Source organism: Corythoichthys intestinalis, chromosome 7, assembly GCF_030265065.1.
Source record: "Corythoichthys intestinalis isolate RoL2023-P3 chromosome 7, ASM3026506v1, whole genome shotgun sequence".
In the NCBI taxonomy this organism is placed as follows: domain Eukaryota; kingdom Metazoa; phylum Chordata; class Actinopteri; order Syngnathiformes; family Syngnathidae; genus Corythoichthys; species Corythoichthys intestinalis.
Window position 1 is genome coordinate 1,229,396 of NC_080401.1, and position 72,089 is coordinate 1,301,484.

Below are 72,089 nucleotides of genomic sequence, written 5' to 3' on the forward strand. Positions count from 1 at the left end.
ATCACAATCTAGTAGTTACATGTGGAAATTTGGTTCTAGGACATTTGATTTGAGCGCAATCCTCAAACTTAGGTAAAAAAAGCCATTTAAGCCTTTTCACAGTGAGATCTATGCGATATGGCCGAGAAATGTAATTTTGATGTTAACTCCCAAACCGCTGCGCAGAAGTCAACCAAACTTCACCCATTAGTGTATTGTATCACAATCTAGTAGTTACATGTGGAAATTTGGTTCTAGGACATTTGATTTGAGCGCAATCCTCAAACTTAGGTCAAAAAAGCCATTTAAGCCTTTTCACAGTGAGATCTATGCGATATGGCCGAGAAATGTAATTTTGATGTTAACTCCCAAACCGCTGCGCAGAAGTCAACCAAACTTCACCCAATAGTGTATTGTATCACAATCTAGTAGTTACATTTGAAAATTTTGTTCTAGGACATTTTGTTTGAACGCAATCATCAAACTTAATTAAAAAAGTCATTTAAGCCTTTTCACAGTGAGATCTATGCGATATGGCCGAGAAATGTAATTTTGATGTTAACTCCCAAACCGCTGCGCAGAGGTCAACCAAACTTCACCCAATAGTGTATTGTATCACAATCTAGTAGTTACATTTGAAAATTTTGTTCTAGGACATTTTGTTTGAACGCAATCATCAAACTTAATTAAAAAAGTCATTTAAGCCTTTTCACAGTGAGATCTATGCGATATGGCCGAGAAATGTAATTTTGATGTTAACTCCCAAACCGCTGCGCAGAAGTAAACCAAACTTCACCCAAAAGTGTATTGTATCACATTCTAGTAGTTACATTTGAAAATTTCGTTCTAGGACATTTGGTTTGAGCGCAATCATTAAACTTAGGTCAAAAAAGCCATTTAAGCCTTTTCACAGTGAGATCTATGCGATATGGCCGAGAAATGTAATTTTGATGTTAACTCCCAAACCGCTGCGCAGAAGTAAACCAAACTTCACCCATTAGTGTATTGTATCACAATCTAGTAGTTACATGTGGAAATTTGGTTCTAGGACATTTGATTTGAGTGCAATCCTCAAACTTAGGTCAAAAAAGCCATTTAAGCCTTTTCACAGTGAGATCTATGCGATATGGCCGAGAAATGTAATTTTGATGTTAACTCCCAAACCGCTGCGCAGAAGTCAACCAAACTTCACCCAATAGTGTATTGTATCACAATCTAGTAGTTACATTTGAAAATTTTGTTCTAGGACATTTTGTTTGAACGCAATCATCAAACTTAATTAAAAAAGTCATTTAAGCCTTCTCACAGTGAGATCTATGCGATATGGCCGAGAAATGTAATTTTGATGTTAACTCCCAAACCGCTGCGCAGAAGTCAACCAAACTTCACCCATTAGTGTATTGTATCACAATCTAGTAGTTACATTTGAAAATTTTGTTCTAGGACATTTTGTTTGAACGCAATCATCAAACTTAATTAAAAAAGTCATTTAAGCCTTTTCACAGTGAGATCTATGCGATATGGCCGAGAAATGTAATTTTGATGTTAACTCCCAAACCGCTGCGCAGAAGTCAACCAAACTTCACCCAAAAGTGTATTGTATCACATTCTAGTAGTTACATTTGAAAATTTGGTTCTAGGACATTTGGTTTGAGCGCAATCATTAAACTTAGGTCAAAAATGCCATTTAAGCCTTTTCACAGTGAGATCTATGCGATATGGCCGAGAAATGTAATTTTGATGTTAACTCCCAAACCGCTGCGCAGAAGTAAACCAAACTTCACCCATTAGTGTATTGTATCACAATCTAGTAGTTACATGTGGAAATTTGGTTCTAGGACATTTGATTTGAGCGCAATCCTAAAACTTAGGTCAAAAAAGCCATTTAAGCCTTTTCACAGTGAGATCTATGCGATATGGCCGAGAAATGTAATTTTGATGTTAACTCCCAAACCGCTCTGCAGAAGTCAACCAAACTTCACCCAATAGTGTATTGTATCACAATCTAGTAGTTACATTTGAAAATTTTGTTCTAGGACATTTTGTTTGAACGCAATCATCAAACTTAATTAAAAAAGTCATTTAAGCCTTTTCACAGTGAGATCTATGCGATATGGCCGAGAAATGTAATTTTGATGTTAACTCCCAAACCGCTGCGCAGAAGTCAACCAAACTTCACCCATTAGTGTATTGTATCACAATCTAGTAGTTACATGTGGAAATTTGGTTCTAGGACATTTGATTTGAGCGCAATCCTCAAACTTAGGTAAAAAAAGCCATTTAAGCCTTTTCACAGTGAGATCTATGCGATATGGCCGAGAAATGTAATTTTGATGTTAACTCCCAAACCGCTGCGCAGAAGTCAACCAAACTTCACCCATTAGTGTATTGTATCACAATCTAGTAGTTACATGTGGAAATTTGGTTCTAGGACATTTGATTTGAGCGCAATCCTCAAACTTAGGTCAAAAAAGCCATTTAAGCCTTTTCACAGTGAGATCTATGCGATATGGCCGAGAAATGTAATTTTGATGTTAACTCCCAAACCGCTGCGCAGAAGTCAACCAAACTTCACCCAATAGTGTATTGTATCACAATCTAGTAGTTACATTTGAAAATTTTGTTCTAGGACATTTTGTTTGAGCGCAATCCTCAAACTTAGGTCAAAAAAGCCATTTAAGCCTTTTCACAGTGAGATCTATGCGATATGGCCGAGAAATGTAATTTTGATGTTAACTCCCAAACCGCTGCGCAGAAGTCAACCAAACTTCACCCATTAGTGTATTGTATCACAATCTAGTAGTTACATTTGAAAATTTTGTTCTAGGACATTTTGTTTGAACGCAATCATCAAACTTAATTAAAAAAGTCATTTAAGCCTTTTCACAGTGAGATCTATGCGATATGGCCGAGAAATGTAATTTTGATGTTAACTCCCAAACCGCTGCGCAGAAGTCAACCAAACTTCACCCAATAGTGTATTGTATCACAATCTAGTAGTTACATTTGAAAATTTTGTTCTAGGACATTTTGTTTGAACGCAATCATCAAACTTAATTAAAAAAGTCATTTAAGCCTTTTCACAGTGAGATCTATGCGATATGGCCGAGAAATGTAATTTTGATGTTAACTCCCAAACCGCTGCGCAGAGGTCAACCAAACTTCACCCAATAGTGTATTGTATCACAATCTAGTAGTTACATTTGAAAATTTTGTTCTAGGACATTTTGTTTGAACGCAATCATCAAACTTAATTAAAAAAGTCATTTAAGCCTTTTCACAGTGAGATCTATGCGATATGGCCGAGAAATGTAATTTTGATGTTAACTCCCAAACCGCTGCGCAGAAGTCAACCAAACTTCACCCAATAGTGTATTGTATCACAATCTAGTAGTTACATTTGAAATTTTTGTTCTAGGACATTTTGTTTGAGCGCAATCCTCAAACTTAGGTCAAAAAAGCCATTTAAGCCTTTTCACAGTGAGATCTATGCGATATGGCCGAGAAATGTAATTTTGATGTTAACTCCCAAACCGCTGCGCAGAAGTCAACCAAACTTCACCCAAAAGTGTATTGTATCACATTCTAGTAGTTACATTTGAAAATTTCGTTCTAGGACATTTGGTTTGAGCGCAATCATTAAACTTAGGTCAAAAAAGCCATTTAAGCCTTTTCACAGTGAGATCTATGCGATATGGCCGAGAAATGTAATTTTGATGTTAACTCCCAAACCGCTGCGCAGAAGTCAACCAAACTTCACCCATTAGTGTATTGTATCACAATCTAGTAGTTACATGTGGAAATTTGGTTCTAGGACATTTGATTTGAGCGCAATCCTCAAACTTAGGTCAAAAAAGCCATTTAAGCCTTTTCACAGTGAGATCTATGCGATATGGCCGAGAAATGTAATTTTGATGTTAACTCCCAAACCGCTGCGCAGAAGTAAACCAAACTTCACCCATTAGTGTATTGTATCACAATCTAGTAGTTACATGTGGAAATTTGGTTCTAGGACATTTGATTTGAGCGCAATCCTCAAACTTAGGTCAAAAAAGCCATTTAAGCCTTTTCACAGTGAGATCTATGCGATATGGCCGAGAAATGTAATTTTGATGTTAACTCCCAAACCGCTGCGCAGAAGTCAACCAAACTTCACCCAATAGTGTATTGTATCACATTCTAGTAGTTACATTTGAAAATTTCGTTCTAGGACATTTGGTTTGAGCGCAATCATTAAACTTAGGTCAAAAAAGCCATTTAAGCCTTTTCACAGTGAGATCTATGCGATATGGCCGAGAAATGTAATTTTGATGTTAACTCCCAAACCGCTGCGCAGAAGTCAACTAAACTTCACCCAATAGTGTATTGTATCACATTCTAGTAGTTACATTTGAAAATTTCGTTCTAGGACATTTGGTTTGAGCGCAATCATTAAACTTAATTAAAAAAGTCATTTAAGCCTTTTCACAGTGAGATCTATGCGATATGGCAGAGAAATGTAATTTTGATGTTAACTCCCAAACCGCTGCGCAGAAGTCAACCAAACTTCACCCATTAGTGTATTGTATCACAATCTAGTAGTTACATGTGGAAATTTGGTTCTAGGACATTTTGTTTGAGCGCAATCATTAAACTTAGGTCAAAAAAGCCATTTAAGCCTTTTCACAGTGAGATCTATGCGATATGGCCGAGAAATGTAATTTTGATGTTAACTCCCAAACCGCTGCGCAGAAGTCAACCAAACTTCACCCATTAGTGTATTGTATCACAATCTAGTAGTTACATGTGAAAATTTGGTTCTAGGACATTTGATTTGAGCGCAATCCTCAAACTTAGGTCAAAAAAGCCATTTAAGCCTTTTCACAGTGAGATCTATGCGATATGGCCGAGAAATGTAATTTTGATGTTAACTCCCAAACCGCTGCGCAGAAGTCAACCAAACTTCACCCAATAGTGTATTGTATCACATTCTAGTAGTTACATTTGAAAATTTCGTTCTAGGACATTTGGTTTGAGCGCAATCATTAAACTTAGGTCAAAAAAGCCATTTAAGCCTTTTCACAGTGAGATCTATGCGATATGGCCGAGAAATGTAATTTTGATGTTAACTCCCAAACCGCTGCGCAGAAGTCAACCAAACTTCATCCAATAGTGTATTGTATCACAATCTAGTAGTTACATTTGAAAATTTTGTTCTAGGACATTTTGTTTGAGCGCAATCATCAAACTTAATTAAAAAAGTCATTTAAGCCTTTTCACAGTGAGATCTATGCGATATGGCCGAGAAATGTAATTTTGATGTTAACTCCCAAACCGCTGCGCAGAAGTCAACCAAACTTCACCCAATAGTGTATTGTATCACATTCTAGTAGTTACATTTTAAAATTTCGTTCTAGGACATTTGGTTTGAGCGCAATTATTAAACTTAGGTCAAAAAAGCCATTTAAGCCTTTTCACAGTGAGATCTATGCGATATGGCCGAGAAATGTAATTTTGATGTTAACTCCCAAACCGCTGCGCAGAAGTCAACCAAACTTCACCCAATAGTGTATTGTATCACAATCTAGTAGTTACATTTGAAAATTTTGTTCTAGGACATTTTGTTTGAACGCAATCATCAAACTTAATTAAAAAAGTCATTTAAGCCTTTTCACAGTGAGATCTATGCGATATGGCCGAGAAATGTAATTTTGATGTTAACTCCCAAACCGCTGCGCAGAAGTCAACCAAACTTCACCCAATAGTGTATTGTATCACAATCTAGTAGTTACATTTGAAATTTTTGTTCTAGGACATTTTGTTTGAGCGCAATCCTCAAACTTAGGTCAAAAAAGCCATTTAAGCCTTTTCACAGTGAGATCTATGCGATATGGCCGAGAAATGTAATTTTGATGTTAACTCCCAAACCGCTGCGCAGAAGTCAACCAAACTTCACCCAAAAGTGTATTGTATCACATTCTAGTAGTTACATTTGAAAATTTCGTTCTAGGACATTTGGTTTGAGCGCAATCATTAAACTTAGGTCAAAAATGCCATTTAAGCCTTTTCACAGTGAGATCTATGCGATATGGCCGAGAAATGTAATTTTGATGTTAACTCCCAAACCGCTGCGCAGAAGTAAACCAAACTTCACCCATTAGTGTATTGTATCACAATCTAGTAGTTACATGTGGAAATTTGGTTCTAGGACATTTGATTTGAGCGCAATCCTAAAACTTAAGTCAAAAAAGCCATTTAAGCCTTTTCACAGTGAGATCTATGCGATATGGCCGAGAAATGTAATTTTGATGTTAACTCCCAAACCGCTCTGCAGAAGTCAACCAAACTTCACCCAATAGTGTATTGTATCACAATCTAGTAGTTACATTTGAAAATTTTGTTCTAGGACATTTTGTTTGAACGCAATCATCAAACTTAATCAAAAAAGTCATTTAAGCCTTTTCACAGTGAGATCTATGCGATATGGCCGAGAAATGTATTTTTGATGTTAACTCCCAAACCGCTGCGCAGAAGTCAACCAAACTTCACCCATTAGTGTATTGTATCACAATCTAGTAGTTACATGTGGAAATTTGGTTCTAGGACATTTGATTTGAGCGCAATCCTCAAACTTAGGTAAAAAAAGCCATTTAAGCCTTTTCACAGTGAGATCTATGCGATATGGCCGAGAAATGTAATTTTGATGTTAACTCCCAAACCGCTGCGCAGAAGTCAACCAAACTTCACCCATTAGTGTATTGTATCACAATCTAGTAGTTACATGTGGAAATTTGGTTCTAGGACATTTGATTTGAGCGCAATCCTCAAACTTAGGTCAAAAAAGCCATTTAAGCCTTTTCACAGTGAGATCTATGCGATATGGCCGAGAAATGTAATTTTGATGTTAACTCCCAAACCGCTGCGCAGAAGTCAACCAAACTTCACCCAATAGTGTATTGTATCACAATCTAGTAGTTACATTTGAAAATTTTGTTCTAGGACATTTTGTTTGAACGCAATCATCAAACTTAATTAAAAAAGTCATTTAAGCCTTTTCACAGTGAGATCTATGCGATATGGCCGAGAAATGTAATTTTGATGTTAACTCCCAAACCGCTGCGCAGAGGTCAACCAAACTTCACCCAATAGTGTATTGTATCACAATCTAGTAGTTACATTTGAAAATTTTGTTCTAGGACATTTTGTTTGAACGCAATCATCAAACTTAATTAAAAAAGTCATTTAAGCCTTTTCACAGTGAGATCTATGCGATATGGCCGAGAAATGTAATTTTGATGTTAACTCCCAAACCGCTGCGCAGAAGTAAACCAAACTTCACCCAAAAGTGTATTGTATCACATTCTAGTAGTTACATTTGAAAATTTCGTTCTAGGACATTTGGTTTGAGCGCAATCATTAAACTTAGGTCAAAAAAGCCATTTAAGCCTTTTCACAGTGAGATCTATGCGATATGGCCGAGAAATGTAATTTTGATGTTAACTCCCAAACCGCTGCGCAGAAGTAAACCAAACTTCACCCATTAGTGTATTGTATCACAATCTAGTAGTTACATGTGGAAATTTGGTTCTAGGACATTTGATTTGAGTGCAATCCTCAAACTTAGGTCAAAAAAGCCATTTAAGCCTTTTCACAGTGAGATCTATGCGATATGGCCGAGAAATGTAATTTTGATGTTAACTCCCAAACCGCTGCGCAGAAGTCAACCAAACTTCACCCAATAGTGTATTGTATCACAATCTAGTAGTTACATTTGAAAATTTTGTTCTAGGACATTTTGTTTGAACGCAATCATCAAACTTAATTAAAAAAGTCATTTAAGCCTTCTCACAGTGAGATCTATGCGATATGGCCGAGAAATGTAATTTTGATGTTAACTCCCAAACCGCTGCGCAGAAGTCAACCAAACTTCACCCATTAGTGTATTGTATCACAATCTAGTAGTTACATTTGAAAATTTTGTTCTAGGACATTTTGTTTGAACGCAATCATCAAACTTAATTAAAAAAGTCATTTAAGCCTTTTCACAGTGAGATCTATGCGATATGGCCGAGAAATGTAATTTTGATGTTAACTCCCAAACCGCTGCGCAGAAGTCAACCAAACTTCACCCAAAAGTGTATTGTATCACATTCTAGTAGTTACATTTGAAAATTTGGTTCTAGGACATTTGGTTTGAGCGCAATCATTAAACTTAGGTCAAAAATGCCATTTAAGCCTTTTCACAGTGAGATCTATGCGATATGGCCGAGAAATGTAATTTTGATGTTAACTCCCAAACCGCTGCGCAGAAGTAAACCAAACTTCACCCATTAGTGTATTGTATCACAATCTAGTAGTTACATGTGGAAATTTGGTTCTAGGACATTTGATTTGAGCGCAATCCTAAAACTTAGGTCAAAAAAGCCATTTAAGCCTTTTCACAGTGAGATCTATGCGATATGGCCGAGAAATGTAATTTTGATGTTAACTCCCAAACCGCTCTGCAGAAGTCAACCAAACTTCACCCAATAGTGTATTGTATCACAATCTAGTAGTTACATTTGAAAATTTTGTTCTAGGACATTTTGTTTGAACGCAATCATCAAACTTAATTAAAAAAGTCATTTAAGCCTTTTCACAGTGAGATCTATGCGATATGGCCGAGAAATGTAATTTTGATGTTAACTCCCAAACCGCTGCGCAGAAGTCAACCAAACTTCACCCATTAGTGTATTGTATCACAATCTAGTAGTTACATGTGGAAATTTGGTTCTAGGACATTTGATTTGAGCGCAATCCTCAAACTTAGGTAAAAAAAGCCATTTAAGCCTTTTCACAGTGAGATCTATGCGATATGGCCGAGAAATGTAATTTTGATGTTAACTCCCAAACCGCTGCGCAGAAGTCAACCAAACTTCACCCATTAGTGTATTGTATCACAATCTAGTAGTTACATGTGGAAATTTGGTTCTAGGACATTTGATTTGAGCGCAATCCTCAAACTTAGGTCAAAAAAGCCATTTAAGCCTTTTCACAGTGAGATCTATGCGATATGGCCGAGAAATGTAATTTTGATGTTAACTCCCAAACCGCTGCGCAGAAGTCAACCAAACTTCACCCAATAGTGTATTGTATCACAATCTAGTAGTTACATTTGAAAATTTTGTTCTAGGACATTTTGTTTGAGCGCAATCCTCAAACTTAGGTCAAAAAAGCCATTTAAGCCTTTTCACAGTGAGATCTATGCGATATGGCCGAGAAATGTAATTTTGATGTTAACTCCCAAACCGCTGCGCAGAAGTCAACCAAACTTCACCCATTAGTGTATTGTATCACAATCTAGTAGTTACATTTGAAAATTTTGTTCTAGGACATTTTGTTTGAACGCAATCATCAAACTTAATTAAAAAAGTCATTTAAGCCTTTTCACAGTGAGATCTATGCGATATGGCCGAGAAATGTAATTTTGATGTTAACTCCCAAACCGCTGCGCAGAAGTCAACCAAACTTCACCCAATAGTGTATTGTATCACAATCTAGTAGTTACATTTGAAATTTTTGTTCTAGGACATTTTGTTTGAGCGCAATCCTCAAACTTAGGTCAAAAAAGCCATTTAAGCCTTTTCACAGTGAGATCTATGCGATATGGCCGAGAAATGTAATTTTGATGTTAACTCCCAAACCGCTGCGCAGAAGTCAACCAAACTTCACCCATTAGTGTATTGTATCACAATCTAGTAGTTACATGTGAAAATTTGGTTCTAGGACATTTGATTTGAGCGCAATCCTCAAACTTAGGTCAAAAAAGCCATTTAAGCCTTTTCACAGTGAGATCTATGCGATATGGCCGAGAAATGTAATTTTGATGTTAACTCCCAAACCGCTGCGCAGAAGTCAACCAAACTTCACCCAATAGTGTATTGTATCACATTCTAGTAGTTACATTTGAAAATTTCGTTCTAGGACATTTGGTTTGAGCGCAATCATTAAACTTAGGTCAAAAAAGCCATTTAAGCCTTTTCACAGTGAGATCTATGCGATATGGCCGAGAAATGTAATTTTGATGTTAACTCCCAAACCGCTGCGCAGAAGTCAACCAAACTTCATCCAATAGTGTATTGTATCACAATCTAGTAATTACATTTGAAAATTTTGTTCTAGGACATTTTGTTTGAGCGCAATCATCAAACTTAATTAAAAAAGTCATTTAAGCCTTTTCACAGTGAGATCTATGCGATATGGCCGAGAAATGTAATTTTGATGTTAACTCCCAAACCGCTGCGCAGAAGTCAACCAAACTTCACCCAATAGTGTATTGTATCACATTCTAGTAGTTACATTTTAAAATTTCGTTCTAGGACATTTGGTTTGAGCGCAATTATTAAACTTAGGTCAAAAAAGCCATTTAAGCCTTTTCACAGTGAGATCTATGCGATATGGCCGAGAAATGTAATTTTGATGTTAACTCCCAAACCGCTGCGCAGAAGTCAACCAAACTTCACCCAATAGTGTATTGTATCACAATCTAGTAGTTACATTTGAAAATTTTGTTCTAGGACATTTTGTTTGAACGCAATCATCAAACTTAATTAAAAAAGTCATTTAAGCCTTTTCACAGTGAGATCTATGCGATATGGCCGAGAAATGTAATTTTGATGTTAACTCCCAAACCGCTGCGCAGAAGTCAACCAAACTTCACCCAATAGTGTATTGTATCACAATCTAGTAGTTACATTTGAAATTTTTGTTCTAGGACATTTTGTTTGAGCGCAATCCTCAAACTTAGGTCAAAAAAGCCATTTAAGCCTTTTCACAGTGAGATCTATGCGATATGGCCGAGAAATGTAATTTTGATGTTAACTCCCAAACCGCTGCGCAGAAGTCAACCAAACTTCACCCAAAAGTGTATTGTATCACATTCTAGTAGTTACATTTGAAAATTTCGTTCTAGGACATTTGGTTTGAGCGCAATCATTAAACTTAGGTCAAAAATGCCATTTAAGCCTTTTCACAGTGAGATCTATGCGATATGGCCGAGAAATGTAATTTTGATGTTAACTCCCAAACCGCTGCGCAGAAGTAAACCAAACTTCACCCATTAGTGTATTGTATCACAATCTAGTAGTTACATGTGGAAATTTGGTTCTAGGACATTTGATTTGAGCGCAATCCTAAAACTTAGGTCAAAAAAGCCATTTAAGCCTTTTCACAGTGAGATCTATGCGATATGGCCGAGAAATGTAATTTTGATGTTAACTCCCAAACCGCTCTGCAGAAGTCAACCAAACTTCACCCAATAGTGTATTGTATCACAATCTAGTAGTTACATTTGAAAATTTTGTTCTAGGACATTTTGTTTGAACGCAATCATCAAACTTAATTAAAAAAGTCATTTAAGCCTTTTCACAGTGAGATCTATGCGATATGGCCGAGAAATGTAATTTTGATGTTAACTCCCAAACCGCTGCGCAGAAGTCAACCAAACTTCACCCATTAGTGTATTGTATCACAATCTAGTAGTTACATGTGGAAATTTGGTTCTAGGACATTTGATTTGAGCGCAATCCTCAAACTTAGGTAAAAAAAGCCATTTAAGCCTTTTCACAGTGAGATCTATGCGATATGGCCGAGAAATGTAATTTTGATGTTAACTCCCAAACCGCTGCGCAGAAGTCAACCAAACTTCACCCATTAGTGTATTGTATCACAATCTAGTAGTTACATGTGGAAATTTGGTTCTAGGACATTTGATTTGAGCGCAATCCTCAAACTTAGGTCAAAAAAGCCATTTAAGCCTTTTCACAGTGAGATCTATGCGATATGGCCGAGAAATGTAATTTTGATGTTAACTCCCAAACCGCTGCGCAGAAGTCAACCAAACTTCACCCAATAGTGTATTGTATCACAATCTAGTAGTTACATTTGAAAATTTTGTTCTAGGACATTTTGTTTGAACGCAATCATCAAACTTAATTAAAAAAGTCATTTAAGCCTTTTCACAGTGAGATCTATGCGATATGGCCGAGAAATGTAATTTTGATGTTAACTCCCAAACCGCTGCGCAGAGGTCAACCAAACTTCACCCAATAGTGTATTGTATCACAATCTAGTAGTTACATTTGAAAATTTTGTTCTAGGACATTTTGTTTGAACGCAATCATCAAACTTAATTAAAAAAGTCATTTAAGCCTTTTCACAGTGAGATCTATGCGATATGGCCGAGAAATGTAATTTTGATGTTAACTCCCAAACCGCTGCGCAGAAGTCAACCAAACTTCACCCAATAGTGTATTGTATCACAATCTAGTAGTTACATTTGAAATTTTTGTTCTAGGACATTTTGTTTGAGCGCAATCCTCAAACTTAGGTCAAAAAAGCCATTTAAGCCTTTTCACAGTGAGATCTATGCGATATGGCCGAGAAATGTAATTTTGATGTTAACTCCCAAACCGCTGCGCAGAAGTCAACCAAACTTCACCCATTAGTGTATTGTATCACAATCTAGTAGTTACATTTGAAAATTTTGTTCTAGGACATTTTGTTTGAACGCAATCATCAAACTTAATTAAAAAAGTCATTTAAGCCTTTTCACAGTGAGATCTATGCGATATGGCCGAGAAATGTAATTTTGATGTTAACTCCCAAACCGCTGCGCAGAAGTCAACCAAACTTCACCCAATAGTGTATTGTATCACAATCTAGTAGTTACATTTGAAAATTTTGTTCTAGGACATTTTGTTTGAACGCAATCATCAAACTTAATTAAAAAAGTCATTTAAGCCTTTTCACAGTGAGATCTATGCGATATGGCCGAGAAATGTAATTTTGATGTTAACTCCCAAACCGCTGCGCAGAAGTCAACCAAACTTCACCCAATAGTGTATTGTATCACAATCTAGTAGTTACATTTGAAATTTTTGTTCTAGGACATTTTGTTTGAGCGCAATCCTCAAACTTAGGTCAAAAAAGCCATTTAAGCCTTTTCACAGTGAGATCTATGCGATATGGCCGAGAAATGTAATTTTGATGTTAACTCCCAAACCGCTGCGCAGAAGTCAACCAAACTTCACCCATTAGTGTATTGTATCACAATCTAGTAGTTACATGTGAAAATTTGGTTCTAGGACATTTGATTTGAGCGCAATCCTCAAACTTAGGTCAAAAAAGCCATTTAAGCCTTTTCACAGTGAGATCTATGCGATATGGCCGAGAAATGTAATTTTGATGTTAACTCCCAAACCGCTGCGCAGAAGTCAACCAAACTTCACCCAATAGTGTATTGTATCACATTCTAGTAGTTACATTTGAAAATTTCGTTCTAGGACATTTGGTTTGAGCGCAATCATTAAACTTAGGTCAAAAAAGCCATTTAAGCCTTTTCACAGTGAGATCTATGCGATATGGCCGAGAAATGTAATTTTGATGTTAACTCCCAAACCGCTGCGCAGAAGTCAACCAAACTTCATCCAATAGTGTATTGTATCACAATCTAGTAGTTACATTTGAAAATTTTGTTCTAGGACATTTTGTTTGAGCGCAATCATCAAACTTAATTAAAAAAGTCATTTAAGCCTTTTCACAGTGAGATCTATGCGATATGGCCGAGAAATGTAATTTTGATGTTAACTCCCAAACCGCTGCGCAGAAGTCAACCAAACTTCACCCAATAGTGTATTGTATCACATTCTAGTAGTTACATTTTAAAATTTCGTTCTAGGACATTTGGTTTGAGCGCAATTATTAAACTTAGGTCAAAAAAGCCATTTAAGCCTTTTCACAGTGAGATCTATGCGATATGGCCGAGAAATGTAATTTTGATGTTAACTCCCAAACCGCTGCGCAGAAGTCAACCAAACTTCACCCAATAGTGTATTGTATCACAATCTAGTAGTTACATTTGAAAATTTTGTTCTAGGACATTTTGTTTGAACGCAATCATCAAACTTAATTAAAAAAGTCATTTAAGCCTTTTCACAGTGAGATCTATGCGATATGGCCGAGAAATGTAATTTTGATGTTAACTCCCAAACCGCTGCGCAGAAGTCAACCAAACTTCACCCAATAGTGTATTGTATCACAATCTAGTAGTTACATTTGAAATTTTTGTTCTAGGACATTTTGTTTGAGCGCAATCCTCAAACTTAGGTCAAAAAAGCCATTTAAGCCTTTTCACAGTGAGATCTATGCGATATGGCCGAGAAATGTAATTTTGATGTTAACTCCCAAACCGCTGCGCAGAAGTCAACCAAACTTCACCCAAAAGTGTATTGTATCACATTCTAGTAGTTACATTTGAAAATTTCGTTCTAGGACATTTGGTTTGAGCGCAATCATTAAACTTAGGTCAAAAATGCCATTTAAGCCTTTTCACAGTGAGATCTATGCGATATGGCCGAGAAATGTAATTTTGATGTTAACTCCCAAACCGCTGCGCAGAAGTAAACCAAACTTCACCCATTAGTGTATTGTATCACAATCTAGTAGTTACATGTGGAAATTTGGTTCTAGGACATTTGATTTGAGCGCAATCCTAAAACTTAGGTCAAAAAAGCCATTTAAGCCTTTTCACAGTGAGATCTATGCGATATGGCCGAGAAATGTAATTTTGATGTTAACTCCCAAACCGCTCTGCAGAAGTCAACCAAACTTCACCCAATAGTGTATTGTATCACAATCTAGTAGTTACATTTGAAAATTTTGTTCTAGGACATTTTGTTTGAACGCAATCATCAAACTTAATTAAAAAAGTCATTTAAGCCTTTTCACAGTGAGATCTATGCGATATGGCCGAGAAATGTAATTTTGATGTTAACTCCCAAACCGCTGCGCAGAAGTCAACCAAACTTCACCCATTAGTGTATTGTATCACAATCTAGTAGTTACATGTGGAAATTTGGTTCTAGGACATTTGATTTGAGCGCAATCCTCAAACTTAGGTAAAAAAAGCCATTTAAGCCTTTTCACAGTGAGATCTATGCGATATGGCCGAGAAATGTAATTTTGATGTTAACTCCCAAACCGCTGCGCAGAAGTCAACCAAACTTCACCCATTAGTGTATTGTATCACAATCTAGTAGTTACATGTGGAAATTTGGTTCTAGGACATTTGATTTGAGCGCAATCCTCAAACTTAGGTCAAAAAAGCCATTTAAGCCTTTTCACAGTGAGATCTATGCGATATGGCCGAGAAATGTAATTTTGATGTTAACTCCCAAACCGCTGCGCAGAAGTCAACCAAACTTCACCCAATAGTGTATTGTATCACAATCTAGTAGTTACATTTGAAAATTTTGTTCTAGGACATTTTGTTTGAACGCAATCATCAAACTTAATTAAAAAAGTCATTTAAGCCTTTTCACAGTGAGATCTATGCGATATGGCCGAGAAATGTAATTTTGATGTTAACTCCCAAACCGCTGCGCAGAGGTCAACCAAACTTCACCCAATAGTGTATTGTATCACAATCTAGTAGTTACATTTGAAAATTTTGTTCTAGGACATTTTGTTTGAACGCAATCATCAAACTTAATTAAAAAAGTCATTTAAGCCTTTTCACAGTGAGATCTATGCGATATGGCCGAGAAATGTAATTTTGATGTTAACTCCCAAACCGCTGCGCAGAAGTCAACCAAACTTCACCCAATAGTGTATTGTATCACAATCTAGTAGTTACATTTGAAATTTTTGTTCTAGGACATTTTGTTTGAGCGCAATCCTCAAACTTAGGTCAAAAAAGCCATTTAAGCCTTTTCACAGTGAGATCTATGCGATATGGCCGAGAAATGTAATTTTGATGTTAACTCCCAAACCGCTGCGCAGAAGTCAACCAAACTTCACCCAAAAGTGTATTGTATCACATTCTAGTAGTTACATTTGAAAATTTCGTTCTAGGACATTTGGTTTGAGCGCAATCATTAAACTTAGGTCAAAAAAGCCATTTAAGCCTTTTCACAGTGAGATCTATGCGATATGGCCGAGAAATGTAATTTTGATGTTAACTCCCAAACCGCTGCGCAGAAGTAAACCAAACTTCACCCATTAGTGTATTGTATCACAATCTAGTAGTTACATGTGGAAATTTGGTTCTAGGACATTTGATTTGAGCGCAATCCTAAAACTTAGGTCAAAAAAGCCATTTAAGCCTTTTCACAGTGAGATCTATGCGATATGGCCGAGAAATGTAATTTTGATGTTAACTCCCAAACCGCTGCGCAGAAGTCAACCAAACTTCACCCAAAAGTGTATTGTATCACATTCTAGTAGTTACATTTGAAAATTTCGTTCTAGGACATTTGGTTTGAGCGCAATCATTAAACTTAGGTCAAAAATGCCATTTAAGCCTTTTCACAGTGAGATCTATGCGATATGGCCGAGAAATGTAATTTTGATGTTAACTCCCAAACCGCTGCGCAGAAGTAAACCAAACTTCACCCATTAGTGTATTGTATCACAATCTAGTAGTTACATGTGGAAATTTGGTTCTAGGACATTTGATTTGAGCGCAATCCTAAAACTTAGGTCAAAAAAGCCATTTAAGCCTTTTCACAGTGAGATCTATGCGATATGGCCGAGAAATGTAATTTTGATGTTAACTCCCAAACCGCTCTGCAGAAGTCAACCAAACTTCACCCAATAGTGTATTGTATCACAATCTAGTAGTTACATTTGAAAATTTTGTTCTAGGACATTTTGTTTGAACGCAATCATCAAACTTAATTAAAAAAGTCATTTAAGCCTTTTCACAGTGAGATCTATGCGATATGGCCGAGAAATGTAATTTTGATGTTAACTCCCAAACCGCTGCGCAGAAGTCAACCAAACTTCACCCATTAGTGTATTGTATCACAATCTAGTAGTTACATGTGGAAATTTGGTTCTAGGACATTTGATTTGAGCGCAATCCTCAAACTTAGGTAAAAAAAGCCATTTAAGCCTTTTCACAGTGAGATCTATGCGATATGGCCGAGAAATGTAATTTTGATGTTAACTCCCAAACCGCTGCGCAGAAGTCAACCAAACTTCACCCATTAGTGTATTGTATCACAATCTAGTAGTTACATGTGGAAATTTGGTTCTAGGACATTTGATTTGAGCGCAATCCTCAAACTTAGGTCAAAAAAGCCATTTAAGCCTTTTCACAGTGAGATCTATGCGATATGGCCGAGAAATGTAATTTTGATGTTAACTCCCAAACCGCTGCGCAGAAGTCAACCAAACTTCACCCAATAGTGTATTGTATCACAATCTAGTAGTTACATTTGAAAATTTTGTTCTAGGACATTTTGTTTGAACGCAATCATCAAACTTAATTAAAAAAGTCATTTAAGCCTTTTCACAGTGAGATCTATGCGATATGGCCGAGAAATGTAATTTTGATGTTAACTCCCAAACCGCTGCGCAGAGGTCAACCAAACTTCACCCAATAGTGTATTGTATCACAATCTAGTAGTTACATTTGAAAATTTTGTTCTAGGACATTTTGTTTGAACGCAATCATCAAACTTAATTAAAAAAGTCATTTAAGCCTTTTCACAGTGAGATCTATGCGATATGGCCGAGAAATGTAATTTTGATGTTAACTCCCAAACCGCTGCGCAGAAGTCAACCAAACTTCACCCAATAGTGTATTGTATCACAATCTAGTAGTTACATTTGAAATTTTTGTTCTAGGACATTTTGTTTGAGCGCAATCCTCAAACTTAGGTCAAAAAAGCCATTTAAGCCTTTTCACAGTGAGATCTATGCGATATGGCCGAGAAATGTAATTTTGATGTTAACTCCCAAACCGCTGCGCAGAAGTCAACCAAACTTCACCCAAAAGTGTATTGTATCACATTCTAGTAGTTACATTTGAAAATTTCGTTCTAGGACATTTGGTTTGAGCGCAATCATTAAACTTAGGTCAAAAAAGCCATTTAAGCCTTTTCACAGTGAGATCTATGCGATATGGCCGAGAAATGTAATTTTGATGTTAACTCCCAAACCGCTGCGCAGAAGTCAACCAAACTTCACCCATTAGTGTATTGTATCACAATCTAGTAGTTACATGTGGAAATTTGGTTCTAGGACATTTGATTTGAGTGCAATCCTCAAACTTAGGTCAAAAAAGCCATTTAAGCCTTTTAACAGTGAGATCTATGCGATATGGCCGAGAAATGTAATTTTGATGTTAACTCCCAAACCGCTGCGCAGAAGTCAACCAAACTTCACCCAATAGTGTATTGTATCACAATCTAGTAGTTACATTTGAAAATTTTGTTCTAGGACATTTTGTTTGAACGCAATCATCAAACTTAATTAAAAAAGTCATTTAAGCCTTTTCACAGTGAGATCTATGCGATATGGCCGAGAAATGTAATTTTGATGTTAACTCCCAAACCGCTGCGCAGAGGTCAACCAAACTTCACCCAATAGTGTATTGTATCACAATCTAGTAGTTACATTTGAAAATTTTGTTCTAGGACATTTTGTTTGAACGCAATCATCAAACTTAATTAAAAAAGTCATTTAAGCCTTTTCACAGTGAGATCTATGCGATATGGCCGAGAAATGTAATTTTGATGTTAACTCCCAAACCGCTGCGCAGAAGTCAACCAAACTTCACCCAATAGTGTATTGTATCACAATCTAGTAGTTACATTTGAAATTTTTGTTCTAGGACATTTTGTTTGAGCGCAATCCTCAAACTTAGGTCAAAAAAGCCATTTAAGCCTTTTCACAGTGAGATCTATGCGATATGGCCGAGAAATGTAATTTTGATGTTAACTCCCAAACCGCTGCGCAGAAGTCAACCAAACTTCACCCAAAAGTGTATTGTATCACATTCTAGTAGTTACATTTGAAAATTTCGTTCTAGGACATTTGGTTTGAGCGCAATCATTAAACTTAGGTCAAAAAAGCCATTTAAGCCTTTTCACAGTGAGATCTATGCGATATGGCCGAGAAATGTAATTTTGATGTTAACTCCCAAACCGCTGCGCAGAAGTCAACCAAACTTCACCCAAAAGTGTATTGTATCACATTCTAGTAGTTACATTTGAAAATTTCGTTCTAGGACATTTGGTTTGAGCGCAATCATTAAACTTAGGTCAAAAATGCCATTTAAGCCTTTTCACAGTGAGATCTATGCGATATGGCCGAGAAATGTAATTTTGATGTTAACTCCCAAACCGCTGCGCAGAAGTAAACCAAACTTCACCCATTAGTGTATTGTATCACAATCTAGTAGTTACATGTGGAAATTTGGTTCTAGGACATTTGATTTGAGCGCAATCCTAAAACTTAAGTCAAAAAAGCCATTTAAGCCTTTTCACAGTGAGATCTATGCGATATGGCCGAGAAATGTAATTTTGATGTTAACTCCCAAACCGCTGCGCAGAAGTCAACCAAACTTCACCCAAAAGTGTATTGTATCACATTCTAGTAGTTACATTTGAAAATTTCGTTCTAGGACATTTGGTTTGAGCGCAATCATTAAACTTAGGTCAAAAAAGCCATTTAAGCCTTTTCACAGTGAGATCTATGCGATATGGCCGAGAAATGTAATTTTGATGTTAACTCCCAAACCGCTGCGCAGAAGTCAACCAAACTTCACCCAAAAGTGTATTGTATCACATTCTAGTAGTTACATTTGAAAATTTCGTTCTAGGACATTTGGTTTGAGCGCAATCATTAAACTTAGGTCAAAAATGCCATTTAAGCCTTTTCACAGTGAGATCTATGCGATATGGCCGAGAAATGTAATTTTGATGTTAACTCCCAAACCGCTGCGCAGAAGTAAACCAAACTTCACCCATTAGTGTATTGTATCACAATCTAGTAGTTACATGTGGAAATTTGGTTCTAGGACATTTGATTTGAGCGCAATCCTAAAACTTAAGTCAAAAAAGCCATTTAAGCCTTTTCACAGTGAGATCTATGCGATATGGCCGAGAAATGTAATTTTGATGTTAACTCCCAAACCGCTCTGCAGAAGTCAACCAAACTTCACCCAATAGTGTATTGTATCACAATCTAGTAGTTACATTTGAAAATTTTGTTCTAGGACATTTTGTTTGAACGCAATCATCAAACTTAATCAAAAAAGTCATTTAAGCCTTTTCACAGTGAGATCTATGCGATATGGCCGAGAAATGTATTTTTGATGTTAACTCCCAAACCGCTGCGCAGAAGTCAACCAAACTTCACCCATTAGTGTATTGTATCACAATCTAGTAGTTACATGTGGAAATTTGGTTCTAGGACATTTGATTTGAGCGCAATCCTCAAACTTAGGTAAAAAAAGCCATTTAAGCCTTTTCACAGTGAGATCTATGCGATATGGCCGAGAAATGTAATTTTGATGTTAACTCCCAAACCGCTGCGCAGAAGTCAACCAAACTTCACCCATTAGTGTATTGTATCACAATCTAGTAGTTACATGTGGAAATTTGGTTCTAGGACATTTGATTTGAGCGCAATCCTCAAACTTAGGTCAAAAAAGCCATTTAAGCCTTTTCACAGTGAGATCTATGCGATATGGCCGAGAAATGTAATTTTGATGTTAACTCCCAAACCGCTGCGCAGAAGTCAACCAAACTTCACCCAATAGTGTATTGTATCACAATCTAGTAGTTACATTTGAAAATTTTGTTCTAGGACATTTTGTTTGAACGCAATCATCAAACTTAATTAAAAAAGTCATTTAAGCCTTTTCACAGTGAGATCTATGCGATATGGCCGAGAAATGTAATTTTGATGTTAACTCCCAAACCGCTGCGCAGAGGTCAACCAAACTTCACCCAATAGTGTATTGTATCACAATCTAGTAGTTACATTTGAAAATTTTGTTCTAGGACATTTTGTTTGAACGCAATCATTAAACTTAATTAAAAAAGTCATTTAAGCCTTTTCACAGTGAGATCTATGCGATATGGCCGAGAAATGTAATTTTGATGTTAACTCCCAAACCGCTGCGCAGAAGTAAACCAAACTTCACCCAAAAGTGTATTGTATCACATTCTAGTAGTTACATTTGAAAATTTCGTTCTAGGACATTTGGTTTGAGCGCAATCATTAAACTTAGGTCAAAAAAGCCATTTAAGCCTTTTCACAGTGAGATCTATGCGATATGGCCGAGAAATGTAATTTTGATGTTAACTCCCAAACCGCTGCGCAGAAGTAAACCAAACTTCACCCATTAGTGTATTGTATCACAATCTAGTAGTTACATGTGGAAATTTGGTTCTAGGACATTTGATTTGAGTGCAATCCTCAAACTTAGGTCAAAAAAGCCATTTAAGCCTTTTCACAGTGAGATCTATGCGATATGGCCGAGAAATGTAATTTTGATGTTAACTCCCAAACCGCTGCGCAGAAGTCAACCAAACTTCACCCAATAGTGTATTGTATCACAATCTAGTAGTTACATTTGAAAATTTTGTTCTAGGACATTTTGTTTGAACGCAATCATCAAACTTAATTAAAAAAGTCATTTAAGCCTTCTCACAGTGAGATCTATGCGATATGGCCGAGAAATGTAATTTTGATGTTAACTCCCAAACCGCTGCGCAGAAGTCAACCAAACTTCACCCATTAGTGTATTGTATCACAATCTAGTAGTTACATTTGAAAATTTTGTTCTAGGACATTTTGTTTGAACGCAATCATCAAACTTAATTAAAAAAGTCATTTAAGCCTTTTCACAGTGAGATCTATGCGATATGGCCGAGAAATGTAATTTTGATGTTAACTCCCAAACCGCTGCGCAGAAGTCAACCAAACTTCACCCAAAAGTGTATTGTATCACATTCTAGTAGTTACATTTGAAAATTTGGTTCTAGGACATTTGGTTTGAGCGCAATCATTAAACTTAGGTCAAAAATGCCATTTAAGCCTTTTCACAGTGAGATCTATGCGATATGGCCGAGAAATGTAATTTTGATGTTAACTCCCAAACCGCTGCGCAGAAGTAAACCAAACTTCACCCATTAGTGTATTGTATCACAATCTAGTAGTTACATGTGGAAATTTGGTTCTAGGACATTTGATTTGAGCGCAATCCTAAAACTTAGGTCAAAAAAGCCATTTAAGCCTTTTCACAGTGAGATCTATGCGATATGGCCGAGAAATGTAATTTTGATGTTAACTCCCAAACCGCTCTGCAGAAGTCAACCAAACTTCACCCAATAGTGTATTGTATCACAATCTAGTAGTTACATTTGAAAATTTTGTTCTAGGACATTTTGTTTGAACGCAATCATCAAACTTAATTAAAAAAGTCATTTAAGCCTTTTCACAGTGAGATCTATGCGATATGGCCGAGAAATGTAATTTTGATGTTAACTCCCAAACCGCTGCGCAGAAGTCAACCAAACTTCACCCATTAGTGTATTGTATCACAATCTAGTAGTTACATGTGGAAATTTGGTTCTAGGACATTTGATTTGAGCGCAATCCTCAAACTTAGGTAAAAAAAGCCATTTAAGCCTTTTCACAGTGAGATCTATGCGATATGGCCGAGAAATGTAATTTTGATGTTAACTCCCAAACCGCTGCGCAGAAGTCAACCAAACTTCACCCATTAGTGTATTGTATCACAATCTAGTAGTTACATGTGGAAATTTGGTTCTAGGACATTTGATTTGAGCGCAATCCTCAAACTTAGGTCAAAAAAGCCATTTAAGCCTTTTCACAGTGAGATCTATGCGATATGGCCGAGAAATGTAATTTTGATGTTAACTCCCAAACCGCTGCGCAGAAGTCAACCAAACTTCACCCAATAGTGTATTGTATCACAATCTAGTAGTTACATTTGAAAATTTTGTTCTAGGACATTTTGTTTGAGCGCAATCCTCAAACTTAGGTCAAAAAAGCCATTTAAGCCTTTTCACAGTGAGATCTATGCGATATGGCCGAGAAATGTAATTTTGATGTTAACTCCCAAACCGCTGCGCAGAAGTCAACCAAACTTCACCCATTAGTGTATTGTATCACAATCTAGTAGTTACATTTGAAAATTTTGTTCTAGGACATTTTGTTTGAACGCAATCATCAAACTTAATTAAAAAAGTCATTTAAGCCTTTTCACAGTGAGATCTATGCGATATGGCCGAGAAATGTAATTTTGATGTTAACTCCCAAACCGCTGCGCAGAAGTCAACCAAACTTCACCCAATAGTGTATTGTATCACAATCTAGTAGTTACATTTGAAAATTTTGTTCTAGGACATTTTGTTTGAACGCAATCATCAAACTTAATTAAAAAAGTCATTTAAGCCTTTTCACAGTGAGATCTATGCGATATGGCCGAGAAATGTAATTTTGATGTTAACTCCCAAACCGCTGCGCAGAAGTCAACCAAACTTCACCCAATAGTGTATTGTATCACAATCTAGTAGTTACATTTGAAATTTTTGTTCTAGGACATTTTGTTTGAGCGCAATCCTCAAACTTAGGTCAAAAAAGCCATTTAAGCCTTTTCACAGTGAGATCTATGCGATATGGCCGAGAAATGTAATTTTGATGTTAACTCCCAAACCGCTGCGCAGAAGTCAACCAAACTTCACCCATTAGTGTATTGTATCACAATCTAGTAGTTACATGTGAAAATTTGGTTCTAGGACATTTGATTTGAGCGCAATCCTCAAACTTAGGTCAAAAAAGCCATTTAAGCCTTTTCACAGTGAGATCTATGCGATATGGCCGAGAAATGTAATTTTGATGTTAACTCCCAAACCGCTGCGCAGAAGTCAACCAAACTTCACCCAATAGTGTATTGTATCACATTCTAGTAGTTACATTTGAAAATTTCGTTCTAGGACATTTGGTTTGAGCGCAATCATTAAACTTAGGTCAAAAAAGCCATTTAAGCCTTTTCACAGTGAGATCTATGCGATATGGCCGAGAAATGTAATTTTGATGTTAACTCCCAAACCGCTGCGCAGAAGTCAACCAAACTTCATCCAATAGTGTATTGTATCACAATCTAGTAGTTACATTTGAAAATTTTGTTCTAGGACATTTTGTTTGAGCGCAATCATCAAACTTAATTAAAAAAGTCATTTAAGCCTTTTCACAGTGAGATCTATGCGATATGGCCGAGAAATGTAATTTTGATGTTAACTCCCAAACCGCTGCGCAGAAGTCAACCAAACTTCACCCAATAGTGTATTGTATCACATTCTAGTAGTTACATTTTAAAATTTCGTTCTAGGACATTTGGTTTGAGCGCAATTATTAAACTTAGGTCAAAAAAGCCATTTAAGCCTTTTCACAGTGAGATCTATGCGATATGGCCGAGAAATGTAATTTTGATGTTAACTCCCAAACCGCTGCGCAGAAGTCAACCAAACTTCACCCAATAGTGTATTGTATCACAATCTAGTAGTTACATTTGAAAATTTTGTTCTAGGACATTTTGTTTGAACGCAATCATCAAACTTAATTAAAAAAGTCATTTAAGCCTTTTCACAGTGAGATCTATGCGATATGGCCGAGAAATGTAATTTTGATGTTAACTCCCAAACCGCTGCGCAGAAGTCAACCAAACTTCACCCAATAGTGTATTGTATCACAATCTAGTAGTTACATTTGAAATTTTTGTTCTAGGACATTTTGTTTGAGCGCAATCCTCAAACTTAGGTCAAAAAAGCCATTTAAGCCTTTTCACAGTGAGATCTATGCGATATGGCCGAGAAATGTAATTTTGATGTTAACTCCCAAACCGCTGCGCAGAAGTCAACCAAACTTCACCCAAAAGTGTATTGTATCACATTCTAGTAGTTACATTTGAAAATTTCGTTCTAGGACATTTGGTTTGAGCGCAATCATTAAACTTAGGTCAAAAATGCCATTTAAGCCTTTTCACAGTGAGATCTATGCGATATGGCCGAGAAATGTAATTTTGATGTTAACTCCCAAACCGCTGCGCAGAAGTAAACCAAACTTCACCCATTAGTGTATTGTATCACAATCTAGTAGTTACATGTGGAAATTTGGTTCTAGGACATTTGATTTGAGCGCAATCCTAAAACTTAGGTCAAAAAAGCCATTTAAGCCTTTTCACAGTGAGATCTATGCGATATGGCCGAGAAATGTAATTTTGATGTTAACTCCCAAACCGCTCTGCAGAAGTCAACCAAACTTCACCCAATAGTGTATTGTATCACAATCTAGTAGTTACATTTGAAAATTTTGTTCTAGGACATTTTGTTTGAACGCAATCATCAAACTTAATTAAAAAAGTCATTTAAGCCTTTTCACAGTGAGATCTATGCGATATGGCCGAGAAATGTAATTTTGATGTTAACTCCCAAACCGCTGCGCAGAAGTCAACCAAACTTCACCCATTAGTGTATTGTATCACAATCTAGTAGTTACATGTGGAAATTTGGTTCTAGGACATTTGATTTGAGCGCAATCCTCAAACTTAGGTAAAAAAAGCCATTTAAGCCTTTTCACAGTGAGATCTATGCGATATGGCCGAGAAATGTAATTTTGATGTTAACTCCCAAACCGCTGCGCAGAAGTCAACCAAACTTCACCCATTAGTGTATTGTATCACAATCTAGTAGTTACATGTGGAAATTTGGTTCTAGGACATTTGATTTGAGCGCAATCCTCAAACTTAGGTCAAAAAAGCCATTTAAGCCTTTTCACAGTGAGATCTATGCGATATGGCCGAGAAATGTAATTTTGATGTTAACTCCCAAACCGCTGCGCAGAAGTCAACCAAACTTCACCCAATAGTGTATTGTATCACAATCTAGTAGTTACATTTGAAAATTTTGTTCTAGGACATTTTGTTTGAACGCAATCATCAAACTTAATTAAAAAAGTCATTTAAGCCTTTTCACAGTGAGATCTATGCGATATGGCCGAGAAATGTAATTTTGATGTTAACTCCCAAACCGCTGCGCAGAGGTCAACCAAACTTCACCCAATAGTGTATTGTATCACAATCTAGTAGTTACATTTGAAAATTTTGTTCTAGGACATTTTGTTTGAACGCAATCATCAAACTTAATTAAAAAAGTCATTTAAGCCTTTTCACAGTGAGATCTATGCGATATGGCCGAGAAATGTAATTTTGATGTTAACTCCCAAACCGCTGCGCAGAAGTCAACCAAACTTCACCCAATAGTGTATTGTATCACAATCTAGTAGTTACATTTGAAATTTTTGTTCTAGGACATTTTGTTTGAGCGCAATCCTCAAACTTAGGTCAAAAAAGCCATTTAAGCCTTTTCACAGTGAGATCTATGCGATATGGCCGAGAAATGTAATTTTGATGTTAACTCCCAAACCGCTGCGCAGAAGTCAACCAAACTTCACCCAAAAGTGTATTGTATCACATTCTAGTAGTTACATTTGAAAATTTCGTTCTAGGACATTTGGTTTGAGCGCAATCATTAAACTTAGGTCAAAAAAGCCATTTAAGCCTTTTCACAGTGAGATCTATGCGATATGGCCGAGAAATGTAATTTTGATGTTAACTCCCAAACCGCTGCGCAGAAGTAAACCAAACTTCACCCATTAGTGTATTGTATCACAATCTAGTAGTTACATGTGGAAATTTGGTTCTAGGACATTTGATTTGAGCGCAATCCTAAAACTTAGGTCAAAAAAGCCATTTAAGCCTTTTCACAGTGAGATCTATGCGATATGGCCGAGAAATGTAATTTTGATGTTAACTCCCAAACCGCTCTGCAGAAGTCAACCAAACTTCACCCAATAGTGTATTGTATCACAATCTAGTAGTTACATTTGAAAATTTTGTTCTAGGACATTTTGTTTGAACGCAATCATCAAACTTAATTAAAAAAGTCATTTAAGCCTTTTCACAGTGAGATCTATGCGATATGGCCGAGAAATGTAATTTTGATGTTAACTCCCAAACCGCTGCGCAGAAGTCAACCAAACTTCACCCATTAGTGTATTGTATCACAATCTAGTAGTTACATGTGGAAATTTGGTTCTAGGACATTTGATTTGAGCGCAATCCTCAAACTTAGGTAAAAAAAGCCATTTAAGCCTTTTCACAGTGAGATCTATGCGATATGGCCGAGAAATGTAATTTTGATGTTAACTCCCAAACCGCTGCGCAGAAGTCAACCAAACTTCACCCATTAGTGTATTGTATCACAATCTAGTAGTTACATGTGGAAATTTGGTTCTAGGACATTTGATTTGAGCGCAATCCTCAAACTTAGGTCAAAAAAGCCATTTAAGCCTTTTCACAGTGAGATCTATGCGATATGGCCGAGAAATGTAATTTTGATGTTAACTCCCAAACCGCTGCGCAGAAGTCAACCAAACTTCACCCATTAGTGTATTGTATCACAATCTAGTAGTTACATTTGAAAATTTTGTTCTAGGACATTTTGTTTGAACGCAATCATCAAACTTAATTAAAAAAGTCATTTAAGCCTTTTCACAGTGAGATCTATGCGATATGGCCGAGAAATGTAATTTTGATGTTAACTCCCAAACCGCTGCGCAGAAGTCAACCAAACTTCACCCAATAGTGTATTGTATCACAATCTAGTAGTTACATTTGAAAATTTTGTTCTAGGACATTTTGTTTGAACGCAATCATCAAACTTAATTAAAAAAGTCATTTAAGCCTTTTCACAGTGAGATCTATGCGATATGGCCGAGAAATGTAATTTTGATGTTAACTCCCAAACCGCTGCGCAGAAGTCAACCAAACTTCACCCAATAGTGTATTGTATCACAATCTAGTAGTTACATTTGAAATTTTTGTTCTAGGACATTTTGTTTGAGCGCAATCCTCAAACTTAGGTCAAAAAAGCCATTTAAGCCTTTTCACAGTGAGATCTATGCGATATGGCCGAGAAATGTAATTTTGATGTTAACTCCCAAACCGCTGCGCAGAAGTCAACCAAACTTCACCCATTAGTGTATTGTATCACAATCTAGTAGTTACATGTGAAAATTTGGTTCTAGGACATTTGATTTGAGCGCAATCCTCAAACTTAGGTCAAAAAAGCCATTTAAGCCTTTTCACAGTGAGATCTATGCGATATGGCCGAGAAATGTAATTTTGATGTTAACTCCCAAACCGCTGCGCAGAAGTCAACCAAACTTCACCCAATAGTGTATTGTATCACATTCTAGTAGTTACATTTGAAAATTTCGTTCTAGGACATTTGGTTTGAGCGCAATCATTAAACTTAGGTCAAAAAAGCCATTTAAGCCTTTTCACAGTGAGATCTATGCGATATGGCCGAGAAATGTAATTTTGATGTTAACTCCCAAACCGCTGCGCAGAAGTCAACCAAACTTCATCCAATAGTGTATTGTATCACAATCTAGTAGTTACATTTGAAAATTTTGTTCTAGGACATTTTGTTTGAGCGCAATCATCAAACTTAATTAAAAAAGTCATTTAAGCCTTTTCACAGTGAGATCTATGCGATATGGCCGAGAAATGTAATTTTGATGTTAACTCCCAAACCGCTGCGCAGAAGTCAACCAAACTTCACCCAATAGTGTATTGTATCACATTCTAGTAGTTACATTTTAAAATTTCGTTCTAGGACATTTGGTTTGAGCGCAATTATTAAACTTAGGTCAAAAAAGCCATTTAAGCCTTTTCACAGTGAGATCTATGCGATATGGCCGAGAAATGTAATTTTGATGTTAACTCCCAAACCGCTGCGCAGAAGTCAACCAAACTTCACCCAATAGTGTATTGTATCACAATCTAGTAGTTACATTTGAAAATTTTGTTCTAGGACATTTTGTTTGAACGCAATCATCAAACTTAATTAAAAAAGTCATTTAAGCCTTTTCACAGTGAGATCTATGCGATATGGCCGAGAAATGTAATTTTGATGTTAACTCCCAAACCGCTGCGCAGAAGTCAACCAAACTTCACCCAATAGTGTATTGTATCACAATCTAGTAGTTACATTTGAAATTTTTGTTCTAGGACATTTTGTTTGAGCGCAATCCTCAAACTTAGGTCAAAAAAGCCATTTAAGCCTTTTCACAGTGAGATCTATGCGATATGGCCGAGAAATGTAATTTTGATGTTAACTCCCAAACCGCTGCGCAGAAGTCAACCAAACTTCACCCAAAAGTGTATTGTATCACATTCTAGTAGTTACATTTGAAAATTTCGTTCTAGGACATTTGGTTTGAGCGCAATCATTAAACTTAGGTCAAAAATGCCATTTAAGCCTTTTCACAGTGAGATCTATGCGATATGGCCGAGAAATGTAATTTTGATGTTAACTCCCAAACCGCTGCGCAGAAGTAAACCAAACTTCACCCATTAGTGTATTGTATCACAATCTAGTAGTTACATGTGGAAATTTGGTTCTAGGACATTTGATTTGAGCGCAATCCTAAAACTTAGGTCAAAAAAGCCATTTAAGCCTTTTCACAGTGAGATCTATGCGATATGGCCGAGAAATGTAATTTTGATGTTAACTCCCAAACCGCTCTGCAGAAGTCAACCAAACTTCACCCAATAGTGTATTGTATCACAATCTAGTAGTTACATTTGAAAATTTTGTTCTAGGACATTTTGTTTGAACGCAATCATCAAACTTAATTAAAAAAGTCATTTAAGCCTTTTCACAGTGAGATCTATGCGATATGGCCGAGAAATGTAATTTTGATGTTAACTCCCAAACCGCTGCGCAGAAGTCAACCAAACTTCACCCATTAGTGTATTGTATCACAATCTAGTAGTTACATGTGGAAATTTGGTTCTAGGACATTTGATTTGAGCGCAATCCTCAAACTTAGGTAAAAAAAGCCATTTAAGCCTTTTCACAGTGAGATCTATGCGATATGGCCGAGAAATGTAATTTTGATGTTAACTCCCAAACCGCTGCGCAGAAGTCAACCAAACTTCACCCATTAGTGTATTGTATCACAATCTAGTAGTTACATGTGGAAATTTGGTTCTAGGACATTTGATTTGAGCGCAATCCTCAAACTTAGGTCAAAAAAGCCATTTAAGCCTTTTCACAGTGAGATCTATGCGATATGGCCGAGAAATGTAATTTTGATGTTAACTCCCAAACCGCTGCGCAGAAGTCAACCAAACTTCACCCAATAGTGTATTGTATCACAATCTAGTAGTTACATTTGAAAATTTTGTTCTAGGACATTTTGTTTGAACGCAATCATCAAACTTAATTAAAAAAGTCATTTAAGCCTTTTCACAGTGAGATCTATGCGATATGGCCGAGAAATGTAATTTTGATGTTAACTCCCAAACCGCTGCGCAGAGGTCAACCAAACTTCACCCAATAGTGTATTGTATCACAATCTAGTAGTTACATTTGAAAATTTTGTTCTAGGACATTTTGTTTGAACGCAATCATCAAACTTAATTAAAAAAGTCATTTAAGCCTTTTCACAGTGAGATCTATGCGATATGGCCGAGAAATGTAATTTTGATGTTAACTCCCAAACCGCTGCGCAGAAGTCAACCAAACTTCACCCAATAGTGTATTGTATCACAATCTAGTAGTTACATTTGAAATTTTTGTTCTAGGACATTTTGTTTGAGCGCAATCCTCAAACTTAGGTCAAAAAAGCCATTTAAGCCTTTTCACAGTGAGATCTATGCGATATGGCCGAGAAATGTAATTTTGATGTTAACTCCCAAACCGCTGCGCAGAAGTCAACCAAACTTCACCCAAAAGTGTATTGTATCACATTCTAGTAGTTACATTTGAAAATTTCGTTCTAGGACATTTGGTTTGAGCGCAATCATTAAACTTAGGTCAAAAAAGCCATTTAAGCCTTTTCACAGTGAGATCTATGCGATATGGCCGAGAAATGTAATTTTGATGTTAACTCCCAAACCGCTGCGCAGAAGTCAACCAAACTTCACCCATTAGTGTATTGTATCACAATCTAGTAGTTACATGTGGAAATTTGGTTCTAGGACATTTGATTTGAGTGCAATCCTCAAACTTAGGTCAAAAAAGCCATTTAAGCCTTTTCACAGTGAGATCTATGCGATATGGCCGAGAAATGTAATTTTGATGTTAACTCCCAAACCGCTGCGCAGAAGTCAACCAAACTTCACCCAATAGTGTATTGTATCACAATCTAGTAGTTACATTTGAAAATTTTGTTCTAGGACATTTTGTTTGAACGCAATCATCAAACTTAATTAAAAAAGTCATTTAAGCCTTTTCACAGTGAGATCTATGCGATATGGCCGAGAAATGTAATTTTGATGTTAACTCCCAAACCGCTGCGCAGAGGTCAACCAAACTTCACCCAATAGTGTATTGTATCACAATCTAGTAGTTACATTTGAAAATTTTGTTCTAGGACATTTTGTTTGAACGCAATCATCAAACTTAATTAAAAAAGTCATTTAAGCCTTTTCACAGTGAGATCTATGCGATATGGCCGAGAAATGTAATTTTGATGTTAACTCCCAAACCGCTGCGCAGAAGTCAACCAAACTTCACCCAATAGTGTATTGTATCACAATCTAGTAGTTACATTTGAAATTTTTGTTCTAGGACATTTTGTTTGAGCGCAATCCTCAAACTTAGGTCAAAAAAGCCATTTAAGCCTTTTCACAGTGAGATCTATGCGATATGGCCGAGAAATGTAATTTTGATGTTAACTCCCAAACCGCTGCGCAGAAGTCAACCAAACTTCACCCAAAAGTGTATTGTATCACATTCTAGTAGTTACATTTGAAAATTTCGTTCTAGGACATTTGGTTTGAGCGCAATCATTAAACTTAGGTCAAAAAAGCCATTTAAGCCTTTTCACAGTGAGATCTATGCGATATGGCCGAGAAATGTAATTTTGATGTTAACTCCCAAACCGCTGCGCAGAAGTAAACCAAACTTCACCCATTAGTGTATTGTATCACAATCTAGTAGTTACATGTGGAAATTTGGTTCTAGGACATTTGATTTGAGTGCAATCCTCAAACTTAGGTCAAAAAAGCCATTTAAGCCTTTTCACAGTGAGATCTATGCGATATGGCCGAGAAATGTAATTTTGATGTTAACTCCCAAACCGCTGCGCAGAAGTCAACCAAACTTCACCCAATAGTGTATTGTATCACAATCTAGTAGTTACATTTGAAAATTTTGTTCTAGGACATTTTGTTTGAACGCAATCATCAAACTTAATTAAAAAAGTCATTTAAGCCTTTTCACAGTGAGATCTATGCGATATGGCCGAGAAATGTAATTTTGATGTTAACTCCCAAACCGCTGCGCAGAAGTCAACCAAACTTCACCCATTAGTGTATTGTATCACAATCTAGTAGTTACATTTGAAATTTTTGTTCTAGGACATTTTGTTTGAGCGCAATCCTCAAACTTAGGTCAAAAAAGCCATTTAAGCCTTTTCACAGTGAGATCTATGCGATATGGCCGAGAAATGTAATTTTGATGTTAACTCCCAAACCGCTGCGCAGAAGTCAACCAAACTTCACCCAAAAGTGTATTGTATCACATTCTAGTAGTTACATTTGAAAATTTCGTTCTAGGACATTTGGTTTGAGCGCAATCATTAAACTTAGGTCAAAAATGCCATTTAAGCCTTTTCACAGTGAGATCTATGCGATATGGCCGAGAAATGTAATTTTGATGTTAACTCCCAAACCGCTGCGCAGAAGTAAACCAAACTTCACCCATTAGTGTATTGTATCACAATCTAGTAGTTACATGTGGAAATTTGGATCTAGGACATTTGATTTGAGCGCAATCCTAAAACTTAGGTCAAAAAAGCCATTTAAGCCTTTTCACAGTGAGATCTATGCGATATGGCCGAGAAATGTAATTTTGATGTTATCTCCCAAACCGCTCTGCAGAAGTCAACCAAACTTCACCCAATAGTGTATTGTATCACAATCTAGTAGTTACATTTGAAAATTTTGTTCTAGGACATTTTGTTTGAACGCAATCATCAAACTTAATTAAAAAAGTCATTTAAGCCTTTTCACAGTGAGATCTATGCGATATGGCCGAGAAATGTAATTTTGATGTTAACTCCCAAACCGCTGCGCAGAAGTCAACCAAACTTCACCCATTAGTGTATTGTATCACAATCTAGTAGTTACATGTGGAAATTTGGTTCTAGGACATTTGATTTGAGCGCAATCCTCAAACTTAGGTAAAAAAAGCCATTTAAGCCTTTTCACAGTGAGATCTATGCGATATGGCCGAGAAATGTAATTTTGATGTTAACTCCCAAACCGCTGCGCAGAAGTCAACCAAACTTCACCCATTAGTGTATTGTATCACAATCTAGTAGTTACATGTGGAAATTTGGTTCTAGGACATTTGATTTGAGCGCAATCCTCAAACTTATGTCAAAAAAGCCATTTAAGCCTTTTCACAGTGAGATCTATGCGATATGGCCGAGAAATGTAATTTTGATGTTAACTCCCAAACCGCTGCGCAGAAGTCAACCAAACTTCACCCAATAGTGTATTGTATCACAATCTAGTAGTTACATTTGAAAATTTTGTTCTAGGACATTTTGTTTGAACGCAATCATCAAACTTAATTAAAAAAGTCATTTAAGCCTTTTCACAGTGAGATCTATGCGATATGGCCGAGAAATGTAATTTTGATGTTAACTCCCAAACCGCTGCGCAGAGGTCAACCAAACTTCACCCAATAGTGTATTGTATCACAATCTAGTAGTTACATTTGAAAATTTTGTTCTAGGACATTTTGTTTGAACGCAATCATCAAACTTAATTAAAAAAGTCATTTAAGCCTTTTCACAGTGAGATCTATGCGATATGGCCGAGAAATGTAATTTTGATGTTAACTCCCAAACCGCTGCGCAGAAGTCAACCAAACTTCACCCAATAGTGTATTGTATCACAATCTAGTAGTTACATTTGAAATTTTTGTTCTAGGACATTTTGTTTGAGCGCAATCCTCAAACTTAGGTCAAAAAAGCCATTTAAGCCTTTTCACAGTGAGATCTATGCGATATGGCCGAGAAATGTAATTTTGATGTTAACTCCCAAACCGCTGCGCAGAAGTCAACCAAACTTCACCCAAAAGTGTATTGTATCACATTCTAGTAGTTACATTTGAAAATTTCGTTCTAGGACATTTGGTTTGAGCGCAATCATTAAACTTAGGTCAAAAAAGCCATTTAAGCCTTTTCACAGTGAGATCTATGCGATATGGCCGAGAAATGTAATTTTGATGTTAACTCCCAAACCGCTGCGCAGAAGTAAACCAAACTTCACCCATTAGTGTATTGTATCACAATCTAGTAGTTACATGTGGAAATTTGGTTCTAGGACATTTGATTTGAGTGCAATCCTCAAACTTAGGTCAAAAAAGCCATTTAAGCCTTTTCACAGTGAGATCTATGCGATATGGCCGAGAAATGTAATTTTGATGTTAACTCCCAAACCGCTGCGCAGAAGTCAACCAAACTTCACCCAATAGTGTATTGTATCACAATCTAGTAGTTACATTTGAAAATTTTGTTCTAGGACATTTTGTTTGAACGCAATCATCAAACTTAATTAAAAAAGTCATTTAAGCCTTTTCACAGTGAGATCTATGCGATATGGCCGAGAAATGTAATTTTGATGTTAACTCCCAAACCGCTGCGCAGAAGTCAACCAAACTTCACCCATTAGTGTATTGTATCACAATCTAGTAGTTACATTTGAAATTTTTGTTCTAGGACATTTTGTTTGAGCGCAATCCTCAAACTTAGGTCAAAAAAGCCATTTAAGCCTTTTCACAGTGAGATCTATGCGATATGGCCGAGAAATGTAATTTTGATGTTAACTCCCAAACCGCTGCGCAGAAGTCAACCAAACTTCACCCAAAAGTGTATTGTATCACATTCTAGTAGTTACATTTGAAAATTTCGTTCTAGGACATTTGGTTTGAGCGCAATCATTAAACTTAGGTCATAAATGCCATTTAAGCCTTTTCACAGTGAGATCTATGCGATATGGCCGAGAAATGTAATTTTGATGTTAACTCCCAAACCGCTGCGCAGAAGTAAACCAAACTTCACCCATTAGTGTATTGTATCACAATCTAGTAGTTACATGTGGAAATTTGGTTCTAGGACATTTGATTTGAGCGCAATCCTAAAACTTAGGTCAAAAAAGCCATTTAAGCCTTTTCACAGTGAGATCTATGCGATATGGCCGAGAAATGTAATTTTGATGTTAACTCCCAAACCGCTCTGCAGAAGTCAACCAAACTTCACCCAATAGTGTATTGTATCACAATCTAGTAGTTACATTTGAAAATTTTGTTCTAGGACATTTTGTTTGAACGCAATCATCAAACTTAATTAAAAAAGTCATTTAAGCCTTTTCACAGTGAGATCTATGCGATATGGCCGAGAAATGTAATTTTGATGTTAACTCCCAAACCGCTGCGCAGAAGTCAACCAAACTTCACCCATTAGTGTATTGTATCACAATCTAGTAGTTACATGTGGAAATTTGGTTCTAGGACATTTGATTTGAGCGCAATCCTCAAACTTAGGTAAAAAAAGCCATTTAAGCCTTTTCACAGTGAGATCTATGCGATATGGCCGAGAAATGTAATTTTGATGTTAACTCCCAAACCGCTGCGCAGAAGTCAACCAAACTTCACCCATTAGTGTATTGTATCACAATCTAGTAGTTACATGTGGAAATTTGGTTCTAGGACATTTGATTTGAGCGCAATCCTCAAACTTAGGTCAAAAAAGCCATTTAAGCCTTTTCACAGTGAGATCTATGCGATATGGCCGAGAAATGTAATTTTGATGTTAACTCCCAAACCGCTGCGCAGAAGTCAACCAAACTTCACCCAATAGTGTATTGTATCACAATCTAGTAGTTACATTTGAAAATTTTGTTCTAGGACATTTTGTTTGAGCGCAATCCTCAAACTTAGGTCAAAAAAGCCATTTAAGCCTTTTCACAGTGAGATCTATGCGATATGGCCGAGAAATGTAATTTTGATGTTAACTCCCAAACCGCTGCGCAGAAGTCAACCAAACTTCACCCATTAGTGTATTGTATCACAATCTAGTAGTTACATTTGAAAATTTTGTTCTAGGACATTTTGTTTGAACGCAATCATCAAACTTAATTAAAAAAGTCATTTAAGCCTTTTCACAGTGAGATCTATGCGATATGGCCGAGAAATGTAATTTTGATGTTAACTCCCAAACCGCTGCGCAGAAGTCAACCAAACTTCACCCAATAGTGTATTGTATCACAATCTAGTAGTTACATTTGAAAATTTTGTTCTAGGACATTTTGTTTGAACGCAATCATCAAACTTAATTAAAAAAGTCATTTAAGCCTTTTCACAGTGAGATCTATGCGATATGGCCGAGAAATGTAATTTTGATGTTAACTCCCAAACCGCTGCGCAGAAGTCAACCAAACTTCACCCAATAGTGTATTGTATCACAATCTAGTAGTTACATTTGAAATTTTTGTTCTAGGACATTTTGTTTGAGCGCAATCCTCAAACTTAGGTCAAAAAAGCCATTTAAGCCTTTTCACAGTGAGATCTATGCGATATGGCCGAGAAATGTAATTTTGATGTTAACTCCCAAACCGCTGCGCAGAAGTCAACCAAACTTCACCCATTAGTGTATTGTATCACAATCTAGTAGTTACATGTGAAAATTTGGTTCTAGGACATTTGATTTGAGCGCAATCCTCAAACTTAGGTCAAAAAAGCCATTTAAGCCTTTTCACAGTGAGATCTATGCGATATGGCCGAGAAATGTAATTTTGATGTTAACTCCCAAACCGCTGCGCAGAAGTCAACCAAACTTCACCCAATAGTGTATTGTATCACATTCTAGTAGTTACATTTGAAAATTTCGTTCTAGGACATTTGGTTTGAGCGCAATCATTAAACTTAGGTCAAAAAAGCCATTTAAGCCTTTTCACAGTGAGATCTATGCGATATGGCCGAGAAATGTAATTTTGATGTTAACTCCCAAACCGCTGCGCAGAAGTCAACCAAACTTCATCCAATAGTGTATTGTATCACAATCTAGTAGTTACATTTGAAAATTTTGTTCTAGGACATTTTGTTTGAGCGCAATCATCAAACTTAATTAAAAAAGTCATTTAAGCCTTTTCACAGTGAGATCTATGCGATATGGCCGAGAAATGTAATTTTGATGTTAACTCCCAAACCGCTGCGCAGAAGTCAACCAAACTTCACCCAATAGTGTATTGTATCACATTCTAGTAGTTACATTTTAAAATTTCGTTCTAGGACATTTGGTTTGAGCGCAATTATTAAACTTAGGTCAAAAAAGCCATTTAAGCCTTTTCACAGTGAGATCTATGCGATATGGCCGAGAAATGTAATTTTGATGTTAACTCCCAAACCGCTGCGCAGAAGTCAACCAAACTTCACCCAATAGTGTATTGTATCACAATCTAGTAGTTACATTTGAAAATTTTGTTCTAGGACATTTTGTTTGAACGCAATCATCAAACTTAATTAAAAAAGTCATTTAAGCCTTTTCACAGTGAGATCTATGCGATATGGCCGAGAAATGTAATTTTGATGTTAACTCCCAAACCGCTGCGCAGAAGTCAACCAAACTTCACCCAATAGTGTATTGTATCACAATCTAGTAGTTACATTTGAAATTTTTGTTCTAGGACATTTTGTTTGAGCGCAATCCTCAAACTTAGGTCAAAAAAGCCATTTAAGCCTTTTCACAGTGAGATCTATGCGATATGGCCGAGAAATGTAATTTTGATGTTAACTCCCAAACCGCTGCGCAGAAGTCAACCAAACTTCACCCAATAGTGTATTGTATCACATTCTAGTAGTTACATTTTAAAATTTCGTTCTAGGACATTTGGTTTGAGCGCAATTATTAAACTTAGGTCAAAAAAGCCATTTAAGCCTTTTCACAGTGAGATCTATGCGATATGGCCGAGAAATGTAATTTTGATGTTAACTCCCAAACCGCTGCGCAGAAGTCAACCAAACTTCACCCAATAGTGTATTGTATCACAATCTAGTAGTTACATTTGAAAATTTTGTTCTAGGACATTTTGTTTGAACGCAATCATCAAACTTAATTAAAAAAGTCATTTAAGCCTTTTCACAGTGAGATCTATGCGATATGGCCGAGAAATGTAATTTTGATGTTAACTCCCAAACCGCTGCGCAGAAGTCAACCAAACTTCACCCAATAGTGTATTGTATCACAATCTAGTAGTTACATTTGAAATTTTTGTTCTAGGACATTTTGTTTGAGCGCAATCCTCAAACTTAGGTCAAAAAAGCCATTTAAGCCTTTTCACAGTGAGATCTATGCGATATGGCCGAGAAATGTAATTTTGATGTTAACTCCCAAACCGCTGCGCAGAAGTCAACCAAACTTCACCCAAAAGTGTATTGTATCACATTCTAGTAGTTACATTTGAAAATTTCGTTCTAGGACATTTGGTTTGAGCGCAATCATTAAACTTAGGTCAAAAATGCCATTTAAGCCTTTTCACAGTGAGATCTATGCGATATGGCCGAGAAATGTAATTTTGATGTTAACTCCCAAACCGCTGCGCAGAAGTAAACCAAACTTCACCCATTAGTGTATTGTATCACAATCTAGTAGTTACATGTGGAAATTTGGTTCTAGGACATTTGATTTGAGCGCAATCATTAAACTTAGGTCAAAAAAGCCATTTAAGCCTTTTCACAGTGAGATCTATGCGATATGGCCGAGAAATGTAATTTTGATGTTAACTCCCAAACCGCTGCGCAGAAGTCAACCAAACTTCATCCAATAGTGTATTGTATCACAATCTAGTAGTTACATTTGAAAATTTTGTTCTAGGACATTTTGTTTGAGCGCAATCATCAAACTTAATTAAAAAAGTCATTTAAGCCTTTTCACAGTGAGATCTATGCGATATGGCCGAGAAATGTAATTTTGATGTTAACTCCCAAACCGCTGCGCAGAAGTCAACCAAACTTCACCCAATAGTGTATTGTATCACATTCTAGTAGTTACATTTTAAAATTTCGTTCTAGGACATTTGGTTTGAGCGCAATTATTAAACTTAGGTCAAAAAAGCCATTTAAGCCTTTTCACAGTGAGATCTATGCGATATGGCCGAGAAATGTAATTTTGATGTTAACTCCCAAACCGCTGCGCAGAAGTCAACCAAACTTCACCCAATAGTGTATTGTATCACAATCTAGTAGTTACATTTGAAAATTTTGTTCTAGGACATTTTGTTTGAACGCAATCATCAAACTTAATTAAAAAAGTCATTTAAGCCTTTTCACAGTGAGATCTATGCGATATGGCCGAGAAATGTAATTTTGATGTTAACTCCCAAACCGCTGCGCAGAAGTCAACCAAACTTCACCCAATAGTGTATTGTATCACAATCTAGTAGTTACATTTGAAATTTTTGTTCTAGGACATTTTGTTTGAGCGCAATCCTCAAACTTAGGTCAAAAAAGCCATTTAAGCCTTTTCACAGTGAGATCTATGCGATATGGCCGAGAAATGTAATTTTGATGTTAACTCCCAAACCGCTGCGCAGAAGTCAACCAAACTTCACCCAATAGTGTATTGTATCACATTCTAGTAGTTACATTTTAAAATTTCGTTCTAGGACATTTGGTTTGAGCGCAATTATTAAACTTAGGTCAAAAAAGCCATTTAAGCCTTTTCACAGTGAGATCTATGCGATATGGCCGAGAAATGTAATTTTGATGTTAACTCCCAAACCGCTGCGCAGAAGTAAACCAAACTTCACCCATTAGTGTATTGTATCACAATCTAGTAGTTACATGTGGAAATTTGGTTCTAGGACATTTGATTTGAGCGCAATCATTAAACTTAGGTCAAAAAAGCCATTTAAGCCTTTTCACAGTGAGATCTATGCGATATGGCCGAGAAATGTAATTTTGATGTTAACTCCCAAACCGCTGCGCAGAAGTCAACCAAACTTCATCCAATAGTGTATTGTATCACAATCTAGTAGTTACATTTGAAAATTTTGTTCTAGGACATTTTGTTTGAGCGCAATCATCAAACTTAATTAAAAAAGTCATTTAAGCCTTTTCACAGTGAGATCTATGCGATATGGCCGAGAAATGTAATTTTGATGTTAACTCCCAAACCGCTGCGCAGAAGTCAACCAAACTTCACCCAATAGTGTATTGTATCACATTCTAGTAGTTACATTTTAAAATTTCGTTCTAGGACATTTGGTTTGAGCGCAATTATTAAACTTAGGTCAAAAAAGCCATTTAAGCCTTTTCACAGTGAGATCTATGCGATATGGCCGAGAAATGTAATTTTGATGTTAACTCCCAAACCGCTGCGCAGAAGTCAACCAAACTTCACCCAATAGTGTATTGTATCACAATCTAGTAGTTACATTTGAAAATTTTGTTCTAGGACATTTTGTTTGAACGCAATCATCAAACTTAATTAAAAAAGTCATTTAAGCCTTTTCACAGTGAGATCTATGCGATATGGCCGAGAAATGTAATTTTGATGTTAACTCCCAAACCGCTGCGCAGAAGTCAACCAAACTTCACCCAATAGTGTATTGTATCACAATCTAGTAGTTACATTTGAAATTTTTGTTCTAGGACATTTTGTTTGAGCGCAATCCTCAAACTTAGGTCAAAAAAGCCATTTAAGCCTTTTCACAGTGAGATCTATGCGATATGGCCGAGAAATGTAATTTTGATGTTAACTCCCAAACCGCTGCGCAGAAGTCAACCAAACTTCACCCAATAGTGTATTGTATCACATTCTAGTAGTTACATTTTAAAATTTCGTTCTAGGACATTTGGTTTGAGCGCAATTATTAAACTTAGGTCAAAAAAGCCATTTAAGCCTTTTCACAGTGAGATCTATGCGATATGGCCGAGAAATGTAATTTTGATGTTAACTCCCAAACCGCTGCGCAGAAGTCAACCAAACTTCACCCAATAGTGTATTGTATCACAATCTAGTAGTTACATTTGAAAATTTTGTTCTAGGACATTTTGTTTGAACGCAATCATCAAACTTAATTAAAAAAGTCATTTAAGCCTTTTCACAGTGAGATCTATGCGATATGGCCGAGAAATGTAATTTTGATGTTAACTCCCAAACCGCTGCGCAGAAGTCAACCAAACTTCACCCAATAGTGTATTGTATCACAATCTAGTAGTTACATTTGAAATTTTTGTTCTAGGACATTTTGTTTGAGCGCAATCCTCAAACTTAGGTCAAAAAAGCCATTTAAGCCTTTTCACAGTGAGATCTATGCGATATGGCCGAGAAATGTAATTTTGATGTTAACTCCCAAACCGCTGCGCAGAAGTCAACCAAACTTCACCCAAAAGTGTATTGTATCACATTCTAGTAGTTACATTTGAAAATTTCGTTCTAGGACATTTGGTTTGAGCGCAATCATTAAACTTAGGTCAAAAATGCCATTTAAGCCTTTTCACAGTGAGATCTATGCGATATGGCCGAGAAATGTAATTTTGATGTTAACTCCCAAACCGCTGCGCAGAAGTAAACCAAACTTCACCCATTAGTGTATTGTATCACAATCTAGTAGTTACATGTGGAAATTTGGTTCTAGGACATTTGATTTGAGCGCAATCCTAAAACTTAGGTCAAAAAAGCCATTTAAGCCTTTTCACAGTGAGATCTATGCGATATGGCCGAGAAATGTAATTTTGATGTTAACTCCCAAACCGCTCTGCAGAAGTCAACCAAACTTCACCCAATAGTGTATTGTATCACAATCTAGTAGTTACATTTGAAAATTTTGTTCTAGGACATTTTGTTTGAACGCAATCATCAAACTTAATTAAAAAAGTCATTTAAGCCTTTTCACAGTGAGATCTATGCGATATGGCCGAGAAATGTAATTTTGATGTTAACTCCCAAACCGCTGCGCAGAAGTCAACCAAACTTCACCCATTAGTGTATTGTATCACAATCTAGTAGTTACATGTGGAAATTTGGTTCTAGGACATTTGATTTGAGCGCAATCCTCAAACTTAGGTAAAAAAAGCCATTTAAGCCTTTTCACAGTGAGATCTATGCGATATGGCCGAGAAATGTAATTTTGATGTTAACTCCCAAACCGCTGCGCAGAAGTCAACCAAACTTCACCCATTAGTGTATTGTATCACAATCTAGTAGTTACATGTGGAAATTTGGTTCTAGGACATTTGATTTGAGCGCAATCCTCAAACTTAGGTCAAAAAAGCCATTTAAGCCTTTTCACAGTGAGATCTATGCGATATGGCCGAGAAATGTAATTTTGATGTTAACTCCCAAACCGCTGCGCAGAAGTCAACCAAACTTCACCCAATAGTGTATTGTATCACAATCTAGTAGTTACATTTGAAAATTTTGTTCTAGGACATTTTGTTTGAACGCAATCATCAAACTTAATTAAAAAAGTCATTTAAGCCTTTTCACAGTGAGATCTATGCGATATGGCCGAGAAATGTAATTTTGATGTTAACTCCCAAACCGCTGCGCAGAGGTCAACCAAACTTCACCCAATAGTGTATTGTATCACAATCTAGTAGTTACATTTGAAAATTTTGTTCTAGGACATTTTGTTTGAACGCAATCATCAAACTTAATTAAAAAAGACATTTAAGCCTTTTCACAGTGAGATCTATGCGATATGGCCGAGAAATGTAATTTTGATGTTAACTCCCAAACCGCTGCGCAGAAGTCAACCAAACTTCACCCAATAGTGTATTGTATCACAATCTAGTAGTTACATTTGAAATTTTTGTTCTAGGACATTTTGTTTGAGCGCAATCCTCAAACTTAGGTCAAAAAAGCCATTTAAGCCTTTTCACAGTGAGATCTATGCGATATGGCCGAGAAATGTAATTTTGATGTTAACTCCCAAACCGCTGCGCAGAAGTCAACCAAACTTCACCCAAAAGTGTATTGTATCACAATCTAGTAGTTACATTTGAAAATTTTGTTCTAGGACATTTTGTTTGAACGCAATCATCAAACTTAATTAAAAAAGTCATTTAAGCCTTTTCACAGTGAGATCTATGCGATATGGCCGAGAAATGTAATTTTGATGTTAACTCCCAAACCGCTGCGCAGAAGTCAACCAAACTTCACCCATTAGTGTATTGTATCACAATCTAGTAGTTACATGTGGAAATTTGGTTCTAGGACATTTGATTTGAGCGCAATCCTCAAACTTAGGTAAAAAAAGCCATTTAAGCCTTTTCACAGTGAGATCTATGCGATATGGCCGAGAAATGTAATTTTGATGTTAACTCCCAAACCGCTGCGCAGAAGTCAACCAAACTTCACCCATTAGTGTATTGTATCACAATCTAGTAGTTACATGTGGAAATTTGGTTCTAGGACATTTGATTTGAGCGCAATCCTCAAACTTAGGTCAAAAAAGCCATTTAAGCCTTTTCACAGTGAGATCTATGCGATATGGCCGAGAAATGTAATTTTGATGTTAACTCCCAAACCGCTGCGCAGAAGTCAACCAAACTTCACCCAATAGTGTATTGTATCACAATCTAGTAGTTACATTTGAAAATTTTGTTCTAGGACATTTTGTTTGAACGCAATCATCAAACTTAATTAAAAAAGTCATTTAAGCCTTTTCACAGTGAGATCTATGCGATATGGCCGAGAAATGTAATTTTGATGTTAACTCCCAAACCGCTGCGCAGAGGTCAACCAAACTTCACCCAATAGTGTATTGTATCACAATCTAGTAGTTACATTTGAAAATTTTGTTCTAGGACATTTTGTTTGAACGCAATCATCAAACTTAATTAAAAAAGACATTTAAGCCTTTTCACAGTGAGATCTATGCGATATGGCCGAGAAATGTAATTTTGATGTTAACTCCCAAACCGCTGCGCAGAAGTCAACCAAACTTCACCCAATAGTGTATTGTATCACAATCTAGTAGTTACATTTGAAATTTTTGTTCTAGGACATTTTGTTTGAGCGCAATCCTCAAACTTAGGTCAAAAAAGCCATTTAAGCCTTTTCACAGTGAGATCTATGCGATATGGCCGAGAAATGTAATTTTGATGTTAACTCCCAAACCGCTGCGCAGAAGTCAACCAAACTTCACCCAAAAGTGTATTGTATCACATTCTAGTAGTTACATTTGAAAATTTGGTTCTAGGACATTTGGTTTGAGCGCAATCATTAAACTTAGGTCAAAAAAGCCATTTAAGCCTTTTCACAGTGAGATCTATGCTATATGGCCGAGAAATGTAATTTTGATGTTAACTCCCAAACCGCTGCGCAGAAGTCAACCAAACTTCACCCATTAGTGTATTGTATCACAATCTAGTAGTTACATGTAGAAATTTGGTTCTAGGACATTTGATTTGAGTGCAATCCTCAAACTTAGGTCAAAAAAGCCATTTAAGCCTTTTCACAGTGAGATCTATGCGATATGGCCGAGAAATGTAATTTTGATGTTAACTCCCAAACCGCTGCGCAGAAGTCAACCAAACTTCACCCAATAGTGTATTGTATCACAATCTAGTAGTTACATTTGAAAATTTTGTTCTAGGACATTTTGTTTGAACGCAATCATCAAACTTAATTAAAAAAGTCATTTAAGCCTTTTCACAGTGAGATCTATGCGATATGGCCGAGAAATGTAATTTTGATGTTAACTCCCAAACCGCTGCGCAGAGGTCAACCAAACTTCACCCAATAGTGTATTGTATCACAATCTAGTAGTTACATTTGAAAATTTTGTTCTAGGACATTTTGTTTGAACGCAATCATCAAACTTAATTAAAAAAGTCATTTAAGCCTTTTCACAGTGAGATCTATGCGATATGGCCGAGAAATGTAATTTTGATGTTAACTCCCAAACCGCTGCGCAGAAGTCAACCAAACTTCACCCAATAGTGTATTGTATCACAATCTAGTAGTTACATTTGAAATTTTTGTTCTAGGACATTTTGTTTGAGCGCAATCCTCAAACTTAGGTCAAAAAAGCCATTTAAGCCTTTTCACAGTGAGATCTATGCGATATGGCCGAGAAATGTAATTTTGATGTTAACTCCCAAACCGCTGCGCAGAAGTCAACCAAACTTCACCCAAAAGTGTATTGTATCACATTCTAGTAGTTACATTTGAAAATTTCGTTCTAGGACATTTGGTTTGAGCGCAATCATTAAACTTAGGTCAAAAAAGCCATTTAAGCCTTTTCACAGTGAGATCTATGCGATATGGCCGAGAAATGTAATTTTGATGTTAACTCCCAAACCGCTGCGCAGAAGTAAACCAAACTTCACCCATTAGTGTATTGTATCACAATCTAGTAGTTACATGTGGAAATTTGGTTCTAGGACATTTGATTTGAGTGCAATCCTCAAACTTAGGTCAAAAAAGCCATTTAAGCCTTTTCACAGTGAGATCTATGCGATATGGCCGAGAAATGTAATTTTGATGTTAACTCCCAAACCGCTGCGCAGAAGTCAACCAAACTTCACCCAATAGTGTATTGTATCACAATCTAGTAGTTACATTTGAAAATTTTGTTCTAGGACATTTTGTTTGAACGCAATCATCAAACTTAATTAAAAAAGTCATTTAAGCCTTTTCACAGTGAGATCTATGCGATATGGCCGAGAAATGTAATTTTGATGTTAACTCCCAAACCGCTGCGCAGAAGTCAACCAAACTTCACCCAATAGTGTATTGTATCACAATCTAGTAGTTACATTTGAAATTTTTGTTCTAGGACATTTTGTTTGAGCGCAATCCTCAAACTTAGGTCAAAAAAGCCATTTAAGCCTTTTCACAGTGAGATCTATGCGATATGGCCGAGAAATGTAATTTTGATGTTAACTCCCAAACCGCTGCGCAGAAGTCAACCAAACTTCACCCAAAAGTGTATTGTATCACATTCTAGTAGTTACATTTGAAAATTTCGTTCTAGGACATTTGGTTTGAGCGCAATCATTAAACTTAGGTCAAAAATGCCATTTAAGCCTTTTCACAGTGAGATCTATGCGATATGGCCGAGAAATGTAATTTTGATGTTAACTCCCAAACCGCTGCGCAGAAGTAAACCAAACTTCACCCATTAGTGTATTGTATCACAATCTAGTAGTTACATGTGGAAATTTGGTTCTAGGACATTTGATTTGAGCGCAATCCTAAAACTTAGGTCAAAAAAGCCATTTAAGCCTTTTCACAGTGAGATCTATGCGATATGGCCGAGAAATGTAATTTTGATGTTAACTCCCAAACCGCTCTGCAGAAGTCAACCAAACTTCACCCAATAGTGTATTGTATCACAATCTAGTAGTTACATTTGAAAATTTTGTTCTAGGACATTTTGTTTGAACGCAATCATCAAACTTAATTAAAAAAGTCATTTAAGCCTTTTCACAGTGAGATCTATGCGATATGGCCGAGAAATGTAATTTTGATGTTAACTCCCAAACCGCTGCGCAGAAGTCAACCAAACTTCACCCATTAGTGTATTGTATCACAATCTAGTAGTTACATGTGGAAATTTGGTTCTAGGACATTTGATTTGAGCGCAATCCTCAAACTTAGGTAAAAAAAGCCATTTAAGCCTTTTCACAGTGAGATCTATGCGATATGGCCGAGAAATGTAATTTTGATGTTAACTCCCAAACCGCTGCGCAGAAGTCAACCAAACTTCACCCATTAGTGTATTGATTCACAATCTAGTAGTTACATGTGGAAATTTGGTTCTAGGACATTTGATTTGAGCGCAATCCTCAAACTTAGGTCAAAAAAGCCATTTAAGCCTTTTCACAGTGAGATCTATGCGATATGGCCGAGAAATGTAATTTTGATGTTAACTCCCAAACCGCTGCGCAGAAGTCAACCAAACTTCACCCATTAGTGTATTGTATCACAATCTAGTAGTTACATGTGAAAATTTGGTTCTAGGACATTTGATTTGAGCGCAATCCTCAAACTTAGGTCAAAAAAGCCATTTAAGCCTTTTCACAGTGAGATCTATGCGATATGGCCGAGAAATGTAATTTTGATGTTAACTCCCAAACCGCTGCGCAGAAGTCAACCAAACTTCATCCAATAGTGTATTGTATCACAATCTAGTAGTTACATTTGAAAATTTTGTTCTAGGACATTTTGTTTGAGCGCAATCATCAAACTTAATTAAAAAAGTCATTTAAGCCTTTTCACAGTGAGATCTATGCGATATGGCCGAGAAATGTAATTTTGATGTTAACTCCCAAACCGCTGCGCAGAAGTCAACCAAACTTCACCCAATAGTGTATTGTATCACATTCTAGTAGTTACATTTTAAAATTTCGTTCTAGGACATTTGGTTTGAGCGCAATTATTAAACTTAGGTCAAAAAAGCCATTTAAGCCTTTTCACAGTGAGATCTATGCGATATGGCCGAGAAATGTAATTTTGATGTTAACTCCCAAACCGCTGCGCAGAAGTCAACCAAACTTCACCCAATAGTGTATTGTATCACAATCTAGTAGTTACATTTGAAAATTTTGTTCTAGGACATTTTGTTTGAACGCAATCATCAAACTTAATTAAAAAAGTCATTTAAGCCTTTTCACAGTGAGATCTATGCGATATGGCCGAGAAATGTAATTTTGATGTTAACTCCCAAACCGCTGCGCAGAAGTCAACCAAACTTCACCCAATAGTGTATTGTATCACAATCTAGTAGTTACATTTGAAATTTTTGTTCTAGGACATTTTGTTTGAGCGCAATCCTCAAACTTAGGTCAAAAAAGCCATTTAAGCCTTTTCACAGTGAGATCTATGCGATATGGCCGAGAAATGTAATTTTGATGTTAACTCCCAAACCGCTGCGCAGAAGTCAACCAAACTTCACCCAAAAGTGTATTGTATCACATTCTAGTAGTTACATTTGAAAATTTCGTTCTAGGACATTTGGTTTGAGCGCAATCATTAAACTTAGGTCAAAAATGCCATTTAAGCCTTTTCACAGTGAGATCTATGCGATATGGCCGAGAAATGTAATTTTGATGTTAACTCCCAAACCGCTGCGCAGAAGTAAACCAAACTTCACCCATTAGTGTATTGTATCACAATCTAGTAGTTACATGTGGAAATTTGGTTCTAGGACATTTGATTTGAGCGCAATCCTAAAACTTAGGTCAAAAAAGCCATTTAAGCCTTTTCACAGTGAGATCTATGCGATATGGCCGAGAAATGTAATTTTGATGTTAACTCCCAAACCGCTCTGCAGAAGTCAACCAAACTTCACCCAATAGTGTATTGTATCACAATCTAGTAGTTACATTTGAAAATTTTGTTCTAGGACATTTTGTTTGAACGCAATCATCAAACTTAATTAAAAAAGTCATTTAAGCCTTTTCACAGTGAGATCTATGCGATATGGCCGAGAAATGTAATTTTGATGTTAACTCCCAAACCGCTGCGCAGAAGTCAACCAAACTTCACCCATTAGTGTATTGTATCACAATCTAGTAGTTACATGTGGAAATTTGGTTCTAGGACATTTGATTTGAGCGCAATCCTCAAACTTAGGTAAAAAAAGCCATTTAAGCCTTTTCACAGTGAGATCTATGCGATATGGCCGAGAAATGTAATTTTGATGTTAACTCCCAAACCGCTGCGCAGAAGTCAACCAAACTTCACCCATTAGTGTATTGTATCACAATCTAGTAGTTACATGTGGAAATTTGGTTCTAGGACATTTGATTTGAGCGCAATCCTCAAACTTAGGTCAAAAAAGCCATTTAAGCCTTTTCACAGTGAGATCTATGCGATATGGCCGAGAAATGTAATTTTGATGTTAACTCCCAAACCGCTGCGCAGAAGTCAACCAAACTTCACCCAATAGTGTATTGTATCACAATCTAGTAGTTACATTTGAAAATTTTGTTCTAGGACATTTTGTTTGAACGCAATCATCAAACTTAATTAAAAAAGTCATTTAAGCCTTTTCACAGTGAGATCTATGCGATATGGCCGAGAAATGTAATTTTGATGTTAACTCCCAAACCGCTGCGCAGAGGTCAACCAAACTTCACCCAATAGTGTATTGTATCACAATCTAGTAGTTACATTTGAAAATTTTGTTCTAGGACATTTTGTTTGAACGCAATCATCAAACTTAATTAAAAAAGTCATTTAAGCCTTTTCACAGTGAGATCTATGCGATATGGCCGAGAAATGTAATTTTGATGTTAACTCCCAAACCGCTGCGCAGAAGTCAACCAAACTTCACCCAATAGTGTATTGTATCACAATCTAGTAGTTACATTTGAAATTTTTGTTCTAGGACATTTTGTTTGAGCGCAATCCTCAAACTTAGGTCAAAAAAGCCATTTAAGCCTTTTCACAGTGAGATCTATGCGATATGGCCGAGAAATGTAATTTTGATGTTAACTCCCAAACCGCTGCGCAGAAGTCAACCAAACTTCACCCAAAAGTGTATTGTATCACATTCTAGTAGTTACATTTGAAAATTTCGTTCTAGGACATTTGGTTTGAGCGCAATCATTAAACTTAGGTCAAAAAAGCCATTTAAGCCTTTTCACAGTGAGATCTATGCGATATGGCCGAGAAATGTAATTTTGATGTTAACTCCCAAACCGCTGCGCAGAAGTCAACCAAACTTCACCCATTAGTGTATTGTATCACAATCTAGTAGTTACATGTGGAAATTTGGTTCTAGGACATTTGATTTGAGTGCAATCCTCAAACTTAGGTCAAAAAAGCCATTTAAGCCTTTTCACAGTGAGATCTATGCGATATGGCCGAGAAATGTAATTTTGATGTTAACTCCCAAACCGCTGCGCAGAAGTCAACCAAACTTCACCCAATAGTGTATTGTATCACAATCTAGTAGTTACATTTGAAAATTTTGTTCTAGGACATTTTGTTTGAACGCAATCATCAAACTTAATTAAAAAAGTCATTTAAGCCTTTTCACAGTGAGATCTATGCGATATGGCCGAGAAATGTAATTTTGATGTTAACTCCCAAACCGCTGCGCAGAGGTCAACCAAACTTCACCCAATAGTGTATTGTATCACAATCTAGTAGTTACATTTGAAAATTTTGTTCTAGGACATTTTGTTTGAACGCAATCATCAAACTTAATTAAAAAAGTCATTTAAGCCTTTTCACAGTGAGATCTATGCGATATGGCCGAGAAATGTAATTTTGATGTTAACTCCCAAACCGCTGCGCAGAAGTCAACCAAACTTCACCCAATAGTGTATTGTATCACAATCTAGTAGTTACATTTGAAATTTTTGTTCTAGGACATTTTGTTTGAGCGCAATCCTCAAACTTAGGTCAAAAAAGCCATTTAAGCCTTTTCACAGTGAGATCTATGCGATATGGCCGAGAAATGTAATTTTGATGTTAACTCCCAAACCGCTGCGCAGAAGTCAACCAAACTTCACCCAAAAGTGTATTGTATCACATTCTAGTAGTTACATTTGAAAATTTCGTTCTAGGACATTTGGTTTGAGCGCAATCATTAAACTTAGGTCAAAAAAGCCATTTAAGCCTTTTCACAGTGAGATCTATGCGATATGGCCGAGAAATGTAATTTTGATGTTAACTCCCAAACCGCTGCGCAGAAGTAAACCAAACTTCACCCATTAGTGTATTGTATCACAATCTAGTAGTTACATGTGGAAATTTGGTTCTAGGACATTTGATTTGAGTGCAATCCTCAAACTTAGGTCAAAAAAGCCATTTAAGCCTTTTCACAGTGAGATCTATGCGATATGGCCGAGAAATGTAATTTTGATGTTAACTCCCAAACCGCTGCGCAGAAGTCAACCAAACTTCACCCAATAGTGTATTGTATCACAATCTAGTAGTTACATTTGAAAATTTTGTTCTAGGACATTTTGTTTGAACGCAATCATCAAACTTAATTAAAAAAGTCATTTAAGCCTTTTCACAGTGAGATCTATGCGATATGGCCGAGAAATGTAATTTTGATGTTAACTCCCAAACCGCTGCGCAGAAGTCAACCAAACTTCACCCATTAGTGTATTGTATCACAATCTAGTAGTTACATTTGAAATTTTTGTTCTAGGACATTTTGTTTGAGCGCAATCCTCAAACTTAGGTCAAAAAAGCCATTTAAGCCTTTTCACAGTGAGATCTATGCGATATGGCCGAGAAATGTAATTTTGATGTTAACTCCCAAACCGCTGCGCAGAAGTCAACCAAACTTCACCCAAAAGTGTATTGTATCACATTCTAGTAGTTACATTTGAAAATTTCGTTCTAGGACATTTGGTTTGAGCGCAATCATTAAACTTAGGTCAAAAATGCCATTTAAGCCTTTTCACAGTGAGATCTATGCGATATGGCCGAGAAATGTAATTTTGATGTTAACTCCCAAACCGCTGCGCAGAAGTAAACCAAACTTCACCCATTAGTGTATTGTATCACAATCTAGTAGTTACATGTGGAAATTTGGATCTAGGACATTTGATTTGAGCGCAATCCTAAAACTTAGGTCAAAAAAGCCATTTAAGCCTTTTCACAGTGAGATCTATGCGATATGGCCGAGAAATGTAATTTTGATGTTATCTCCCAAACCGCTCTGCAGAAGTCAACCAAACTTCACCCAATAGTGTATTGTATCACAATCTAGTAGTTACATTTGAAAATTTTGTTCTAGGACATTTTGTTTGAACGCAATCATCAAACTTAATTAAAAAAGTCATTTAAGCCTTTTCACAGTGAGATCTATGCGATATGGCCGAGAAATGTAATTTTGATGTTAACTCCCAAACCGCTGCGCAGAAGTCAACCAAACTTCACCCATTAGTGTATTGTATCACAATCTAGTAGTTACATGTGGAAATTTGGTTCTAGGACATTTGATTTGAGCGCAATCCTCAAACTTAGGTAAAAAAAGCCATTTAAGCCTTTTCACAGTGAGATCTATGCGATATGGCCGAGAAATGTAATTTTGATGTTAACTCCCAAACCGCTGCGCAGAAGTCAACCAAACTTCACCCATTAGTGTATTGTATCACAATCTAGTAGTTACATGTGGAAATTTGGTTCTAGGACATTTGATTTGAGCGCAATCCTCAAACTTAGGTCAAAAAAGCCATTTAAGCCTTTTCACAGTGAGATCTATGCGATATGGCCGAGAAATGTAATTTTGATGTTAACTCCCAAACCGCTGCGCAGAAGTCAACCAAACTTCACCCAATAGTGTTTTGTATCACAATCTAGTAGTTACATTTGAAAATTTTGTTCTAGGACATTTTGTTTGAACGCAATCATCAAACTTAATTAAAAAAGTCATTTAAGCCTTTTCACAGTGAGATCTATGCGATATGGCCGAGAAATGTAATTTTGATGTTAACTCCCAAACCGCTGCGCAGAGGTCAACCAAACTTCACCCAATAGTGTATTGTATCACAATCTAGTAGTTACATTTGAAAATTTTGTTCTAGGACATTTTGTTTGAACGCAATCATCAAACTTAATTAAAAAAGTCATTTAAGCCTTTTCACAGTGAGATCTATGCGATATGGCCGAGAAATGTAATTTTGATGTTAACTCCCAAACCGCTGCGCAGAAGTCAACCAAACTTCACCCAATAGTGTATTGTATCACAATCTAGTAGTTACATTTGAAATTTTTGTTCTAGGACATTTTGTTTGAGCGCAATCCTCAAACTTAGGTCAAAAAAGCCATTTAAGCCTTTTCACAGTGAGATCTATGCGATATGGCCGAGAAATGTAATTTTGATGTTAACTCCCAAACCGCTGCGCAGAAGTCAACCAAACTTCACCCAAAAGTGTATTGTATCACATTCTAGTAGTTACATTTGAAAATTTCGTTCTAGGACATTTGGTTTGAGCGCAATCATTAAACTTAGGTCAAAAAAGCCATTTAAGCCTTTTCACAGTGAGATCTATGCGATATGGCCGAGAAATGTAATTTTGATGTTAACTCCCAAACCGCTGCGCAGAAGTAAACCAAACTTCACCCATTAGTGTATTGTATCACAATCTAGTAGTTACATGTGGAAATTTGGTTCTAGGACATTTGATTTGAGTGCAATCCTCAAACTTAGGTCAAAAAAGCCATTTAAGCCTTTTCACAGTGAGATCTATGCGATATGGCCGAGAAATGTAATTTTGATGTTAACTCCCAAACCGCTGCGCAGAAGTCAACCAAACTTCACCCAATAGTGTATTGTATCACAATCTAGTAGTTACATTTGAAAATTTTGTTCTAGGACATTTTGTTTGAACGCAATCATCAAACTTAATTAAAAAAGTCATTTAAGCCTTTTCACAGTGAGATCTATGCGATATGGCCGAGAAATGTAATTTTGATGTTAACTCCCAAACCGCTGCGCAGAAGTCAACCAAACTTCACCCATTAGTGTATTGTATCACAATCTAGTAGTTACATTTGAAATTTTTGTTCTAGAACATTTTGTTTGAGCGCAATCCTCAAACTTAGGTCAAAAAAGCCATTTAAGCCTTTTCACAGTGAGATCTATGCGATATGGCCGAGAAATGTAATTTTGATGTTAACTCCCAAACCGCTGCGCAGAAGTCAACCAAACTTCACCCAAAAGTGTATTGTATCACATTCTAGTAGTTACATTTGAAAATTTCGTTCTAGGACATTTGGTTTGAGCGCAATCATTAAACTTAGGTCAAAAATGCCATTTAAGCCTTTTCACAGTGAGATCTATGCGATATGGCCGAGAAATGTAATTTTGATGTTAACTCCCAAACCGCTGCGCAGAAGTCAACCAAACTTCACCCATTAGTGTATTGTATCACAATCTAGTAGTTACATGTGGAAATTTGGTTCTAGGACATTTGATTTGAGCGCAATCCTCAAACTTAGGTAAAAAAAGCCATTTAAGCCTTTTCACAGTGAGATCTATGCGATATGGCCGAGAAATGTAATTTTGATGTTAACTCCCAAACCGCTGCGCAGGAGTCAACCAAACTTCACCCATTAGTGTATTGTATCACATTCTAGTAGTTACATGTGGAAATTTGGTTCTAGGACATTTGATTTGAGCGCAATCCTCAAACTTAGGTCAAAAAAGCCATTTAAGCCTTTTCACAGTGAGATCTATGCGATATGGCCGAGAAATGTAATTTTGATGTTAACTCCCAAACCGCTGCGCAGAAGTCAACCAAACTTCACCCAATAGTGTATTGTATCACAATCTAGTAGTTACATTTGAAAATTTTGTTCTAGGACATTTTGTTTGAGCGCAATCCTCAAACTTAGGTCAAAAAAGCCATTTAAGCCTTTTCACAGTGAGATCTATGCGATATGGCCGAGAAATGTAATTTTGATGTTAACTCCCAAACCGCTGCGCAGAAGTCAACCAAACTTCACCCATTAGTGTATTGTATCACAATCTAGTAGTTACATTTGAAAATTTTGTTCTAGGACATTTTGTTTGAACGCAATCATCAAACTTAATTAAAAAAGTCATTTAAGCCTTTTCACAGTGAGATCTATGCGATATGGCCGAGAAATGTAATTTTGATGTTAACTCCCAAACCGCTGCGCAGAAGTCAACCAAACTTCACCCAATAGTGTATTGTATCACAATCTAGTAGTTACATTTGAAAATTTTGTTCTAGGACATTTTGTTTGAACGCAATCATCAAACTTAATTAAAAAAGTCATTTAAGCCTTTTCACAGTGAGATCTATGCGATATGGCCGAGAAATGTAATTTTGATGTTAACTCCCAAACCGCTGCGCAGAAGTCAACCAAACTTCACCCAATAGTGTATTGTATCACAATCTAGTAGTTACATTTGAAATTTTTGTTCTAGGACATTTTGTTTGAGCGCAATCCTCAAACTTAGGTCAAAATAGCCATTTAAGCCTTTTCACAGTGAGATCTATGCGATATGGCCGAGAAATGTAATTTTGATGTTAACTCCCAAACCGCTGCGCAGAAGTCAACCAAACTTCACCCATTAGTGTATTGTATCACAATCTAGTAGTTACATGTGAAAATTTGGTTCTAGGACATTTGATTTGAGCGCAATCCTCAAACTTAGGTCAAAAAAGCCATTTAAGCCTTTTCACAGTGAGATCTATGCGATATGGCCGAGAAATGTAATTTTGATGTTAACTCCCAAACCGCTGCGCAGAAGTCAACCAAACTTCACCCAATAGTGTATTGTATCACATTCTAGTAGTTACATTTGAAAATTTCGTTCTAGGACATTTGGTTTGAGCGCAATCATTAAACTTAGGTCAAAAAAGCCATTTAAGCCTTTTCACAGTGAGATCTATGCGATATGGCCGAGAAATGTAATTTTGATGTTAACTCCCAAACCGCTGCGCAGAAGTCAACCAAACTTCATCCAATAGTGTATTGTATCACAATCTAGTAGTTACATTTGAAAATTTTGTTCTAGGACATTTTGTTTGAGCGCAATCATCAAACTTAATTAAAAAAGTCATTTAAGCCTTTTCACAGTGAGATCTATGCGATATGGCCGAGAAATGTAATTTTGATGTTAACTCCCAAACCGCTGCGCAGAAGTCAACCAAACTTCACCCAATAGTGTATTGTATCACATTCTAGTAGTTACATTTTAAAATTTTGTTCTAGGACATTTGGTTTGAGCGCAATTATTAAACTTAGGTCAAAAAAGCCATTTAAGCCTTTTCACAGTGAGATCTATGCGATATGGCCGAGAAATGTAATTTTGATGTTAACTCCCAAACCGCTGCGCAGAAGTCAACCAAACTTCACCCAATAGTGTATTGTATCACAATCTAGTAGTTACATTTGAAAATTTTGTTCTAGGACATTTTGTTTGAACGCAATCATCAAACTTAATTAAAAAAGTCATTTAAGCCTTTTCACAGTGAGATCTATGCGATATGGCCGAGAAATGTAATTTTGATGTTAACTCCCAAACCGCTGCGCAGAAGTCAACCAAACTTCACCCAATAGTGTATTGTATCACAATCTAGTAGTTACATTTGAAATTTTTGTTCTAGGACATTTTGTTTGAGCGCAATCCTCAAACTTAGGTCAAAAAAGCCATTTAAGCCTTTTCACAGTGAGATCTATGCGATATGGCCGAGAAATGTAATTTTGATGTTAACTCCCAAACCGCTGCGCAGAAGTCAACCAAACTTCACCCAAAAGTGTATTGTATCACATTCTAGTAGTTACATTTGAAAATTTCGTTCTAGGACATTTGGTTTGAGCGCAATCATTAAACTTAGGTCAAAAATGCCATTTAAGCCTTTTCACAGTGAGATCTATGCGATATGGCCGAGAAATGTAATTTTGATGTTAACTCCCAAACCGCTGCGCAGAAGTAAACCAAACTTCACCCATTAGTGTATTGTATCACAATCTAGTAGTTACATGTGGAAATTTGGTTCTAGGACATTTGATTTGAGCGCAATCCTAAAACTTAGGTCAAAAAAGCCATTTAAGCCTTTTCACAGTGAGATCTATGCGATATGGCCGAGAAATGTAATTTTGATGTTAACTCCCAAACCGCTCTGCAAAAGTCAACCAAACTTCACCCAATAGTGTATTGTATCACAATCTAGTAGTTACATTTGAAAATTTTGTTCTAGGACATTTTGTTTGAACGCAATCATCAAACTTAATTAAAAAAGTCATTTAAGCCTTTTCACAGTGAGATCTATGCGATATGGCCGAGAAATGTAATTTTGATGTTAACTCCCAAACCGCTGCGCAGAAGTCAACCAAACTTCACCCATTAGTGTATTGTATCACAATCTAGTAGTTACATGTGGAAATTTGGTTCTAGGACATTTGATTTGAGCGCAATCCTCAAACTTAGGTAAAAAAAGCCATTTAAGCCTTTTCACAGTGAGATCTATGCGATATGGCCGAGAAATGTAATTTTGATGTTAACTCCCAAACCGCTGCGCAGAAGTCAACCAAACTTCACCCATTAGTGTATTGTATCACAATCTAGTAGTTACATGTGGAAATTTGGTTCTAGGACATTTGATTTGAGCGCAATCCTCAAACTTAGGTCAAAAAAGCCATTTAAGCCTTTTCACAGTGAGATCTATGCGATATGGCCGAGAAATGTAATTTTGATGTTAACTCCCAAACCGCTGCGCAGAAGTCAACCAAACTTCACCCAATAGTGTATTGTATCACAATCTAGTAGTTACATTTGAAAATTTTGTTCTAGGACATTTTGTTTGAACGCAATCATCAAACTTAATTAAAAAAGTCATTTAAGCCTTTTCACAGTGAGATCTATGCGATATGGCCGAGAAATGTAATTTTGATGTTAACTCCCAAACCGCTGCGCAGAGGTCAACCAAACTTCACCCAATAGTGTATTGTATCACAATCTAGTAGTTACATTTGAAAATTTTGTTCTAGGACATTTTGTTTGAACGCAATCATCAAACTTAATTAAAAAAGTCATTTAAGCCTTTTCACAGTGAGATCTATGCGATATGGCCGAGAAATGTAATTTTGATGTTAACTCCCAAACCGCTGCGCAGAAGTCAACCAAACTTCACCCAATAGTGTATTGTATCACAATCTAGTAGTTACATTTGAAATTTTTGTTCTAGGACATTTTGTTTGAGCGCAATCCTCAAACTTAGGTCAAAAAAGCCATTTAAGCCTTTTCACAGTGAGATCTATGCGATATGGCCGAGAAATGTAATTTTGATGTTAACTCCCAAACCGCTGCGCAGAAGTCAACCAAACTTCACCCAAAAGTGTATTGTATCACATTCTAGTAGTTACATTTGAAAATTTCGTTCTAGGACATTTGGTTTGAGCGCAATCATTAAACTTAGGTCAAAAAAGCCATTTAAGCCTTTTCACAGTGAGATCTATGCGATATGGCCGAGAAATGTAATTTTGATGTTAACTCCCAAACCGCTGCGCAGAAGTAAACCAAACTTCACCCATTAGTGTATTGTATCACAATCTAGTAGTTACATGTGGAAATTTGGTTCTAGGACATTTGATTTGAGTGCAATCCTCAAACTTAGGTCAAAAAAGCCATTTAAGCCTTTTCACAGTGAGATCTATGCGATATGGCCGAGAAATGTAATTTTGATGTTAACTCCCAAACCGCTGCGCAGAAGTCAACCAAACTTCACCCAATAGTGTATTGTATCACAATCTAGTAGTTACATTTGAAAATTTTGTTCTAGGACATTTTGTTTGAACGCAATCATCAAACTTAATTAAAAAAGTCATTTAAGCCTTTTCACAGTGAGATCTATGCGATATGGCCGAGAAATGTAATTTTGATGTTAACTCCCAAACCGCTGCGCAGAAGTCAACCAAACTTCACCCATTAGTGTATTGTATCACAATCTAGTAGTTACATTTGAAATTTTTGTTCTAGGACATTTTGTTTGAGCGCAATCCTCAAACTTAGGTCAAAAAAGCCATTTAAGCCTTTTCACAGTGAGATCTATGCGATATGGCCGAGAAATGTAATTTTGATGTTAACTCCCAAACCGCTGCGCAGAAGTCAACCAAACTTCACCCAAAAGTGTATTGTATCACATTCTAGTAGTTACATTTGAAAATTTCGTTCTAGGACATTTGGTTTGAGCGCAATCATTAAACTTAGGTCAAAAATGCCATTTAAGCCTTTTCACAGTGAGATCTATGCGATATGGCCGAGAAATGTAATTTTGATGTTAACTCCCAAACCGCTGCGCAGAAGTAAACCAAACTTCACCCATTAGTGTATTGTATCACAATCTAGTAGTTACATGTGGAAATTTGGTTCTAGGACATTTGATTTGAGCGCAATCCTAAAACTTAGGTCAAAAAAGCCATTTAAGCCTTTTCACAGTGAGATCTATGCGATATGGCCGAGAAATGTAATTTTGATGTTAACTCCCAAACCGCTCTGCAGAAGTCAACCAAACTTCACCCAATAGTGTATTGTATCACAATCTAGTAGTTACATTTGAAAATTTTGTTCTAGGACATTTTGTTTGAACGCAATCATCAAACTTAATTAAAAAAGTCATTTAAGCCTTTTCACAGTGAGATCTATGCGATATGGCCGAGAAATGTAATTTTGATGTTAACTCCCAAACCGCTGCGCAGAAGTCAACCAAACTTCACCCATTAGTGTATTGTATCACAATCTAGTAGTTACATGTGGAAATTTGGTTCTAGGACATTTGATTTGAGCGCAATCCTCAAACTTAGGTCAAAAAAGCCATTTAAGCCTTTTCACAGTGAGATCTATGCGATATGGCCGAGAAATGTAATTTTGATGTTAACTCCCAAACCGCTGCGCAGAAGTCAACCAAACTTCACCCAATAGTGTATTGTATCACAATCTAGTAGTTACATTTGAAAATTTTGTTCTAGGACATTTTGTTTGAGCGCAATCCTCAAACTTAGGTCAAAAAAGCCATTTAAGCCTTTTCACAGTGAGATCTATGCGATATGGCCGAGAAATGTAATTTTGATGTTAACTCCCAAACCGCTGCGCAGAAGTCAACCAAACTTCACCCATTAGTGTATTGTATCACAATCTAGTAGTTACATTTGAAAATTTTGTTCTAGGACATTTTGTTTGAGCGCAATCATCAAACTTAATTAAAAAAGTCATTTAAGCCTTTTCACAGTGAGATCTATGCGATATGGCCGAGAAATGTAATTTTGATGTTAACTCCCAAACCGCTGCGCAGAAGTCAACCAAACTTCACCCAATAGTGTATTGTATCACATTCTAGTAGTTACATTTTAAAATTTTGTTCTAGGACATTTGGTTTGAGCGCAATTATTAAACTTAGGTCAAAAAAGCCATTTAAGCCTTTTCACAGTGAGATCTATGCGATATGGCCGAGAAATGTAATTTTGATGTTAACTCCCAAACCGCTGCGCAGAAGTCAACCAAACTTCACCCAATAGTGTATTGTATCACAATCTAGTAGTTACATTTGAAAATTTTGTTCTAGGACATTTTGTTTGAACGCAATCATCAAACTTAATTAAAAAAGTCATTTAAGCCTTTTCACAGTGAGATCTATGCGATATGGCCGAGAAATGTAATTTTGATGTTAACTCCCAAACCGCTGCGCAGAAGTCAACCAAACTTCACCCAATAGTGTATTGTATCACAATCTAGTAGTTACATTTGAAAATTTTGTTCTAGGACATTTTGTTTGAACGCAATCCTCAAACTTAGGTCAAAAAAGCCATTTAAGCCTTTTCACAGTGAGATCTATGCGATATGGCCGAGAAATGTAATTTTGATGTTAACTCCCAAACCGCTGCGCAGAAGTCAACCAAACTTCACCCAATAGTGTATTGTATCACAATCTAGTAGTTACATTTGAAAATTTTGTTCTAGGACATTTTGTTTGAACGCAATCATCAAACTTAATTAAAAAAGTCATTTAAGCCTTTTCACAGTGAGATCTATGCGATATGGCCGAGAAATGTAATTTTGATGTTAACTCCCAAACCGCTGCGCAGAGGTCAACCAAACTTCACCCAATAGTGTATTGTATCACAATCTAGTAGTTACATTTGAAAATTTTGTTCTAGGACATTTTGTTTGAACGCAATCATCAAACTTAATTAAAAAAGTCATTTAAGCCTTTTCACAGTGAGATCTATGCGATATGGCCGAGAAATGTAATTTTGATGTTAACTCCCAAACCGCTGCGCAGAAGTCAACCAAACTTCACCCAATAGTGTATTGTATCACAATCTAGTAGTTACATTTGAAATTTTTGTTCTAGGACATTTTGTTTGAGCGCAATCCTCAAACTTAGGTCAAAAAAGCCATTTAAGCCTTTTCACAGTGAGATCTATGCGATATGGCCGAGAAATGTAATTTTGATGTTAACTCCCAAACCGCTGCGCAGAAGTCAACCAAACTTCACCCAAAAGTGTATTGTATCACATTCTAGTAGTTACATTTGAAAATTTCGTTCTAGGACATTTGGTTTGAGCGCAATCATTAAACTTAGGTCAAAAAAGCCATTTAAGCCTTTTCACAGTGAGATCTATGCGATATGGCCGAGAAATGTAATTTTGATGTTAACTCCCAAACCGCTGCGCAGAAGTAAACCAAACTTCACCCATTAGTGTATTGTATCACAATCTAGTAGTTACATGTGGAAATTTGGTTCTAGGACATTTGATTTGAGTGCAATCCTCAAACTTAGGTCAAAAAAGCCATTTAAGCCTTTTCACAGTGAGATCTATGCGATATGGCCGAGAAATGTAATTTTGATGTTAACTCCCAAACCGCTGCGCAGAAGTCAACCAAACTTCACCCAATAGTGTATTGTATCACAATCTAGTAGTTACATTTGAAAATTTTGTTCTAGGACATTTTGTTTGAACGCAATCATCAAACTTAATTAAAAAAGTCATTTAAGCCTTTTCACAGTGAGATCTATGCGATATGGCCGAGAAATGTAATTTTGATGTTAACTCCCAAACCGCTGCGCAGAAGTCAACCAAACTTCACCCATTAGTGTATTGTATCACAATCTAGTAGTTACATTTGAAATTTTTGTTCTAGGACATTTTGTTTGAGCGCAATCCTCAAACTTAGGTCAAAAAAGCCATTTAAGCCTTTTCACAGTGAGATCTATGCGATATGGCCGAGAAATGTAATTTTGATGTTAACTCCCAAACCGCTGCGCAGAAGTCAACCAAACTTCACCCAAAAGTGTATTGTATCACATTCTAGTAGTTACATTTGAAAATTTCGTTCTAGGACATTTGGTTTGAGCGCAATCATTAAACTTAGGTCAAAAATGCCATTTAAGCCTTTTCACAGTGAGATCTATGCGATATGGCCGAGAAATGTAATTTTGATGTTAACTCCCAAACCGCTGCGCAGAAGTAAACCAAACTTCACCCATTAGTGTATTGTATCACAATCTAGTAGTTACATGTGGAAATTTGGTTCTAGGACATTTGATTTGAGCGCAATCCTAAAACTTAGGTCAAAAAAGCCATTTAAGCCTTTTCACAGTGAGATCTATGCGATATGGCCGAGAAATGTAATTTTGATGTTAACTCCCAAACCGCTCTGCAGAAGTCAACCAAACTTCACCCAATAGTGTATTGTATCACAATCTAGTAGTTACATTTGAAAATTTTGTTCTAGGACATTTTGTTTGAACGCAATCATCAAACTTAATTAAAAAAGTCATTTAAGCCTTTTCACAGTGAGATCTATGCGATATGGCCGAGAAATGTAATTTTGATGTTAACTCCCAAACCGCTGCGCAGAAGTCAACCAAACTTCACCCATTAGTGTATTGTATCACAATCTAGTAGTTACATGTGGAAATTTGGTTCTAGGACATTTGATTTGAGCGCAATCCTCAAACTTAGGTCAAAAAAGCCATTTAAGCCTTTTCACAGTGAGATCTATGCGATATGGCCGAGAAATGTAATTTTGATGTTAACTCCCAAACCGCTGCGCAGAAGTCAACCAAACTTCACCCAATAGTGTATTGTATCACAATCTAGTAGTTACATTTGAAAATTTTGTTCTAGGACATTTTGTTTGAGCGCAATCCTCAAACTTAGGTCAAAAAAGCCATTTAAGCCTTTTCACAGTGAGATCTATGCGATATGGCCGAGAAATGTAATTTTGATGTTAACTCCCAAACCGCTGCGCAGAAGTCAACCAAACTTCACCCATTAGTGTATTGTATCACAATCTAGTAGTTACATTTGAAAATTTTGTTCTAGGACATTTTGTTTGAGCGCAATCATCAAACTTAATTAAAAAAGTCATTTAAGCCTTTTCACAGTGAGATCTATGCGATATGGCCGAGAAATGTAATTTTGATGTTAACTCCCAAACCGCTGCGCAGAAGTCAACCAAACTTCACCCAATAGTGTATTGTATCACATTCTAGTAGTTACATTTTAAAATTTTGTTCTAGGACATTTGGTTTGAGCGCAATTATTAAACTTAGGTCAAAAAAGCCATTTAAGCCTTTTCACAGTGAGATCTATGCGATATGGCCGAGAAATGTAATTTTGATGTTAACTCCCAAACCGCTGCGCAGAAGTCAACCAAACTTCACCCAATAGTGTATTGTATCACAATCTAGTAGTTACATTTGAAAATTTTGTTCTAGGACATTTTGTTTGAACGCAATCATCAAACTTAATTAAAAAAGTCATTTAAGCCTTTTCACAGTGAGATCTATGCGATATGGCCGAGAAATGTAATTTTGATGTTAACTCCCAAACCGCTGCGCAGAAGTCAACCAAACTTCACCCAATAGTGTATTGTATCACAATCTAGTAGTTACATTTGAAATTTTTGTTCTAGGACATTTTGTTTGAGCGCAATCCTCAAACTTAGGTCAAAAAAGCCATTTAAGCCTTTTCACAGTGAGATCTATGCGATATGGCCGAGAAATGTAATTTTGATGTTAACTCCCAAACCGCTGCGCAGAAGTCAACCAAACTTCACCCAAAAGTGTATTGTATCACATTCTAGTAGTTACATTTGAAAATTTCGTTCTAGGACATTTGGTTTGAGCGCAATCATTAAACTTAGGTCAAAAATGCCATTTAAGCCTTTTCACAGTGAGATCTATGCGATATGGCCGAGAAATGTAATTTTGATGTTAACTCCCAAACCGCTGCGCAGAAGTAAACCAAACTTCACCCATTAGTGTATTGTATCACAATCTAGTAGTTACATGTGGAAATTTGGTTCTAGGACATTTGATTTGAGCGCAATCCTAAAACTTAGGTCAAAAAAGCCATTTAAGCCTTTTCACAGTGAGATCTATGCGATATGGCCGAGAAATGTAATTTTGATGTTAACTCCCAAACCGCTCTGCAAAAGTCAACCAAACTTCACCCAATAGTGTATTGTATCACAATCTAGTAGTTACATTTGAAAATTTTGTTCTAGGACATTTTGTTTGAACGCAATCATCAAACTTAATTAAAAAAGTCATTTAAGCCTTTTCACAGTGAGATCTATGCGATATGGCCGAGAAATGTAATTTTGATGTTAACTCCCAAACCGCTGCGCAGAAGTCAACCAAACTTCACCCATTAGTGTATTGTATCACAATCTAGTAGTTACATGTGGAAATTTGGTTCTAGGACATTTGATTTGAGCGCAATCCTCAAACTTAGGTAAAAAAAGCCATTTAAGCCTTTTCACAGTGAGATCTATGCGATATGGCCGAGAAATGTAATTTTGATGTTAACTCCCAAACCGCTGCGCAGAAGTCAACCAAACTTCACCCATTAGTGTATTGTATCACAATCTAGTAGTTACATGTGGAAATTTGGTTCTAGGACATTTGATTTGAGCGCAATCCTCAAACTTAGGTCAAAAAAGCCATTTAAGCCTTTTCACAGTGAGATCTATGCGATATGGCCGAGAAATGTAATTTTGATGTTAACTCCCAAACCGCTGCGCAGAAGTCAACCAAACTTCACCCAATAGTGTATTGTATCACAATCTAGTAGTTACATTTGAAAATTTTGTTCTAGGACATTTTGTTTGAACGCAATCATCAAACTTAATTAAAAAAGTCATTTAAGCCTTTTCACAGTGAGATCTATGCGATATGGCCGAGAAATGTAATTTTGATGTTAACTCCCAAACCGCTGCGCAGAGGTCAACCAAACTTCACCCAATAGTGTATTGTATCACAATCTAGTAGTTACATTTGAAAATTTTGTTCTAGGACATTTTGTTTGAACGCAATCATCAAACTTAATTAAAAAAGTCATTTAAGCCTTTTCACAGTGAGATCTATGCGATATGGCCGAGAAATGTAATTTTGATGTTAACTCCCAAACCGCTGCGCAGAAGTCAACCAAACTTCACCCAATAGTGTATTGTATCACAATCTAGTAGTTACATTTGAAATTTTTGTTCTAGGACATTTTGTTTGAGCGCAATCCTCAAACTTAGGTCAAAAAAGCCATTTAAGCCTTTTCACAGTGAGATCTATGCGATATGGCCGAGAAATGTAATTTTGATGTTAACTCCCAAACCGCTGCGCAGAAGTCAACCAAACTTCACCCAAAAGTGTATTGTATCACATTCTAGTAGTTACATTTGAAAATTTCGTTCTAGGACATTTGGTTTGAGCGCAATCATTAAACTTAGGTCAAAAAAGCCATTTAAGCCTTTTCACAGTGAGATCTATGCGATATGGCCGAGAAATGTAATTTTGATGTTAACTCCCAAACCGCTGCGCAGAAGTAAACCAAACTTCACCCATTAGTGTATTGTATCACAATCTAGTAGTTACATGTGGAAATTTGGTTCTAGGACATTTGATTTGAGTGCAATCCTCAAACTTAGGTCAAAAAAGCCATTTAAGCCTTTTCACAGTGAGATCTATGCGATATGGCCGAGAAATGTAATTTTGATGTTAACTCCCAAACCGCTGCGCAGAAGTCAACCAAACTTCACCCAATAGTGTATTGTATCACAATCTAGTAGTTACATTTGAAAATTTTGTTCTAGGACATTTTGTTTGAACGCAATCATCAAACTTAATTAAAAAAGTCATTTAAGCCTTTTCACAGTGAGATCTATGCGATATGGCCGAGAAATGTAATTTTGATGTTAACTCCCAAACCGCTGCGCAGAAGTCAACCAAACTTCACCCATTAGTGTATTGTATCACAATCTAGTAGTTACATTTGAAATTTTTGTTCTAGGACATTTTGTTTGAGCGCAATCCTCAAACTTAGGTCAAAAAAGCCATTTAAGCCTTTTCACAGTGAGATCTATGCGATATGGCCGAGAAATGTAATTTTGATGTTAACTCCCAAACCGCTGCGCAGAAGTCAACCAAACTTCACCCAAAAGTGTATTGTATCACATTCTAGTAGTTACATTTGAAAATTTCGTTCTAGGACATTTGGTTTGAGCGCAATCATTAAACTTAGGTCAAAAATGCCATTTAAGCCTTTTCACAGTGAGATCTATGCGATATGGCCGAGAAATGTAATTTTGATGTTAACTCCCAAACCGCTGCGCAGAAGTAAACCAAACTTCACCCATTAGTGTATTGTATCACAATCTAGTAGTTACATGTGGAAATTTGGTTCTAGGACATTTGATTTGAGCGCAATCCTAAAACTTAGGTCAAAAAAGCCATTTAAGCCTTTTCACAGTGAGATCTATGCGATATGGCCGAGAAATGTAATTTTGATGTTAACTCCCAAACCGCTCTGCAGAAGTCAACCAAACTTCACCCAATAGTGTATTGTATCACAATCTAGTAGTTACATTTGAAAATTTTGTTCTAGGACATTTTGTTTGAACGCAATCATCAAACTTAATTAAAAAAGTCATTTAAGCCTTTTCACAGTGAGATCTATGCGATATGGCCGAGAAATGTAATTTTGATGTTAACTCCCAAACCGCTGCGCAGAAGTCAACCAAACTTCACCCATTAGTGTATTGTATCACAATCTAGTAGTTACATGTGGAAATTTGGTTCTAGGACATTTGATTTGAGCGCAATCCTCAAACTTAGGTCAAAAAAGCCATTTAAGCCTTTTCACAGTGAGATCTATGCGATATGGCCGAGAAATGTAATTTTGATGTTAACTCCCAAACCGCTGCGCAGAAGTCAACCAAACTTCACCCAATAGTGTATTGTATCACAATCTAGTAGTTACATTTGAAAATTTTGTTCTAGGACATTTTGTTTGAGCGCAATCCTCAAACTTAGGTCAAAAAAGCCATTTAAGCCTTTTCACAGTGAGATCTATGCGATATGGCCGAGAAATGTAATTTTGATGTTAACTCCCAAACCGCTGCGCAGAAGTCAACCAAACTTCACCCATTAGTGTATTGTATCACAATCTAGTAGTTACATTTGAAAATTTTGTTCTAGGACATTTTGTTTGAACGCAATCATCAAACTTAATTAAAAAAGTCATTTAAGCCTTTTCACAGTGAGATCTATGCGATATGGCCGAGAAATGTAATTTTGATGTTAACTCCCAAACCGCTGCGCAGAAGTCAACCAAACTTCACCCATTAGTGTATTGTATCACAATCTAGTAGTTACATGTGGAAATTTGGTTCTAGGACATTTGATTTGAGCGCAATCCTCAAACTTAGGTCAAAAAAGCCATTTAAGCCTTTTCACAGTGAGATCTATGCGATATGGCCGAGAAATGTAATTTTGATGTTAACTCCCAAACCGCTGCGCAGAAGTCAACCAAACTTCACCCAATAGTGTATTGTATCACAATCTAGTAGTTACATTTGAAAATTTGGTTCTAGGACATTTTGTTTGAGCGCAATCCTCAAACTTAGGTCAAAAAAGCCATTTAAGCCTTTTCACAGTGAGATCTATGCGATATGGCCGAGAAATGTAATTTTGATGTTAACTCCCAAACCGCTACGCAGAAGTCAACCAAACTTCACCCATTAGTGTATTGTATCACAATCTAGTAGTTACATTAGAAAATTTTGTTCTAGGACATTTTGTTTGAACGCAATCATCAAACTTAATTAAAAAAGTCATTTAAGCCTTTTCACAGTGAGATCTATGCGATATGGCCGAGAAATGTAATTTTGATGTTAACTCCCAAACCGCTGCGCAGAGGTCAACCAAACTTCACCCAATAGTGTATTGTATCACATTCTAGTAGTTACATTTGAAAATTTTGTTCTAGGACATTTTGTTTGAACGCAATCATCAAACTTAATTAAAAAAGTCATTTAAGCCTTTTCACAGTGAGATCTATGCGATATGGCCGAGAAATGTAATTTTGATGTTAACTCCCAAACCGCTGCGCAGAAGTCAACCAAACTTCACCCAATAGTGTATTGTATCACAATCTAGTAGTTACATTTGAAATTTTTGTTCTAGGACATTTTGTTTGAGCGCAATCCTCAAACTTAGGTCAAAAAAGCCATTTAAGCCTTTTCACAGTGAGATCTATGCGATATGGCCGAGAAATGTAATTTTGATGTTAACTCCCAAACCGCTGCGCAGAAGTCAACCAAACTTCACCCAAAAGTGTATTGTATCACATTCTAGTAGTTACATTTGAAAATTTCGTTCTAGGACATTTGGTTTGAGCGCAATCATTAAACTTAGGTCAAAAAAGCCATTTAAGCCTTTTCACAGTGAGATCTATGCGATATGGCCGAGAAATGTAATTTTGATGTTAACTCCCAAACCGCTGCGCAGAAGTAAACCAAACTTCACCCATTAGTGTATTGTATCACAATCTAGTAGTTACATGTGGAAATTTGGTTCTAGGACATTTGATTTGAGCGCAATCCTCAAACTTAGGTCAAAAAAGCCATTTAAGCCTTTTCACAGTGAGATCTATGCGATATGGCCGAGAAATGTAATTTTGATGTTAACTCCCAAACCGCTGCGCAGAAGTCAACCAAACTTCACCCAATAGTGTATTGTATCACAATCTAGTAGTTACATTTGAAAATTTTGTTCTAGGACATTTTGTTTGAACGCAATCATCAAACTTAATTAAAAAAGTCATTTAAGCCTTTTCACAGTGAGATCTATGCGATATGGCCGAGAAATGTAATTTTGATGTTAACTCCCAAACCGCTGCGCAGAAGTCAACCAAACTTCACCCATTAGTGTATTGTATCACAATCTAGTAGTTACATTTGAAATTTTTGTTCTAGGACATTTTGTTTGAGCGCAATCCTCAAACTTAGGTCAAAAAAGCCATTTAAGCCTTTTCACAGTGAGATCTATGCGATATGGCCGAGAAATGTAATTTTGATGTTAACTCCCAAACCGCTGCGCAGAAGTCAACCAAACTTCACCCAAAAGTGTATTGTATCACATTCTAGTAGTTACATGTGGAAATTTGGTTCTAGGACATTTGATTTGAGCGCAATCCTAAAACTTAGGTCAAAAAAGCCATTTAAGCCTTTTCACAGTGAGATCTATGCGATATGGCCGAGAAATGTAATTTTGATGTTAACTCCCAAACCGCTCTGCAGAAGTCAACCAAACTTCACCCAATAGTGTATTGTATCACAATCTAGTAGTTACATTTGAAAATTTTGTTCTAGGACAATTTGTTTGAACGCAATCATCAAACTTAATTAAAAAAGTCATTTAAGCCTTTTCACAGTGAGATCTATGCGATATGGCCGAGAAATGTAATTTTGATGTTAACTCCCAAACCGCTGCGCAGAAGTCAACCAAACTTCACCCATTAGTGTATTGTATCACAATCTAGTAGTTACATGTGGAAATTTGGTTCTAGGACATTTGATTTGAGCGCAATCCTCAAACTTAGGTCAAAAAAGCCATTTAAGCCTTTTCACAGTGAGATCTATGCGATATGGCCGAGAAATGTAATTTTGATGTTAACTCCCAAACCGCTGCGCAGAAGTCAACCAAACTTCACCCAATAGTGTATTGTATCACAATCTAGTAGTTACATTTGAAAATTTTGTTCTAGGACATTTTGTTTGAACGCAATCATCAAACTTAATTAAAAAAGTCATTTAAGCCTTTTCACAGTGAGATCTATGCGATATGGCCGAGAAATGTAATTTTGATGTTAACTCCCAAACCGCTGCGCAGAGGTCAACCAAACTTCACCCAATAGTGTATTGTATCACAATCTAGTAGTTACATTTGAAAATTTTGTTCTAGGACATTTTGTTTGAACGCAATCATCAAACTTAATTAAAAAAGTCATTTAAGCCTTTTCACAGTGAGATCTATGCGATATGGCCGAGAAATGTAATTTTGATGTTAACTCCCAAACCGCTGCGCAGAAGTCAACCAAACTTCACCCAATAGTGTATTGTATCACAATCTAGTAGTTACATTTGAAATTTTTGTTCTAGGACATTTTGTTTGAGCGCAATCCTCAAACTTAGGTCAAAAAAGCCATTTAAGCCTTTTCACAGTGAGATCTATGCGATATGGCCGAGAAATGTAATTTTGATGTTAACTCCCAAACCGCTGCGCAGAAGTCAACCAAACTTCACCCAAAAGTGTATTGTATCACATTCTAGTAGTTACATTTGAAAATTTCGTTCTAGGACATTTGGTTTGAGCGCAATCATTAAACTTAGGTCAAAAAAGCCATTTAAGCCTTTTCACAGTGAGATCTATGCGATATGGCCGAGAAATGTAATTTTGATGTTAACTCCCAAACCGCTGCGCAGAAGTAAACCAAACTTCACCCATTAGTGTATTGTATCACAATCTAGTAGTTACATGTGGAAATTTGGTTCTAGGACATTTGATTTGAGTGCAATCCTCAAACTTAGGTCAAAAAAGCCATTTAAGCCTTTTCACAGTGAGATCTATGCGATATGGCCGAGAAATGTAATTTTGATGTTAACTCCCAAACCGCTGCGCAGAAGTCAACCAAACTTCACCCAATAGTGTATTGTATCACAATCTAGTAGTTACATTTGAAAATTTTGTTCTAGGACATTTTGTTTGAACGCAATCATCAAACTTAATTAAAAAAGTCATTTAAGCCTTTTCACAGTGAGATCTATGCGATATGGCCGAGAAATGTAATTTTGATGTTAACTCCCAAACCGCTGCGCAGAAGTCAACCAAACTTCACCCATTAGTGTATTGTATCACAATCTAGTAGTTACATGTGGAAATTTGGATCTAGGACATTTGATTTGAGCGCAATCCTAAAACTTAGGTCAAAAAAGCCATTTAAGCCTTTTCACAGTGAGATCTATGCGATATGGCCGAGAAATGTAATTTTGATGTTATCTCCCAAACCGCTCTGCAGAAGTCAACCAAACTTCACCCAATAGTGTATTGTATCACAATCTAGTAGTTACATTTGAAAATTTTGTTCTAGGACATTTTGTTTGAACGCAATCATCAAACTTAATTAAAAAAGTCATTTAAGCCTTTTCACAGTGAGATCTATGCGATATGGCCGAGAAATGTAATTTTGATGTTAACTCCCAAACCGCTGCGCAGAAGTCAACCAAACTTCACCCATTAGTGTATTGTATCACAATCTAGTAGTTACATGTGGAAATTTGGTTCTAGGACATTTGATTTGAGCGCAATCCTCAAACTTAGGTAAAAAAAGCCATTTAAGCCTTTTCACAGTGAGATCTATGCGATATGGCCGAGAAATGTAATTTTGATGTTAACTCCCAAACCGCTGCGCAGAAGTCAACCAAACTTCACCCATTAGTGTATTGTATCACAATCTAGTAGTTACATGTGGAAATTTGGTTCTAGGACATTTGATTTGAGCGCAATCCTCAAACTTAGGTCAAAAAAGCCATTTAAGCCTTTTCACAGTGAGATCTATGCGATATGGCCGAGAAATGTAATTTTGATGTTAACTCCCAAACCGCTGCGCAGAAGTCAACCAAACTTCACCCAATAGTGTATTGTATCACAATCTAGTAGTTACATTTGAAAATTTTGTTCTAGGACATTTTGTTTGAACGCAATCATCAAACTTAATTAAAAAAGTCATTTAAGCCTTTTCACAGTGAGATCTATGCGATATGGCCGAGAAATGTAATTTTGATGTTAACTCCCAAACCGCTGCGCAGAGGTCAACCAAACTTCACCCAATAGTGTATTGTATCACAATCTAGTAGTTACATTTGAAAATTTTGTTCTAGGACATTTTGTTTGAACGCAATCATCAAACTTAATTAAAAAAGTCATTTAAGCCTTTTCACAGTGAGATCTATGCGATATGGCCGAGAAATGTAATTTTGATGTTAACTCCCAAACCGCTGCGCAGAAGTCAACCAAACTTCACCCATTAGTGTATTGTATCACAATCTAGTAGTTACATGTGGAAATTTGGTTCTAGGACATTTGATTTGAGCGCAATCCTCAAACTTAGGTAAAAAAAGCCATTTAAGCCTTTTCACAGTGAGATCTATGCGATATGGCCGAGAAATGTAATTTTGATGTTAACTCCCAAACCGCTGCGCAGAAGTCAACCAAACTTCACCCATTAGTGTATTGTATCACAGTCTAGTAGTTACATGTGGAAATTTGGTTCTAGGACATTTGATTTGAGCGCAATCCTCAAACTTAGGTCAAAAAAGCCATTTAAGCCTTTTCACAGTGAGATCTATGCGATATGGCCGAGAAATGTAATTTTGATGTTAA